This window comes from Salmo salar, chromosome ssa22 (genome assembly GCF_905237065.1).
Source record: "Salmo salar chromosome ssa22, Ssal_v3.1, whole genome shotgun sequence".
Classification (NCBI taxonomy): Eukaryota; Metazoa; Chordata; class Actinopteri; order Salmoniformes; family Salmonidae; genus Salmo; species Salmo salar.
This window is the reverse complement of record NC_059463.1, coordinates 17,048,793-17,120,881: the sequence shown is the minus strand read 5'-3', so window position 1 is coordinate 17,120,881 and position 72,089 is coordinate 17,048,793. Positions and strand designations below refer to the sequence as shown.

At 42.5% G+C, this 72,089-nt stretch overlaps 2 protein-coding genes across 3 annotated transcripts; one reads left to right on the top strand and one right to left on the bottom strand.

The window, feature by feature from the left end:
* Positions 1 to 37,692: 37,692 nt before the first annotated feature.
* Positions 37,693 to 38,709, top strand: LOC123729725 (extensin-like). The gene is made up of 2 exons (XM_045705824.1): positions 37,693 to 37,790; positions 38,097 to 38,709. The coding sequence occupies exons 1-2, from the start codon at positions 37,693 to 37,695 to the stop codon at positions 38,707 to 38,709; spliced, it is 711 nt and encodes a 236-aa protein (XP_045561780.1).
* An 8,050-nt stretch (positions 38,710 to 46,759) lies between these two features.
* Positions 46,760 to 50,824, bottom strand: kcnkf (Potassium channel subfamily K member 15). Of its 2 annotated transcripts, NM_001140774.1 has the most exon segments (3): positions 46,763 to 47,440; positions 47,813 to 48,083; positions 50,349 to 50,655. In NM_001140774.1, coding segments are annotated over 3 exon segments (903 nt in total). In that variant the 5' UTR covers positions 50,632 to 50,655; the 3' UTR covers positions 46,763 to 47,091.
* Between the last annotated feature and the right edge of the window lie 21,265 nt (positions 50,825 to 72,089).

The following is a 72,089-nucleotide window of genomic DNA, read 5'->3' as shown; positions in this document are numbered from 1 at the left end:
ATTTACTCCTGAGGTGCTGACCTGTTGCACCCTCTACAACCACTGTGATTATTATTATTTGACCCTGCTGGTCATCTATGAACATTTGATCATCTTGGCCATGTTCTGTTATAATCTCCACCCGGCACAGCCAGAAGAGGACTGGCTACCCCTCATAGCCTGGTTCCTCTCTAGGTTTCTTCCTAGGTTCTGGCCTTTCTAGGGAGTTTTTCCTAGCCACCGTGCTTCTTCACCTGCATTGCTTGCTGTTTGGGGTTTTAGGCTGGGTTTCTGTACATCACTTTGTGACATCAGCTGATGTAAGAAGGGCTTTATAAATACATTTGATTGATTGATTTTCCTTCACTCTGCGGTCCGACTCATCCCAAACCATTTCAATTGGGTTGAGGTCAGGTGATTGTGGAGGCCAGGTCATCTGATGCAGCACTCCATCACTCTCCTTCTTGGTCAAATAGCCCTTACACAGTCTGGAGATGTGTTGGGTCATTGTCCTGTTAAAAAAATGATAGTCTCAGTAAGCCCAAACCAGATGGGATGGCGTATCGCTGCAGAATGCTGTGGTAGCCACGCTGGTTAAGTGTTTCTTGAATTCTAATTAAATCACAGACAGTGTCACCAGCAAAGCACCCCTACACCATTACACCTCCTTCTCCATGCTTTACGGTGGGAAATACACATGCGGAGATCATCCATTGACCCACACCACGTCTCACAAAGACATGGTGGTTCGAACCATAAATCTCCAATTTGGACTACAGACCAAAGCTCAGATGTCCACCGGTCTAATGTCCATTGCTTGTGTTTCTTGGCCCAAGCAAGTCTCTTCTTCGTATTGGTGTCCTTTAGTAGTGGTTTCTTTGCAGAAATTCGACCATGAAGGCCTGATTTACACAGACTCCTCTGAACAGTTGATGTTGAGATGTGTCTGTTATTTGAACTCTTTGAAGCATTTATTTGGGCTGCAATTTCTGGTTACTCTAATGAACTTATTGTCACGACTTCCACCGAAGTCGGTCCCTCTCCTTGTTCGGGCGGCGTTCGGCGGTCGACGTCACCGGCCTTCTAGCCATCACCGATCCACGTTTCATTTTCCATTTGTTTTGTCTTTGTTTTACACACCTGGTTTCAATTCCCCAATTACATGTTAATTATTTAACCCTCTGTTTTCCCCATGGTTTTTGTGCGTGATTGTTTTATGTATGTTCGGTCCATTATTTGTGGGCTCAGTATTACGACATGTTATTGGAATATTTGAGTAAAGTTACTTGTGTTACTCATCTCTGCTGTCCTGCGCCTGACTCCTCTGCACCAGCTACACCCAGACCACTACACTTATCCTCTGCAGCAGAGGTAACTCTGGGTCTTCCATTCCTGTGGCAGTCCTCATGAGAGCCAGTTTCATCATAGTACTTGATGGTTTTTGCAACTGCACTTAAAGAAACTTTCAAAGTTCTTGACATTTTACGTATTGACTGACCTTCATGTCTTAAAGTAATGATGGACTTGGACTTCTACCAAATAGGGCTTTCTGTATACCCCCCGCCCCTTCCTTGTCACAACCCAACTGATTGGCTCAAACGCATTAAGAAGGAAAGAAATTCCAAAACTAACTTTACCAAGGCACACCTGTCAATTGAAATGCATTCCAGGTGACTACCTCATGAAACTGGTTGAGTGAATGCCAAGAGTGTGCAAAGCTATCATCAAGGCAAAGGGTGGCTATTTGAAGAATCTCAAATATAAAATATATTTGATTTGTTTAACCCTTTTTTCGTTACTACATGATTCCACATGTGTTATTTCATAGTTTTGATGTCTTCACTATTATTCTACAATGTAGAAAATAGTAAAAATAAAGAAAAACCCATGAATGATTAGGTGTTCTAAAACTTTTCACCGGTAGTGTAGGTGTTCCTTTTATCCAGGTGGGAAAGGTCAGTGTTGAGTGCAATAGAGATTGTGTTAGGGCGGTATTCAAAATTGAGTGGGTCTAGGGTTTCTGAGATAATTGTTTTGATGTGAGCCATGTCTGGCCTTTCAAAGCACTTCATTGCTACAGACGTGAGTTGCACATGTAACATGTTGATAGAAATTTGGTAAGACCGATTTAATTTTCCCTGCATTAAAGTCCCCGGCCACTAGGCGCGCCGCCTCTGGGTGAACGTTTTCCTGTTTGCTTATGGCGGAATACAGCTCATTGAGTGTGGTCTTAGTGCCAGCATCAGGTTGTGGTGGTATGTAGACAGCTACGGAAAATACAGATGAAAACTCTATAGGTACAGATAGTGTGGTCTACAGCTTATCATGAGGCGAGCAAAACCTTGAGACTTCCTTAGATATTGTGCACCAACTGTTATTTACAAAAATACATAGTCCGCCGCCCCTTGTCTTACCAGATGCCGCTGTTCTGTCCTGCCGATACAGCGTTTAACCAGCCAGCTGTATGTTGATAATGTTGTCGTTCAGCCACGACTCCGTGAAGCATAAGATTATACCGTTTTGAATGTCCCGTTGGTAGTTTAATCTTCCGCGTAGGTCATTGATTTAATTTGACAAAGATTGCACGTTTGCTAGTAGAATTGTAGGCGGTGGGGGTTTATTCGATCGCCTACGAATTCTCAGAAGGCAGCCCGCTCTCCGGCCCCTTTTTCTCAACCTTCTCTTCACGCAAATGATGGGGATCTGGACCTGTTACCGGGAAAGCAGTATGTCATTCAAGTCGGGCTCGTCGGACTCGTTAAAGGAAAAAAAGGATTCTGTCAGTTCGTGGTGAGTAATTGTAGTTCTGATGTCCAAAAGTTATTTTCGGTCATAAGAGACTGTAGCAGCAACATTATGCACAAAATAAGTAAAAAACACAATTAGACAGGAACACGTAAAATGTCAGCCTTCTTCTCCGGCGCCATCTTACCACTGAGCACACACGGAAGGGGAATGCATATTGTGTTATAATAGTTGAGGGTAAAGGAAAAATTGAGGTAAATAGATTGTACATCAAGTAGATTGTTTAAAAAAGGTACCCATTTTAATCTCCAAACTTATGGCAGCTTAGTTAGTGGTTTTGGGGTTTTTCATCTATCTGAAATGTTAAAATGTTTAGGGAGCTGAACGCTCCCTTATTGGAAATACTAAAAAGGGCGTTGAAGTTTTAGTGGTCACATTTTACTGCCCATTTTCCGTGGAACCTTATTGCATGGACGAGTAAACAGTATGTGTATGTTCAAACGGGAAATATAGCTTACATTCCAGCATTCATACTCAGCCCTTTCAGGATCGATACAAAAATTATTATTTTCCTTGATTGTTTTCGACATGCACTAATATAATCACAAATAAGACAACACAAATGCAATACTTGGAGAGGATTGGACTCTGTCCAACTATGTTCAGCTACCACCACACCCCTGGCTGCCTGCTGACTACTGTAGTCATCCCATTGGAACACTGATGTCTGTTGAATCATGGATGTCAAGTGTCCTCTAATAAAACATAGAGCCACTCCCCCAAGCTCCTTCACATGGAACAGCTGTTTTCACATCTTCTCCTAATCTTCGAGGAAATCTGTGAAAAATCTGGAGAGCGCCAATCTTCTTGAGTATGGGGGTTGCCAAATTATATCTTAATGATTCTGTAAAAGGAACCCCGAATGAATACAGAATTATAGAATCTCTCCATCTAATGAGTGCATTCATGACTTATGCTGACTTACGTTTCTAAAATGCTAATGAAACATAACATCTTAAATTGGAAATCCTCTTACATGGTTTCATGTTGTTATCTTAATAAATCAACATCATTAATCTGCTATTAAAGAGAGATGACAATTACTTTAACTGAGAAAAATGTTGTGTGCTCTATGCATGCACTCACACAGAGTATGTATAATAACCAAGTCTGTTTGTTACTTTTCAAACAACCAATCAGACATTCACAAACAGAGCTGTCTGTTGTCACCCTTAAGCGTCTTCAATGTTTACAAAACTAATCAAGGACCTTGTACTACGCACAAAACTGCAAACTATCCACTCTATTCATTTTATCCTTGAGATCAGCCAAATAAAAGATATTCATAATATGATGATAATCAAGTAGATACAATCACATTAGGACAAATGTTTCTATTGCCTTGGTTGGTAGGGAAACTGCACATCTGTGTATACAAATATAACACAACCTAACATCAAATCATTTTAAACATATCATTATAAGCAATGAAATAAACTGAGAATTAGAATCAGAACCAGTTTGATGAGTTCAAGTATAATTGTCCATTCCTGTCAATAAGGAGATCCTCAATATTTGCTGCTGACATTTTGTTGTGACAGTTTTGTGAGTTCTGTGCCAATACTAAGGCATAAATAACATATCTGCTAAGATGCTTCTCACAGTGGAAATACTTCCATAATTTACACATGAGTTATTGCTGTATGTTTGGGAAATTGTATAGATGACATTTAAGTGCATGCCATAAAGTGAGCCTGCAACTGCCTTTATTATCAATACAGTGTTATCGGAGGTGTACACCTGCATATTTCTGACTAGTGACTTTCACAAACACATCACACAGGCCATTGCTTTATAAGCGTTTATCAATTAATGACATCCATAAATGAACATAAAAGCTTTAATTCCCAACAAAACCTTTCTACCCGCCGAAACTCTAGTACCTAAAATTAAAGTGCAGACAAAATAACAATAAAACTGAATATATGCTAAAAAAAGGAACTGATGAATAGATTTTCTCCTTTTTAATCTTCTTTGCTTGGTTCCTGTTTTTCCTCCATCTTGTTCCCTCTCTGTAGTTACAGGCAGAGTGCTGACATGGCAGCTGCCTCAGATTTGCTTTCCCAATGTAGCAGTAAGATCAATAGATTGGGATTCATTGGGACTTGCGAACAGCCTTGTGAAAATTCTCCTATTTGGAGTTCAGAGAATTGCCTGTCCAGGGGAAAAATAATCAATTAATCCCTACAGAAAATGTACAAGAGATTGATTAAAAAGCAAAAATGGGCCCTTTCAGCACCACCACAGGTCATATTTAAATGATAATGTCTGAGAAGCAGGTGTTTGGAGGATATATTGGCACGGGTGTTCGTCGTGGGCCACCGTGCCAATATATCCTCCAAACTCCGGCTTCGAGGGCATTATCACTTTCATTACAACGGGTTATTTTAATAAAAAACGTTATTTTGAGGAATGTATTCATACTATTTTATCCTTCCACAAGATATAGTCCCGACACAAATCTAGGGTTGCTAGAGACGCTACCCAGTCGTTCAGTCTTTTTGTTCTGTATCCAGTCGTTCGTTCTAAATGTGGCTGGCAATGTTCTTATCCCTTGCTTGATAGCTAGCCAACTACGACTAATTTACAGTCACGTCAAAAAGTGCAGCCAGAATAACAGCAAAGTAGTTGCATTTGCATTTGTTTAAGCTGTTTTCTAGTGACATTTATTTGGATACATCCATAACAATGAGCTATGAGGCGCGATTTCGCCTTGCATAGAAAATGTGCTCACTCGTCAGGACACTGTTGTTCAGAGGAGCAAGCCAACAATACAGTAACACAATCACTTCAAACTGACGCTGGAAAGACTGCAAATTAGCTGCATTTCGTTTGACCTTTTTCAATTGACATTCTTTTGTATATAGCCCTAAAAATGATGCCAGCTGATTCATGATTTCGACTGGCTGAGAAACGCTCCCTGCCTTTCTGTCTCGTCTCGACTCCCGACACGTTCATTACTATGAGACAGCAGGAGATTGAATTTGAATATTGAAACAATGTTGCAAATGTCGGAGAGACAAACCGCAAACTTTATACAAATAATCTATAGAGTATGGTGCATTTATACAACGGGTGCGTATAATTCCGAGTACTGATTGGTTAAAAGCGCATTCCAGCCGGTGTCTATCACACAAATTGCCACCGGCTAAATCTATGACGGTAAAATGCCTATTTACTCTGTTCCATCTGACTGCGCAATCCACTGTCTCATCAGCCCAGCCAGGAAATGTATAAACTTGATCTCCACTATAAAAAGCATCTAGACATTATCTCACATTTCTTTTAGACTAACATTTAGTTTTCAACAGCAGAGATTTGTATGGATTCAACAGACTAAGGATGTGGCAGCGTTTTGTAGTCAATCTTTTAAAGGTCCTTGGAGGGAATGTGTGACTGTGAGTGCCTCAGCGCATAGCCTAGTTGCGTGCATTCAAGTGTGCGTGTGTACATGTGCACGTGTGTGTGTAAATAATAGATTCAAATCCTTCATTTTGTACAATAGCTTACACACACTCAATTATTCATGATTTCAACAAGCTCTCAGTAACTCATTGTCTGTTGCATTGAAAAAGGGCAACATCATGAGTAATCTCATATCTCATATGAGTAATCAGACTGCTGAATAATATGTCTCACGTTATTCAGGAAGAGAGTGTTGTTTTCACGCAGCACACCCACTGTGTCCTCCTAGGAGCAGAGCAGGTCTATACCCTGTCAGGGATCAGCCCACTCTGTGTATGTTCGTAGTGTACTGGATGACTCCCAACCTTTCCCTTGCTGTGTACTTCATCCAATGCTTAAGTTACTTTAGTGGGCCTGTGATTTATGTGCTTTGGTCTGGGGAGAATAGAGTCACTCAAAAGATGCATGTGTGACACTAAGACTGATACACGGCAGAGATGCAAACTACTCTCTGCTATGAGTGGAGGCAGAACAACAGATGAAGCATGTAAGAATGTTGGAATGAGGACTGTGACGCTCATGAAATTTTGTCAGTCGGTGACTGTCAAGCAAGTAACTGCCGGTCTCCCGGTAATTGACCGTTAATTAACATCAACACATTTAGCATCTCCTGGCTTCCACGCACAGCCTACAAGCCACTAATGCAGACCTTTGGAAAATCTACATTTTAAAAAGTCTAATAAATCCATGTAATATAGCCTACACCATCACAATTATTTTAGACAGGTCTAAAGAAGTATAATATGAAGAACATGTAGTCTATTTCAGAAGAACAGAATAGCATACTCTGAGTTGTCCTAATGTTAGGCCCTGATCTGGCTATGCCATATGGCTGTGGGCTACACTAGTTCATTTAGCAGACAAGATTTACTTAGAATTCCGTGGCATTATTGTATATTATTTTATTGTATGAAGAATACAATTGAACAAAGCTGAATAAAATAGAAAGGATATTTTCTCCAAATGACTTGAGGGAGTGAGCACATGTGGCTATTCATGTTGAGCGGTTAACTAAGAAACAGGTACTCCTATATGCTTAATTTAGAGTTATTTATGTAACTTTAGTTGTGATACAAATGTTGGGCTATATGTTAAGATTTATAAGACATTCTAAGGCTGCGTGATGCGACTCTAATGATGATTTGAAAAAAGTTGCATGAAAGGCATGAGCTCTGCTTTGTTTATTTCACAGGCTGTACACACGTCATCAGTTTCTCATTCACAATTTGACTAGCATCCAAAAAACTGTTTTAGGGCCTTCTGAGTGGCACAGCGGTCTAAGGCTGGAGTCTGGGTTCGAGTCCAGGCTCTGTTGCAGCTGGCCGCAACCCGGGAGACCCATGGGGGTGGCACACAATTGGCCCAGCGTTGTCCAGGTTAGGGGAGGGTTTGGCCAGCAGGGGTGTCCTTGTCCCACCATGCACTAGTGACTCTTGTGGCTCGCTTCTGGGTTAAGTGGGCATTGTGTCAAGAAGCAGTGCGGCTTGGTTGGGTTGTGTTTCAGAGGACGCACGGCTCTCGACCTTCGCCTCTCCCGAGTCCGTACGGGAGTTGCAGCGATGAGACAAGACTGTAAATACCAATTGTATACCACAAAATTGGGGAGAAAAAGTGGTAAAAAAAAAACGGTTTTAATGAGCCTGAGGCAACAGATTTAGCCTAAACGTTTAGCCTAAAATGTTGATATACTATTAAGGCTATTTCTTCACATTATAACCTCAGCAATGCGCAAACGGTAGTAGGCTATAAGCGTGAATGTTCCGTTACACAATTACGATTATGCATGTAATGCTTTTATTGTAAAGGTGCATTTTTATGGTGAAAATGATCTTCCCCAAACTTGAAACTCACCCGCTACATATGTATGCCAGTTAGGGTCTACACCCCTTGTAAAGCAGGTTAATGTGCTTCATTTTAAGAAATTATTTGTCCGCTTTAGTTATGATCCAACCCTATCAAAACATATAGGCCTATGGGCTAGGCTACATGAGGTGTGCAACTATGATTTGAAAAAGTCACCAAAAAAAGCATGCACTGTTTGGCATCATTCACAAGTGATAGGCTAATATTGTCACCCATCAACTACTCATGATTTAATCTTGTCTTTACATATACTAAATAATATATGTGGGAAATTTGTTTTGATTTAGAAAGGACCATTATCATGTACCTGTCTCAAAACAGGGGCAGTGGGGGGAAAAAATACACGCTTTCCCGTGGTTCATTTTCATGCCAGTCAGGTAGGCTACTCCTGTTTTAAAGGGAAGCAATGTGCTTAATATTATGAAGGTTGAGAATAAATATAGTAGGCAAAGCCTATAAAAAGCTGATGGGATCCTCCTCTTTTTAATAGAGACATTTGCTCTGTTTTCTCACGCAATTGCATAGCCTACAGAATTGTTGCGCAAAACATGAGCTCATGGGCTCTCATGTGTATGATTAGATTTTAGATTATATTTTCATTGTCGAGTGATTAGAGGGACAATAGAGTGCTGAGTTCCAGGCAGTTAGCAAGTTTGGTAGGCTACTAATGAACATCACCAGCATCAGAGCTTGGAGAAGCCTAATTATCATAACTAAATAGTCACATGGAATTTGACTGCCATCATGACTCCTGACCGCCGTTGTGGCAGTAATATGTTCACCGTAACAGCCTAGTTGGAATGCACTTTATTTCCTTCCAAAGTTCCATGCTGACCCCGGAATAGACTAATTAATAAGATAACGCATAAAACATTCCCCTAATGTTGCAAACATTTTCATATACATATACATTTTATCAATCAATCAGTCAAATGTATTTATAAAGCCCTTCTTACATCAGCTGATGTCACAAAGTGATGTACAAAACCCAGCCTAAAACCCCAAACAGCAAGCAATGCAGGTGTAGAAGCACGGTGGCTAGGAAAAACTCCCTAGAAAGGCCAGAACCTAGGAAGAAACCTAGAGAGGAACCAGGCTATGAGGGGTGGCCAGTCCTCTTCTGGCTGTGCCAGGTAGAGACTTTAACAGAACATGGCCAAGATGTACAAATGTTCATAGATGACCAGCAGGGTCAAATAATAATAATCACAGTGGTTGTCGAGGGTGCAACAGGACAGCACCTCAGGAGTAAATGTCGGTTGGCTTTTCAGAGCCAATCATTCAGAGTATCTCTACCGCTCCTGCTGTCTCTAGAGAGTTGAAAACAGCAGGTCTGGGACAGGTAGCACGTCCGGTGAACAGGTCAGGGTTCCGTAGCCGCAGGCAGAACAGTTGAAACTGGAGCAGCATCACGGCCAGGTGGACTGGGGACAGCAAGGAGTCATCAGGCCAGGTAGTCCTGAGGCATGGTCCTATGGCTCAGGTCCTCCAAGAGAAAGAAAGAAAGAAAAAGAAAGAAAGAAAGAAAGAAAGAAAGAAAGAAAGAAAGAAAGAAAGAAAGAAAGAAAGAAAGAAAGAAAGAAAGAAAGAAAGAAAGAAAGAAAGAAAGAAAGAAAGAAAGAAAGAAAAATTTAAAGAGAATTAAAGAGAGCATACTTAAATTCACACAGGACACCGGATAAGACAGGAGAAATACTCCATATATAACAGATTGACCCTAGCCCCCCGAAACATAAACTACTACAGCATAAATACTGGAGGCTGAGACAGGAGGGGTCGGGAGACACTGTGGACCCGTCCGACGATACCCCCGGACAGAGCCAAACAGGCAGAATATAACCCCATCCCTTTTGCCAAAGCACAGCCCCCACACCACGAGAGGGATACCTTCAACCACCAACTTACCATCCTGAGACAAGGCCGAGTATAGCCCACAAACATCTCCGCCACGGCACAACCCAAGGGGGAGCGCCAACCCGGACAGGAAGATCACGTCAGTGACTCAACCCGCTCAAGTGCCCCCCCCCCTCCTAGGTACAGCATGGAAGAGCACCAGTAAGACAGTGACTCAGCCCCTGTAATAGGGTTAGAGGCAGAGAATCCCAGTGGAGAGAGGGGAACCGGCCAGGCAGAGACAGCATGGGCGATTCGTTGCTCCAGTGCCTTTCCGTTCACCTTCACACTCCTGGGCCAGACTACACTCAATCATAGGACCTACTGAAGAGATGAGTCTTCAATAAAGACTTAAAGGTTGAGACCGAGTCTGCGTCTCTCACATGGATAGGCTAACCATTCCATAAAAATGGAGCTCTATAGGAGAAAGCTCTGCCTCCAGCTGTTTGCTTAGAAATTCTAGGGACAGTAAGGAGGCCAGCGTCTTGTGACCGTATCATACGTGTAGGTATGTACGGCAGAACCAAATCGGAAAGATAGGTAGGAGCAAGCCCATGTAATGCTTTGTAGGTTAGCTTTAAAACCTTGAAATCAGCCCTTGCTTTAACAGGAAGCCAGTGTAGAGAGGCTAGCACTGGAGTAATATGATCACATTTTTTGGTTCTAGTCAAGATTGTAGCAGCCATGTTTAGCACTAACTGAAGTTTATTTAGTGCTTTATCCAGGTAGCCGGAAAGTAGAGCATTGCAGTAGTCTAACCTAGAAGTGACAAAAGCATGGATTAGTTTTTCTGCATCATTTTTGGACAGAAAGTTTCAGATTTTTGCAATGTTATGTAGATGGAAAAAAGCTGTCCTTGAAACAGTCTTGATATGTTTGTCAAAATAGAGATTAGGGTCCAGAGTAACGCCAAGGTCCTTCACAGTTTTATTTGAGACGACTGTACAACCATCAAGATTAATTGTCAGATTCAACAGAAGATCTCTTTGTTTCTTGGGCCCTAGAACAAGTATCTCTGTTTTGTCCGAGTTTAAAAGTAGAACATTTGCCACCATCCACTTCCTTATGTCTGAAACACAGGCATCCAGGGAGGGCAATTTTGGGGCTTCACCATGTTTCATCGAAATGTACAGCTGTGTGTTGTCCGCATAGCAGTGAAAGTTAACATTATGTTTCCAAATGACATCACCAAGAGGTAAAATATATAGTGAAAACTGTAGTGGTCCTAAAACGAAGCCTTGCGGAACACCGAAATGTACAGTTGATTTGTCAGAGAACAAACCATCCACAGAGACAAACTGATATCTTTCCAACAGATAAGATCTAAAACAGGCCAGAACTTGTCCGTGTAGACCAATTTGGGTTTCCAATCTCTCCAAAAGAATGTGGTGATCGATGGTATCAAAAGCAGCACTAAGGTCTAGGAGCACGAGGACAGACGCAGAGCTTCAGTCTAATGCCATTAAAAGGTTATTTACCACCTTCACAAGTACAGTCTCAGTGCTATGATGGGGTCTAAACCCAGACTGAAGCGTTTTGTGTGTATTGTTTGTCTTCAGGAAGGCAGTGAGTTGCTGCACAACATATTTTTAAATTTTTTGAGAGGAATGGGAGATTCAATATAGGCCAATAGTTTTTCATATTTTCTGGGTCAAGGTTTGTCTTTTTCAAGAGATGCTTTATTACTGCCACTTTTAGTGAGTTTGGTGCACATCCGGTGGATAGGGAGCCGTTTATTGGGTTCAACATAGGAGGCCAAGCACAGGAATGCACAAACACAGGAATGCACAAAACATTCCCCTAATGTTGCAAACATTTTCATATACATTTTCTTTATGTTATTTTCTGTTTAAAAGTTCCCAAAATATTTTATGGGGTTGTGGGAACAGTGTGGGGACATTACAAGAGATTCCCAAAACACGAAATCTGTCCAGTTGTGCTGACATTCATACAATGTTTATTTAACGGTGCACAACGTTCCCCCAATGTTGCAGGAAGTTTCACATACATTTTTATGTATTCTTTAAAGATTTCAGAAATATTGTATTTAGGTTATACCCAGCATTCCCTTAATGTTCTTAGAATGTTAGTCCTATGTTCACAGAACAATAAAACTAAGTTGAACAGTCCATGGGGGTTTCTTTCCTCTGTTAATGCTATCTTACTGTTGATGTAGAAATCATGTAGAAACACACAGCAGTTTCTTGTAATCACATGACATTTTATTAAATTATAATATTGGCAATTATTTATAGTAATGTGACATTTTACCAGATTATTATTGTGCAAACATAGTTTTACAAAAAATGTTGATAGCTCCAACCAGGGATTAAACCTGACACTAACACTGACACAAACAGACTGACACAAACACAAAGCTGTTCATACATTTTCTTTGCAGAAATAGGATAACTAGGGCTCTATCAAATATTTTTTTATAATTAACCCAAGATAGACCACAGCCTGTCAATTCCAATGGGAGCAAATGAATCATAGTGGGCAGAACAAGCAAGGAGGTGGGCAGAGCCAAGCACGAGCTAGTGAGAACCTATTGGTACGTTCTAGCATGTATTTGCATATTTCCGTAAGGGAACGCCTAGGATGTGAAGTGTGCATGTGCAGTAACTCAATTCACCCTTGCACTCCTTCTAAAACAGCACAATTTTAGGCAAAGGATAAAGTCCACAAAACGCAGTCCACTCTGTTCTAACAGATTCTAGTTTTGGAAACAGAAAACTGTATTGAGATCAAATGTTTCATAGATGAGAAAATGAGCAGAATCCATCTCGCTGTATCTTCTCCAACTGCCGGCCACTGGACTTCCTCTCACCACCATATTTGGTAGTGAGTGGAAATGCCAACATTGATACAGCTGGTGAAATATCTGTCTCATTGTTCTATCTCTGGCTCTACTCAATCAGTAAAGCTGAAGTGTTACAGATTCCGCAATAGAAATGTAAAGGTAATTTCTGATTGAACTGACATATGCAGCTTTTACCGTGAATGCAGTCTCCGCTAAAGCGGGAACATTGCTTTTAAATTTCAATCATGCTGTAAAGCTGAACTTCCAAGTTGCGGATTGAATAGATGCGGATAGAAAATATGTATCCTCAATTTCAAATTAATAAACGCAACATGCAACAATTTCAAAGATTGTACTGAGTTACAGTTCAAATAACAATATCAGTCAATTGAAATAAATTATTTTGTCCCTAATCTATGGATTTCACATGACTGGGCAGGGGTGCAGCCATGGGTAGGCCTGGGAGGGCATAGGCCCACCCACTTGGCAACCAGGCCCACCCATTGGGAAGCCAGGCCCAGCCAATTATAATGAGTTTTTCTTACAAACAGAAATACTCCTCAGCACCCCCCATAGCCCCCCTCAGACGGTCCCACAGGTGAACAGGCCGGATGTGGAGGACCTGGGCTGGCGTGGTTACACGTGGTCTGCGGTTGTGACGCCGGTTGGACGTACTGCCAAATTCTCAAAAATTACGTTGGAGGCAATTTATGGTAGAGAAATTAAGATTTACCCTAACAAAATATAATCACGTAAGACGATTGATATGCCATTTGTAAGATACATTTCTAAGTTTGGCGACTTCATATAATAAGATTGCACATCAATATTAGCAGAACATTGCAGTAATGTTTTCAGAACCACTTCCATTATCACTTCCAAAAACATTATTGGAACATCATGTCACAACATTACAGAATAACTTTAGAAGACTCGCAGGAATGTTTGTTGTTATAGGTATAATTAATAACATCTCCATCAAAATGTGTCAAATATTTTCTCAGAATAATTTTACTAGTGAAAGTATGTTCTTAGAATGTTATTGGAACATGTCAGTAACATCAGACTATAACTTCATGAGAGTCTTTGAGATTGTCTCTAACATTAGCATAACGTTCCAGTAATGTTTTCTCAGAACCACACATATTTGCTGACGTTTGTTTAGAAAACATTATTGGAACAATCATGTTATAACATCAAACGATGACTTTATGAGAGTCTTGTGGGAATGTTGCCTACGTGTTGTTTTGGTTGTTTAGGATGACGCCTCCATCTATGTTTGCAGAACCTTTCTGTGATGTTTCAGAATGCAGACATAATTGCTGAAGTATGTTCAAGGAACATTTTTGGATCATGTTATAATGTCACACTATAACTTTGAGACCATTGTAGAAATATCCGTCCACTTCAAATCAAATGTTATTTGTCACATGCGCCGAATACAACCGGTGTAGACCTTACCGTGAAATGCTTAGATACAAGCACTTAACCAACAATGCAGTTAAGAAAATAGAGTTCAGAAAATATTTGCTAAAAAAAAAAAAAAAAAAAAAGTAACACAATAAGATTACATAACAATAACGAGGGTATATTCAGTGTGTACCCTGGAGGTTTTTGTTTAGTTCCCGGCTTGATCATGGCCCTGGAGGTTTTTGTTTAGTTCCCGGCTTGATCATGGCCCTGGAGGTTTTTGTTTAGTTCCCGGCTTGATCATGGCCCTGGAGGTTTTTGTTTAGTTCCCGGCTTGATCATGGCCCTGGAGGTTTTTGTTTAGTTCCCGGCTTGATCATGGCCCTGGAGGTTTTTGTTTAGTTCCCGGCTTGATCATGGCCCTGGAGGTTTTTGTTTAGTTCCCGGCTTGTTTCGGGGACATCCGTAAAGACGTTCTCCCAAAAAATAAATGTCATTACACATCACCTCTTGCCCAGCCCATCAAGGACATGATTGGTGAACCACTGATCCATTCACAGATCCTTGTCTGTTGGCAAGATTAGGGACACGCACATACACAGTGCTTTCAACTTACATATTTGACAGACTTTGACATATGTGATTGCATTGCACATGTTCATTTATGCTGTTATTATTATTATTCAACATGTTCTCACCTGAGATTTGAACTCACAACCTCTTGGTTCACGGAATTCCAATCTTCATGCTACGTCATCATATCTGTATCAATGACTGATTTCACCTTTATTTCTACACTTTGCACTTCAAAGTCAATCTCAGCTCTGTTAAATGTACACAAAAAAAAAACTATTTGATTTATCATAGTGATTAAGAAGTAACATTAAAACAGAGTAATATGCCCCACCAACCCCAAACTTGCTGAAATAAGTAAATAGAATAGTCAGATTAACTGACACAGACATGGTGGCGTAGCAGGAAGATCAGAATGCCATGAACCAGGAGGTTGTGATTGCACATGTGCACCTCGGACTGTGTGCTTTGGCATTCTAACCCAGCAGCTCAGATCGATGTCCCTGTGATGACATTGGCCTGTGAGAGGATAGATCTCCTCCATCCTCTTACTTCTCTTCCTTTTGTCTGACTGGCTCGTTCATTAATTAGTCCAATGGGAGCACATTCTGGGAGATGACTGTGGAGGGCCTAGTCTGAACCACAACTGGGAGAGACTCAGTGGTGTGAAAAGGTCAGCGGATTACAGGGGTTAGAGTTAGAACACGAAAGGGGCATCCCTCCTGTGTTTACTTTGCTCTTTGTATCTGTAAGAAGGGCCACAACATGGCTCCCAGGTGTGCAGACTTACTGACAGTACTTGGTACCGTACCTTGAGATGACAGACATTCTACTGACACACCTACACCTATAAAGAGTGCTTATCTTATATTATACTACCACCTGAGTGCCTTCCGATAAGACATTGCAGACCGCTCAGCAGGTCAAGAGAATGTTACACCTTCACGTTATCACCTTTCGTTTTTTTCATACAGTAATTTTGTTATCATTAAGAATGTATTGTGTTACAGTGAAGGGGAAGCATGTTCATATGATTTAATTGTGAATGCCTTCTACCTGCAGGCCCCAAAACGTGGGACTGAACCATGTCCACTTTACTCCAAGTCTGTGGGGAGTTCACTGCTTTACATTTTTTTTAATAGCCTCTAGAAAGGTTTTACTTTCCATTTTCTGTCAGTTCTTCCCTTGCTTCCCCTTTTTAAATCTCAGTCGCCCCATTTCTCTGTGTGAGTAAATGAATTCCTCTCTGATAGGCAGGGTGAGATCTGAGCACAGCGATTGGGGGATTTTTATCTGAGCGATCCATCCGGGAGGCTCTCCCACGCCTCAGCGCTCTCTGTTCAAACACAACACTTCCTAGAAATCCGAAAGGGATTACAGGACGGTCAGATCTCTATCTATTTATCCAAGAGGAGACCTTCTCTATTGGAAGGAAAACCCTGTGTGCTCTTCCCAGGGACTGAATCAAACATCCCATTATACAATATGCATTTTTGTTCTCCTCAAATTTGCAAGTGTGTCTGTCGTAATGTAATGTAAAACATGTTTGTAATAGGTTACCTTTACAGTACATTGATTGTATCACGCAGGGTTTTGGCATCACATTTTACAGATTGTGTGTGACATTTGCAATCATGCAAACCAGCAACTACAGAGCACAAAACGTTCTTTAGATTTTGTCATTTTAATAAATGCAATCATAACAAACACAGAAAAACAAGGCAGCACAAGGGCACATAACTAGAAATCCATCATCTGTGAAATTACAGTTTCAGAGACATCTGCACCATCTCAATGAGACAAAAAGGGAAAATAGTCAATGAATAAATTACTCCTCAGCTGCAAGGGGCCTATATTTAGGCTAGGGGAGACAAGGTTTGGTTGTCACACCTTTTTGTCTTGTGTATATCTCAGCGGGAAGGTTCTCAACTTTTTCTGTGGCTAAACCAACTAGGCTCGTAATTTAACAACTTTATTCATATTTACAGCTGGCATGCAAGTTTGTTATTAAGGCACATGAAAGTTCAAAAGTTCCAGAAGACATTTCTTCCCCACATAAAACAGAAAAAAACAAAAAACAAAAAAATTCAAATGCCTCTCCTATGAAGTTGTGACTTGCGGCATATGCTATTTAGAGAATCAAAAAACATAGGATCATGTGAATTTGGAGTGTACACATTAATAAAGGCAATTTTCTTTCCATTACGGATACACTTAAGGAAAGGGATTCTGCCTCCTTGGTCTTCGCCTTTACCCAAGATGGGAATTTTGAGTTCCTAATGTATCATTATGATTACACCTTTAGTTTTGTTTGGAGCTGATGAAAAAGCACCCAGTTTGTACAAATGGTTCTCTATTCTATGCTAGCCCTTTTGGAGCAGGTGTGTTTCTTCGAACATTGGTCAACATGGTTTCTTGCTAGGATATCAAGACAGCTGGAAAGTTTAATAGGACAGTTTAAAATTCAAATTCTAAGAGAGAATAGCTAGTGTTGCCATTGTGGTTTAAAAAATAATGTATTATTAATAACGTAATTGTTATCTTTAGTGTTAGTAAGCCCATGGATGTGAAACAAAAAGCATGACCCACAGGGAAACCCACCCAAGGTCAAGATGAGTTTTGCCGGGTGGATAAATCCACAGCTTGCATAGCTTGGATCTCACCTCGTTGAAGGTCACCCACTGTTTCAGCAGTTCGGCACTCATATCTGGGTAGATGCTTTTCTCCTCATAGGTCACGCACCCGTGCGTCAATCTAATGAACATTATAAGAAAATCCCCATCAAAACCTGTCAGTTTAAGCTAGAGATGTTTTTTTGCATGGACTGCATCTCAATCCACCGCATCCGTCTATGTCGCTCTCCGCATCTGTGGTGGAAAGTGACTGAAAGTGACAGTGCTTTTTGTCAGACGAGGAGATCCCGAAAATCGGTCTTCTCACGAAATCGTCTGTAGTGTCCGAACAGATTGACTAACTAATATGACCACTCCATGGAAAGATGACTCTCACGAACACGTCGTGTTCTCCGTTTTGGTCTACAACCCCCACAAGTGCCAGGGGACCCATACAAATTAATGGAAGTATCGAGGTAGTTTTGCCAACACAAATAAGGGGTTAAATATGTGTATAAAAATATATATATTTCCTGAGCCTTGTTCTTTATGATACATTTTTTTTACCGTCTTTTTTGCCATTTATGAATGTGTTATTCAATGCGTTTCAATGGGCTATAGTAGTAAAGGCCAAATTCTATATTTTATCAACGGCTTAGACTTTTAGAGTTTAATGTGATGCAGTGTTGTAATACTCGAGACGGGTACTCGAGTGTCTCGGCCTTGTCTCGTGTATGATACATTTGTACTCGGTCTAGGACAGTGAGGACTTTCTTCCAGAGACCAGCCAAGACCAGCGGAGTAAAAAACTCATAATTATCAGCTTCCATTCAGTCAGCGCATAAAACCGCTTCGTCGAAAACAAATACAGTGCCTTTGGAAAGTATTCAGAAGCCTTAACTTCTTCCACATTCTGTTAGGTTACTTCCTTATTCTCAAATTGATTAAATTGTTTTTTTCCCCTCATCAATATACAGTTGAAGTTGGAAGTTCACATATAGTTAGGTTGGAGTCATTAAAACTCGTTTTTCAACCACTCCACAAATGTCTTGTTAACAAACTATAGTTTTGGCAAGTCGGGTCAGGACATCTACTTTGTGCATGACACAAGTCATTTTTAATGTAATTTTTTTCCTTCTATTTTGTGAAGTGCACCAGACCCTGCTGCAGCAAAGCACCCCCACAACATGATGCTGCCACCCCTGTGCTTCACGGTTGGGATGATGTTCTTCGACTTGCAAGCTTCCCCCTTTTTCCTACAAACATAACGATGGTCATTATGGCCAACCAGTTCTATTTTTGTTTCATCAGACCAGAGGACATTTCTCCAAAAAGTACGATCATTGTCCCCATGTGCAGTGGCAAACCGTAGTCTGGCTTTTTTATGGACGTTTTAGAGCAATGGTTTCTTCCTTGCTGAGCGGCCTTTCAGGTTATGTCGATATAGGACTCGTTTTACTATGGATATAGATACTTTTGTACCTGTTTCCGCCAGCATCTTCACAAGGTCCTTTGCTGTTGTTCTGGGATTGATTTACACTTTTCGCACCATAGTATGTTCATCTCTAGGAGTCAGAATGCGTCTCCTTCCTGAGCGATATGACGGCTGCGTGGTCCCATGGTGTTTATACTTGCGTACTATTGTTTGTACAGATGAACGTGGTACCTTCAGGCATTTGGAAATTGCTCCCAAGGATAAACCAGACTTGTGGAGGTCTACAATTTTTTTTCTGAGGTCTTGGCTGATTTTTTTGATTTTCCCATGATGTCAAGCAAAGTGGCACTGAGTTTGAAGGTAGGCCTTGAAATACATCCACAGGTACACCTCCAATTGACTCAAATGATGTCAATTAGCCTTTCAGAAGCTTCTAAAGCCATGACATTATTTTCTGGAATGTTCCAAGCTGTTTAAAGGCCGTGTCAACTTAGTGTATGTAAACTTCTGACCCACTGGAATTGTGATACTGTGAATTATAAGTGAATTAATCTGTCTGTAAACAATTGTTGGAAAAATGTCTTGTGTCATGCACAAAGTAGATGTCTTAACCCGACTTGCCAAAACTATAGCTTGTTAACAAGACATTTGTGGAGTGGTTGAAAAATGAGTTTTAATGACTCCAACCTAAGTGTATTGTCACGTCCTGACCAGCAGAGGGAGTAATTGTATTAGTTTTGGTCAGGACGTGGCAGAGGGTTTTGTGTTGTGTGTAGGTTGGGTGCTGAACTCTCAATTGGAGGCAGGTGTTTCTAGTTGCCTCTGATTGGGAGTCCTATAAACAGGTGTGTGTTTTTCTTTGTGGTTGTGGGTAGTTGTTTGTGAGCACTGCTTTGTTTAGCCTGCCACACTGTTCGTGTCGTGAGTATTGTTTATTGTTTTTTTTCCTGTGGATGCTTTACTCCTGTTTTATTAAAAAAAGATGAGTATCCACATTCCCGCTGCGTATTGGTCTTCTCTCCACTACGACAAATGTTACATGTATGTAAACTTCTGACTTCAACTGTAAACTCCCAGTCATTTATTGGGTAAAACACCAATGTTTTGGCATAACTGTGCCTTCAGGAAATATGAACCCAGAAATACTGGACATTTAGAACTCTTATTATGGTGGTGATTTGACTAAATTACAATCATGGTCTTGGATTGGACTCGCATTTTTCTGGTCTCGGTCTTGACTCATTCTCGGACCCCTTTCCTTTACTCCGGTCTTAGTCTTGAATCGGTCTCGCTTTAGGTGGTCTCAAACACAACGCTGATGTGATGTTGAATTTTTACAATCATTTGAAAATAGGTCAGTTTATTCATAGTTATTTTACTAAAGAAATCCAGGAGAAAGCCACAAATATGACATTTTGAGTACATTTGTGTGTGTATGTGTGTTTGCACATGCTTGTGTGGGTGTGTGGCAGAAAAAAAAATATGTGTGTGAGATGTGTGTGAGAGAGAGGCAACAAAGGGACCTCTTTATAGCACAACAACAAAAGAGCTTGGAATGTATTATATGCTGGCAGTGGCAATGTTAATAGTGACAACCATCCCCATATTCCATGTGACAACCATCCCCAACCATCCCCTACCCAATGCTAATTAAGATGCTACTTACCACATTGCTTGACCTTGGTACTCAGAAGTATAGCTTTGGTTTGAATATAGCATTCACTTTTCAACAAACACAGTTGTTCATGGATACTCCCATAATTCAAACATTTACATAGAAAATACCTTATTTTCTTATTTTGTTGATTTTACTTTCACCTGTGAAAAACACAAATTCCCCTCACCTCAATGTTTTGTTATGCTGTCATGCATTGAACAGGTGAATGAGTTCTTTCAAATAAGTCACACATTTTAACCTTAAAATTATAACACAGTGCCATTTAGATTGGGAGCAATTAGCACTGTGACAACACACCCGTGAGACAACCAACCCTAGTCTCCCCTACCTGTTTCTGTGTGTGTTGCACTATACGTTTGTGGGGAGGTTGTTTATTAATGCATGTTATGCATACGCACACATTAAGATTCACTGTTGGTTGGACATTTGATAGTATGCCAATCACAACTTCACAAAAAGCACAAAATATTCAAGAATATATACAGGACATAGCATGACATATACAATTGCAGGAATCATAGAAAGGACAATTGTTTTGGCAGAGAGTGGACGCCAATTTGCCATTCCCTGGGTGATGAGCAGGTTCATAATGCTTTGATAGCAGTATCATATTCATTGCACACAGATCACTCAGTTCATTGTTGTGCTGGAAGGAAGAAGAGTAAAGAAAAACAATAATGTTCCTGAGGTCTAAATTGTGTTTGCTGATAGCGCTATCGCCTCACTGGCTGTTGATGGATATTACTTTCCTTGCCATTCCCTAGGCTGTCTTGGTGAATCACTACCTTTTGAAATGAGCGATTGTGTGATGCTCCTCTTAAACTAGTTCAGCATGGCATCATTCATCATTCCCTACTCTGCCAGTGGGGAGCCATGAAGTCCCTGAGTCTGCAAGTCACAATGGGGTTACATCAGGGGCGGATTGGTCATCTGGCAATTCTGGCAAATGCCACATGGGCTGGACCACTTTATAGTTGGGTGAAAATAAAAATATTGTTTTTATGTACAAATAAAACAATGAAAAAGGTAACCTGGTCGGCAGTCCATGGGCCTGTTAATGTTATTATTATTGTCTTGCACAATATCTCTGTTATCCTGTTAGGGCTAGGGGGCAGTATTGACACGGCTGGATAAAAAACATACCCGATTTAATCTGGTTACCACTCCTACCCAGTAACTAGAATATGCATATACTTATTACATATGGATAGAAAACACCCTAAATTTTCTAAAACTGTTTGAATGGTGTCTGTGAGTATAACAGAACTCAAATGGCAGGTCAAAACCTGAGAGATTCCTTTACAGGAAGTGGCCTGTCTGACCATTTCTTGAACTTCTTTTCCATCTCTATCATTTACTAAGGATCTCTGCTCTAACGTGACACTTCCCACGTCGTCCATAGGCGCTCAGAGCCCGGGAAAAAACAGAATGTCGTCATTCCAGCCCCAGGCTGAAACACATTATCGCCTTTCTCAAGTGGCCGATCAAGGGACTCTGGGCTTATGCGCGTGACCCGACCGCCCCGCCTTTGGGATTTTTTCCTCTGTTTGCCGAAAAGGAGATTCCCTGTCGGAATATTATCGCTTTCTACGAGAAAAATGGCGTAAAAATTGATTTTAAACAGCGGTTGACATGCTTCGAAGTACGGTAATGGAATATTTAGAATTTTATTGTCACGAATTGCGCCATGCGCACGACACTTCTTTACTATTTCGGATAGTGTCTGGAACGCACGAACAAAACGCCGCTATTCGGATATAACGATGGATTATTTTGGACCAAACCAACATTTGTTATTGAAGTAGCAGTCCTGGGTGTGCATTCTGACGAAGACAACAAAAGGTAATCAAACTTTTATCATAGTAAATATGATTATGGTGAGTGCTAAACTTGCCGGGTGTCTAAATAGCGAGCCCGTGATGCCTGGGCTATGTACTTAGAATATTGCAAAATGTGCTTTCACCAAAAGCTATTTTAAAATCGGACATATCGAGTGCATAGAGGAGGTCTGTATCTATAATTCTTAAAATAATTGTTATGCTTTTTGTGAACGTTTATCGTGAGTAATTTAGTAAAATGTTAGCGAATTCCCGGAAGTTTGCGGGGGTATGCTAGTTCTGAACGTCACATGCTAATGTAAAAAGCTGGTTTTTGTTATAAATATGAACTTGATTGAACAAAACATGCATGTATTGTATAACATAATGTCCCAGGGTTGTCATCTGATGAAGATCATCAAAGGTGAGTGCTGCATTTAGCTGTCTTCTGGGTTTTGGTGACATTATATGCTGGCTTGAAAAATGGGTGTCTGATTATTTCTGGCTTGGTACTCTGCTGACATAATCTAATGTTTTGCTTTCGTTGTAAAGCCTTTTTGAAATCGGACAGTGTGGTTAGATTAACGAGAGTCTTGTCTTTAAATAGCTGTAAAATAGTCATATGTTTGAGAAATTGAAGTAATAGGATTTTTAAGGTTTTGAAAATCGCGCCACAGGCTGCCAGTGGCTGTTACGTAGGTGGGACGCAAGCGTACAACCTAGCCCATAGAGGTTAAACTAATCTATATTGAGCCTTTGGCTGATCAGTGGGCAGGGGCTAGCTGGCCTGGTATTCCGATAGGCTGAGCTAAGGTCACGCAAACTCACATTCAAAGTCAAATGCGGCATGAGCAAAGAGACCTGCTCTGACTCTGTCATCAGTTAGACAGTAAAGGTCATGGATCATAAAAATCGGACAGGGTGCCTATGAACGTAGAATGAGAACATTCTACATTGTCACCACAAAATGTCCTATTTGTTTTTAAACAAGGATTTGGTCAAGCAGTAAAGTGCATTATCTTCATGATTCCTGTAATGAAAGTGTCTGCCCTGCCGCTGTGCCTGTGCCCTCACTGGGGACTGCTGCTGTGTTGAGCAAGCCACTCTCTTCTCCCCCAATGCACTTGAGAGAAAAATGTGTTCTGATACATTGCAGTTGTGGGAATAATACATCTTTAGAAGCTTTGTCCCCTTGTCCCTGTCACACAGCTTTCTGTAGGTATAATTGTTTTTTCTCAGCTCTCAATATTCAGCGCAATAGCAACTACTTTACGACCAAGATATGGAATAGAGGTCTTCTCAGATCCTGAAATTGAGATCCGAACAGAATTGGATCTGGGAAATTCCCATCCGAGACAGACAGAACAGATTCATAATAATTAAAAAAAAACGATACCCCATCCGATTTGGATCCGAAGTGTACCAGATTGAGGTGTACCAGAGAATCGGATCCAAATTGGGTTGGGTCTGTATCGGTCCCAAATGGATCCAGAAGATAAAAAAATGCAAAAAAGATTGACTTGTCTGGCAGTGAACGTTAATGTTTCACATACATTTTCAGGTGTACAGTGCCTTCAGAAAGTATTCACACCCCTTGACTTTTTCCACATTTTGTTTTGTTACAGGCTGAATATAAAATGAATACAAAATTTGTGCTGCAATGTCTTGCGTCAATAAGTATTCAACCCCTTTGTTATGGCAAGCCTAAGTAAGTTCAGGAGTAAATATTGGTTTAACAAGTCACATAATAAGTTGCATGGACTCACTCAGAGTGCAATAATAGTGTTTAAAATGATTCTCTGTACCCCACAATTATCTGTAAGGTCCCTCAGTGAATTTCAACCACAGATTCAACCACAAAGACTAGGGAGGTTTTCCAATGCCTCACAAAGAAGGGCACCTATTGGTAGATGGGTAAAAATGAAAAAAATCAGACATCGAATATTTCATGGTGAGCATGGTGAAGTTATGAATTACACTTTTGATGGTGTATCAATACACCCAGTCGCTACAAATATTTCAGGCACCCTTCCAAACTGCTTAGCGATTTCACCATGAGTCCAATGGTGAAATAAAGAAAAAAAAGAAAACATTAAAAAAATTCTAAGCTTGTTTTCACTTTGTCATTATGGGGTATTGTATGGAGATGAGTGAGAGAAAAACATATATTTAACCTGTTTTGAATTCAGGCTGTAAAGCAGCAAAATGTGGAATAAGTCAAGTCTTGATTTGTTGTCAAAACTACAGCTTAGTATTTTCATTAATTACATCCCTAATTTAGAATGTCCAGACAAGAAGAAGGGATGGGGTGTGTGGCGGAGACACATAGGTGCGTCTCTCTCCAGAATGTGCTCTCTGTCTCCTGCCAGTTCATGCTCATTCATTATTTAATAGTTTGAATTGTTTACCCTTATTGTTAATGTTTATTTGATACATATATTTTGCTTGAGCACACATAGAAGTAGCCTACCAGGGTCGCCCGCCCGGCACCTTGACTTTTTCCACATCTTGTTGCGATACAGCCTTATTCTAAAATTGATTAAATTGTTTTTTTCCATCATCAATCTACACAAAATACCCTGTAATGACTAAGTAAAGACAGGTTTTTAGAATTTTTTGCAAATGCATTAAACTGGAATATCCCATTTACATCAGTATTTAGACCCTTTACTTAGTACTTTGTTGAAGCACCTTTGGCAGCGATTACAGCCTCAAGTATTCTTGGGTATGACGCTACAAGCTTGGCACACCTGTATTTAGGGAGTTTCTCCCATTCTTCTCTGCAGATCCTCTCAAGCTCTGTCAGGTTGGATGGGGAACTTCGCTGCACAGCTATTTTCAGGTCTCTCCAGACATGTTTGATCGGGTTGTCCTGAAGCCACTCCTGCGTTGTCTTGGCTGTGTACTTAGGGTCGTTGTCCTGTTGGAAGGTGAACCTTCGCCCCAGTCTGAAGTCCAAGGATCTCTCTGTACTTTGCTCTGTTCGTCTTTCCCTCGATCCTGACTACTCTCCCAGTCCCTGCCGGTGAGAAACATCCCCACAGCATAATGCTGCCACCACCATGCTTCACCGTAGGGATGGTGCCAGGTTTCCCCCAGACGTGACGCTTGGCATTCAGGCCAAAGAGTTTAATCTTGATTTCATCAGAACAGAGAATCTTGTTTCTCATGGTCAGTCCTTCAGGTGCCTTTTGGCATACTCCAAGCGGGCTGTCATGTGCCTTTTACTCAGGAGTGGTTTCCGTCTGGCCACTCTACCATAAAGGCCTGATTGGTGGAGTGCTGCAGAGACGGTTGTCCTTCTGGAAGGTTCTCCCATCTCCACAGAGGAACTATGGAGCTCTGTCAGAGTGACCATTGGGTTCTTGGTCACCTCCCTGACGAAGGCCCTTCTCCCCCGATTGCTCAGTTTGGCCGGGCGCCAACTTCTTCCATTTAAGAATGATGGAGGCCACTGTGTTCTTGGAGACCTTCAATGCTGCAGAAATGTTTTGGTACCCTTCCCCAGATCTGTGTCTCAACACAATCCTGTCTTGACACAATCCTGTCTCGACGCTCTATGGACAATTTCTTCGACCTCATGGCATGGTTTTTGCTCTGACATGCACTTTCAACTGTGTGGCCTTATATAAACAGGTGTCACAGTTGTTGTCGGTGAATGAGGACCAAAACGCAGCAGGTACGTGAATGCTCATCTTGATTTTTAATTACTCTCAAAAATGAACATACCAAATAACGAAAAAACGAACACTCGACAAATAAACAGTCTGGTAAGGCACAAGGCTATACACAGAATAATCACCCACAAATCACACATACAAACACACCCTAATATATGGAACTCTCAATCAAAGGCAGATAGACAACACCTGCCTTCAACTGAGAGTCCCAACCCCAATCAACCAAACATAGAAACACACAACCTAGACTAACCATAGAATTACTAAACATAAACCAAAACCCGGAATTACTAAATCAAACACCCTTTACACAAAACACACCACCCCGAACCACAGAAAACAAATACCCCCTGCCACGCCCTGACCAAACTACAAAACAATTAACCTTATATACTGGCCAGGACGTGACAGTACTCCCCTTAAAGGTGCTACCCCAGAAGCACCTTAACAAAAAATAACCCCAAGCAACACCAACAAAAAGTCCCCTTTTCTAAAGGGAGGGAAGGGAGGGTGGCTGCCGTCAACGACGGCACTGTGCTACACCCCCTCCCCAACCCACCTATTTCTGGAGGTGGCTCTGGCTCCGGCCGTTCCAGGCTGTCGGGCCACTCTGGCTTCGCCGGGGGGCAGTCGGGGCAGTCTGGCAATTCGGGAGAGTCTGGGCAGTCTGGCAATTCGGGACAGTCGGGGCAGTCTGGCAATTCGGGAGAGTCTGGGCAGTCTGGCAATTCGGGACAGTCTGGGCAGTCTGGCAATTCGGGACAGTCTGGGCAGTCTGGCAATTCGGGACAGTCTGGGCAGTCTGGCAATTCGGGACAGTCTGGGCAGTCTGGCAATTCGGGACAGTCTGGGCAGTCTGGCAATTCGGGACAGTCTGGGCAGTCTGGCAATTCGGGACAGTCTGGGCAGTCTGGCCACTCCGGCAGTTCAGGGCAGTCTGGCCACTCCGGCAGTTCAGGGCAGTCTGGCCACTCCGGCAGTTCAGGGCAGTCTGGCCACTCCGGCAGTTCAGGGCAGTCTGGCCACTCCGGCAGTTCAGCGCAGTCTGGCCACTCCGGCAGTTCAGGGCAGTCTGGCCACTCCGGCAGTTCAGCGCAGTCTGGCCACTCCGGCAGTTCAGCGCAGTCTGGCCACTCCGGCAGTTCAGCGCAGTCTGGCCACTCCGGCAGTTCAGCGCAGTCTGGCCACTCCGGCAGTTCAGCGCAGTCTGGCCACTCCGGCAGTTCAGCGCAGTCTGGCCACTCCGGCAGTTCAGCGCAGTCCGACCACTCCGGCAGTTCAGCGCAGTCTGGCCACTCCGGCAGTTCAGCGCAGTCTGACCACTCCGGCAGTTCAGCGCAGTCTGACCTCTCTGGCGACTGTTGACTGGCGGGCAGCTCTGACGACTGTTGACTGGCGGGCAGCTCTGACGACTGTTGACTGGCGGGCAGCTCTGACGACTGTTGACTGGCGGGCAGCTCTGACGATGACTGTTGACTGGCGGGCAGCTCTGACGATGACTGTTGACTGGCGGGCAGCTCTGACGATGACTGTTGACTGGCGGGCAGCTCTGACGATGACTGTTGACTGGCGGGCAGCTCTGACGATGACTGTTGACTGGCGGGCAGCTCTGATGATGACTGTTGACTGGCGGGCAGCTCTGATGAAGACTGTTGACTGGCGAGGCTGGGTTGACGACTTGTAGCCTGGTGCGTGGTGCTGGTACTGGGATTACCAGATTATGTACACGCACCTCCAGGCTAGTGCGGGAGCGGGAACAGGACGAGTCGGACTGGGTTGACGCACTTCCGGGTCCGCACGAGAGACAGGAGCTGGAAACCCAGGGCTATGGAGGCGCACAGCCGGTCTAGATCTTACCTCCTGCACAACCCGCCTTGGCTGGATGGAACTAGTAGCCCTGTACGAGCGGGGTGCTCGTACAGGGCAGACTGGGCTGTGCAGGGGCCTGATGGTAGCCGTGCGTAGAGCGGGAGTTGGGTAGCCTGGTCCTCGGAGGCGTACCGGCGACCAGATGCGCTGCGCAGGCATCCTCCTACCAGGCTGGATGCCCGCTCTAGCACGGCACCTGCGAGGGGCTGGAATAACGCGCGCACCGGACTGTGCGTGCGTATGGGTGAGATAGTGCGCTCCTCAGCGAAACATAGCGCTCTCCACCCCATACGCTCCTCCATATAACCACGAGTAGCTGGCTTCCGGCTCTTCTTACGCCTAGCCAAACTACCCGTGTGCCCCCCCAAAATTTTCTTGGGGGTGCCTCTCGTGCTTCTCCTTCAGCGTGTACTTGGCCTCGTACCACCGCCTCTCTGCCTTGGCTGCCTCAATTTCCCCCTGCGGGCGTCGATAATCCCCAGCCTGATGCCAGGGTCCGGCCCCGTCCAGAACTTCCTCCCAAGTCCACTTCTCCCGCCAGTCCAACTCGAACTCCGTCTGCTCCTTCCTCTGCTGCTTGGTCCTTTGGTGGTGGGTGATTCTGTCACAGTTGTTGTCGGTGAATGAGGACCAAAACGCAGCAGGTACGTGAATGCTCATCTTGATTTTTAATTACTCTCAAAAATGAACATACCAAATAACGAAAAAACGAACACTCGACAAATAAACAGTCTGGTAAGGCACAAGGCTATACACAGAATAATCACCCACAAATCACACATACAAACACACCCTAATATATGGAACTCTCAATCAAAGGCAGATAGACAACACCTGCCTTCAACTGAGAGTCCCAACCCCAATCAACCAAACATAGAAACACACAACCTAGACTAACCATAGAATTACTAAACATAAACCAAAACCCGGAATTACTAAATCAAACACCCTTTACACAAAACACACCACCCCGAACCACAGAAAACAAATACCCCCTGCCACGCCCTGACCAAACTACAAAACAATTAACCTTATATACTGGCCAGGACGTGACAACAGGTGTGTTCCTTTCCAAATCATGTCCAAGCAATTGAATTTACCACAGGTGGACTCCAGTTAAGTTGTAGAAACATGTCAAGGATGATCAATAGGAACAGGATGTAGGAACAGGAGCTCAATTTCGAGTCTCATAGCAAATGATCTGAGTACTTATGTAAATAAGATTTTATTCATTTGCAAACATTTCTAAAAACCTGTTTTTGCTTTGTCATTATGGGGTACTGTGTGTAGATTGATGAGGGAAACAATTTATTTAATCAATTTTAGAATAAGGCTATAACGTAACAAAATGTGGACAACGTTAAGCTGTCTGAATACTTTCTAAATGCGCTGTATTTAGGCTATTTTTATCAGGATATTTTCTTCTTAAAATATAATTTAGGATCTGGAAGATTAGTGCATTCATCTGTCTCCTCCGGTTTCTAATCTTCTTCTTCATGGCATTTGGCATCTAACATGTTGCATTACCTCCCCCAACTGAACTTTCATAATAATCCATTACACTTTGTGATACAACACAGGAAAAATTTCATAAAAATAAAACAATGTATTTTTTATCACCCTAACAACTAACCCAACACTCAGTAAAACCCATTACCCCATTCCACTACTTTAACCCTATCTGATTCTACCCCAGGCCAATGACCTGAGAGGACGGGACACTACCACTCAACACGCCCTGTAACTCTTCTGAAGTCAAATCTCCTACCCCCAAGTACTTCTCAGCAGCTGCCACCACAACATCTATTTTCTGTGATTCATGTTCCATCTCTGCGATACAGTGGATAACCTTTTCTATGAATGCTAAGAAGCCAACCTTACTGAAACATATATCACTCATTGCCTATCCCTCTGTTCTGGCACAGATCTACTATTCACAGGGATCCTCTCAGAATCCCTCACCCTTTATCCACCCTCCACTACCTTCTTCACTGCCTCAGCATACGACATCAAATAAAATAAAATTGTACATTTTATTGGTCACATACACATATTTCAGCAGATGTTGTTGCGGGTGTAGCAAAATGCTTGTACTACTCCGACCCTGGCCACCTCAACATGCCTCTCTCACACCAGACACCTCCGATCCCCAGACCATTTCTATTCTGTCTAAATAAACCATTGAAAAAGGTGGAATTCCACCAAAAATATTCTCCACGGGCCCTTATCATCAATCAATATTTAGGCTATAAACTACTGGCATTTGATTGTATGAGAGACAGTCTGTAAAAAAAAAGAAGTGTTTTGATGCTACCTTTTACATGCACTGAAACCCCAACATGTGTTTTCACATCTCTTAAAAGCACAAATATTCAGATTGAAGAACCACTACTTCGATTCTGCTTTAAAACCCTTTTCGTGCATCATAAGTTTACATAAAATAAAACTCCAAACATCAGATCTCTGGTTAGGTGCAATACTTTTCATGGTTTCATTACACAATTGTGATGTTTTGAGTCTTTCTATTTTTAGTAGTAGTCGAATTGTCAACCCAAAATCCATCACAATCACTGGATTAGGTTGCAGATCAACCTATGATTTTGGGTCCGACCAAATCATGGGCTGATGCCACCAACTGTAAAAGTTAGTGGCGCCAGTGATACCAGGGGAAAATGTTAGCCTGGATCCCTTTAATGGTAATTAACACTTATGGTAGGCTAGGTGTTGATTCAGAGGAAAACATGACAGGCACTAATTTGCAATATAGCCTAAGTCGTTAGCTTGGCTTTTATAATGTATAAGGTTAAGTAGACAGGCAGACAGGCAGACAGACAGAGAACAATAAAAAGCACAGAGTGACAGCAGAGAAGATGCTGTATGTGTGGGGATGGGGTGTGTGTGTATGCCTGGTGTTCAAATCAAATGTTATTGGTCACATACACATGGTTAGCAGGTGTTAATGTGAGTGTAGCGAAATGCTTGTAGTGTAGCGAAATGCTTGTTGGCGGCGCCGCACGGAGTGATGTGGGCTGGTGTGGATAAAATGCCTGTGCTGAATTCTTGTCCCTGTCCGCCCCTTGGTTACAGAGAGAAAAGCCTGCAATCAGCTAAACCCATGGCTTGCATTCACCTCCACTGAGGGAATTCTAGAATCTGATAGCAGTTCTCTCCCATCTATATACGCTATTGAAACTAAAGCCCAGCTGTATCAACTAGCCTGTTATTAATTACCATGTTATTGCCTTGGTGGCACAGCAGCACCAAACATCCCTCTCACTTTGATGGTATACCAGAGATAGGGAACCCCCTGATGAAAACAAAGCTATTTTGAATGTGGGAACGAAGCTATGGAGGTTTAGACTGAGGAGAGTGTAACAATAAACTATCAATGAAACATTCCAATGCTCTGATGCAGGTACACATCCTGGGCTTTGAGTTCTTTATTCAATCACATCTTAGAGGGTTCTTTACCTCCATCAGAATGCTCTGCTAATTAGTAATGTCCAAGTATTTATTATTATCATGTTTCAACATCAGTTATACTCAGCCATCACCTTAGCTTTTGGCATTTGAAATAGAGCAGTTTGTTTCACTGCTATGAATGCCAAGTGTAACAAGTACAATAGCTACTGTATATAAGATTCATGATGCATCAAGCTCTTCGCTTTTTCAAGCTGTACAGCTAATCAGAACAAATAATTATCCATGTGAAGTAGCATCCATACATTTTCATTCAGGGCAGATGTTTTTGATATATGTGTCGACCAAAGCTCTTTTACCAGGCTAATAAAGAGTGCAGCCCACAAACACCAAAGTAGCATCCAACCTTTACTGCCATTTAGTCAGTTATTTAAATGTTGGGTATTTTTTCAGATGTTTAGACAATCATATGCCAACTTTGAAGCTTTGAATAGCATAAACGAAGCTATCAAAAAAGTTACACAATTATAGTTTAGAAATGTATTTTTCACAGTTTTCCGTGCTGATAGTCTCTCGGCTTGTTAGTAGAAAAGTGAAGCTGGAGCTTTCTTTTCTCTGCAGGTGGTAAGGCTCCACTATGATTGTGTCTCTCTGGCAGAACTTTGATTCAGATGTCTCTGGGTTTTGTGGTAGGGGAGAAAATAATACAACTGAGAGATCAGTTTAATGCTGAAGTGGATGGCATGCACAACTGCCAAATCCATTGAGTCACACAGCTGGGTTTCATGCAGAAGAAGTTCACATTTTTTGTTTGTCTGCAGTGTGGGTCATGCCTGTCAGTTGTGCATCATTTGTTGTTTTATTCATGTACTGCAGTGTGTGACACAGCCTTTCTGTGGTGCGTTATTACGAGACAGTTACACAAATGGTCTGATACGAACAACAAAGTGGTATTGAAATTAAACATGAGCCAACAAACTTCTACTTTTGTAACAGAGGATGAATAACCACCAATACATAAAATGTATGCACACATGACTAAATCGCTTTGGATGAAAGCATCTGCTAAATGGCATAGATATGTATTATTATCTGCATGCGTATTATCATGATGTGTGACTGAACCATCTGTACAGTATGATCTTTTTATCTCTGAATAGTAATCTCAAAGAATAAATCTGTCAGCTCCTAAGGTTATTATTCCTTAGCAAACTCCATCTCTGTTCTGTCTTAGCTGTCAAGGTCTCATAATTTTTTCTTGGTATGAAAACATTTCATATTTGCCTTGGTGACAAACTTCTGTCTCCATGTTGTTTTTTCTCCAAATGAAGTAATGGAAATGCCATTGTTCTTGGTTAGCAGTGTACTGTAAGTGATTGAAGAGAGAGTGCACTGTATCAATGTGCAAATATATTTAATAGTAAAATGCATCTCTTTTCCAGTTCCATCTTTTCTCTTATTTTTTCTAGTGGAGAGTTGCTTTTAAACGAGTGCAAAAGGATGATGTGACATCAACAGTGATCTTTTTTTGTCACCCCCCTATTCCCAAAGTTCAATTGCTAATGAGCGTTAACCTGTAAAAAGCGAAGCCATCGTAACATAGCAGAGAAGCGACTACAGCCCGGATGAATAGGGAGCCTGACAGTTGACAGTGAGAGGGAGAGAGATAGAGAGATGAATGGAAAGAAACATAACTGCAGTATGCTGAATAATTTAGTACGCAGTCCCCAGTACAGATCTGACTACTCCTTCATTTAGAAAGATTAACAGATCTACAAATCACTCTGGTGTCAATCTTTTGCACTTTTCTGTGAACTAAAACTATGAATAATTCTTCTTTCATATCTCCCACTGTAGTTACTCTTTTTATGGGTCCCCCTCTCTTCATCCCTATTCTTTTCATTTTTAAAGAGCGAGATGCATTTGGTATCTGTGCAGTCAGTACCTGTGGTTTAATGAATGTTATTTATGTGTGCTGCCCTTATCTCCCTTATTCAAGGCAGCAACTTTTGAAACAGATTGATTAAAAAAGCATCATTTGTGCTGGCCTCAGAACTGCATAATGATAAAACATAGTGTGATACAGTGATACAGATAGGTGAGTCATACTTTGTTGATGTTTAGGTCAACAGGAGACAACTCATCCACCTCATCCACCTCCCACAGGATATTGAATTAATCAGTGCTACTGTTTGTTCAACTATGTCAAAAAATCTAACATGTACCAAAAATAGCATCCTAACATTTCATTAATCCAGAAATTTCCAAGAGGGAATGGGAATGCCACTGACAACGCCTACATTTCTTTATTTATCCTATTCATTTGCAGTATTCACTCCCACCACTTGATTGAGACATTTCCCAAACTCTCCTGTTGCCTTAGTGATGAGTGTCATCCCTCTACCCACAGTAACACACTGGTCTGCTTCACCTGTTTCATTAAATATTATTATCTTCCAAACTTATCTTCCAAACTGCATTCTTATATTATTTTTACATGTTTTATTGTCAGTGCAGTGAAATGTGTTGATTTACAGCAGGGGCGTCCAACTAATTCCATTGACGGCCTAGTGTCTGCTGGTTTTTGGTTTTTCCTTTCAATTAAGCCCTAGACCAGGTATTCCCAAACTGGGGTACGCGCAATGCCGTCGGGGGTACACCACATAAAAATGTGATTCACATTTTAATACATTTTTTTCAAAAATTTTTTATTTTTATTCTTCACTTTTTCAAACAGTACATTTATATTTTCCAACGGGGCTATACATTTGGGTGAGGTTTTTTTCTCGCCTGAGTAGCCTCAATTTACTGCCAAAAATACAATTAAACCATCTAGTGTTCAGCGAAATAACAACACAATATCAAATACAGGTAGCCTAGTCAAATAATGAACATCCAATCACATTAACCGTTGCTCTCTCGCGGGAAACCTTCACTCTTGCGCAGACATTTAGAAATTAAACATGACAATTTGAAAAATAAGCCACGGGAGTTTGAGAGAGAATAAAGACGACTTTCGAGTAGTAAGACGTATAAAAACAACAGATACAGTTGAAGTCGGAAGTTTACATACACTTAGGTTGGAATCATTAAAACTAATTTTCCAACCACTCCAACAATTTCTTATTAACAAACTAGAGTTTTGGCAAGTCAGTTAGGACATCTACTTTGTGCATGACACAAGTAATTTTTCCAACAATTGTTTACAGACAGATTATTTCACTTATAACTCACTGTATCACAATTCCAATGGGTTAGAAGTTTACATACACTAAGTTGACTGTGCCTTTAAACAGCTTGGACAATTCCAGAAAATAATGTCATGGCTTTAGAAGCTTCTGATAGGCTAATGACATAATGACATAATTTGAGCCAATTGGAGGTGTACCTGTGGATGTATTTCAAGGCATACCTTCAAATTAGTGCCTCTTTGCTTGACATCATGGTAAAATCAAAAGAATTCAGCCTAGACCTCTGAAAAACAATTGTAGACCTCCACAAGTCTGGTTCATCCTTGGGAGCAATTTTCAAACGCCTGAAGGTACCACGTTCATCTGTACAAACAATAGTACGCAAATATAAACACCATGGGACCACGCAGTCATCATACCACTCAGGAAGGAAACTCGTTCTGTCTCCTAGAGATAAACGTACTTTGGTGCAAAAAGTGCAAATTACTCCCAGAACAACAGCAAAGGACCTTGTGAAGATGCTGGAGGAAACAGGCACAAAAGTATCTATATCCACAGTAAAACGAGTCCTATATCGACATAACCTGAAAGGCCACTCAGCAAGGAAGAAGCCACTGCTCCAAAACCGCCATAAAAAAGCCAGACTACGGTTTGCAACTGCACATGGGGACAAAGATCGTGTTTTTTGGAGAAATGTCCTCTGGTCTGATGAAACAAAAATAGAACTGTTTGGCCATAATGACCATTGTTATGTTTGGAGGGAAAAGGGGGAGGCTTGCAAGCCGAAGAACACCATCCCAACCATGAAGCACGGGGGTGGCAGCATCATGTTGTGCTTTGCTGAAGGAGGGACTGGTGCACTTCACAAAATAGATGGCATCATGAAGCAGGAAAATTATGTGGATATATTGAAGCAAAATCTCAAGACATCAGTCAGGAAGTTAAAGCTTGGTCGTAAATGGGTCTTCCAAATGGACAATGACCCCAAGCATACTTCCAATGTTGTGGCAAAATGATTTAAGGAAAACAAAGTCAAGGTATTGGAGTTGCCATCACAAAGCCCTGACCTCAATCCCATAGAACATTTGAGGGCAGAACTGAAAAAGCGTGTGCGAGCAAGGAGGCCTACAAAGGAGGAATGGGCCAAAATTCACCCAACTTATTGTGGGAAGCTTGTGGAAGGCTATCCGAAACGTTTGACCCAAGTTAAACAATTTAAAGGCAATGCTACCAAATACTAATTCAGTGTATGTAAACTTCTGACCCACTGGGAATGTGATGAAAGAAATAAAAGCTGAAATAAATCATTCTCTCTACTATTATTCTGACATTTCACATTCTTAAAATAAAGTGGTGATCCTAACTGACCTAAGACGGGGAATTTTTACTAGGATTAAATGTCAGGAATTGTGAAAAACTGAGTATAAATGTAGTTGGCTAAGGTGTATGTAAACTTCTGACTTCAACTGTACCATTAATAAGAAGGTTCTAGAAGCGTCTTATATGGTGAGCTACCGAGTGGCTGGCCAGGACAGGCAAGCCCCTTACTATTGTGGAGGACTTAATTCCTCCTGCTGCCGCGGATATGGCTGGGACAATGCTTGGGGAAAAGGCCAAAAAAACAACCCACTTGGGTACACTGCAGCATCCGAGAGGCTCTTGCTGCCAAAGGAATGCCTGACAGTTTGAAAGACGTTTTGGACACTACAGTGAAAATGGTTAACTTTGTTAAAGCAAGGCAATTGAACTCTCGTGTATTTTATGCACTATACAATGATATGGGCAGAGACCATGTAACGCTTTTATCAAGGGACAAAGTATTGACACGTTTTTTTCAATTGAGAGACGAGCATAAAGTTTTCTTTACTGACCGTAATTTTCAGTTGTCTGACTGCTTGCACGATGACGAGTTTCTAACACAACTCGCCTATCTGGGTGATGTTTTTTTCTCGCCTGAATGATCAGAATCTAAGATTACATAGACTCTCCGCAACTATATTCAATGTGCGGGACAAAATTGAGGCTATGACTAATGTCACGAATCCCACCGAAGGTGGCTCCCCTGCCTGTTTGGGCGGCGCTCGGCGGTCGTCGTCGCCGGTCTACTAGCTGCCGCTGATCCCTTTTTCCTTTTCTGTTTGTTCGGTCTTATTGGTTGCACCTGTTCCCTGTTTTGTTTCTTGATTTGTGTTTATTTAAGCCTGTTAGGCCCGCCCAGGTTTGTGCGGGATTATTTCTCTGTTTGTTGTTGGATGTGCTGGCTGGCGCCTTATTTCTCTCCGGACTGTTTTGCCCTGTGTTTTTGGGCTGGTCTACTTTGTGACGTGCCCTCTGTTTTTGGCGTGACCGTTTTGTGCCGGAGAAATAAAGACGTTATACTTACCCTCTGCTCTCTGCGCCTGACTCCAACCACCACTCCTAGGAATCCCTGACAACTAAGAAGTTGGAGCTCTTTTCTGTCTGCATTAATAAGGACAACACACAGGTCTTTCCATCATTGTTGTCACGTTCTGACCTGTAAAGGTGTTATTTGTTAGTGTTTAGTATGGTCAGGACGTGGCAGGGGGTATTTTGTTTATATGTTTCGGGGATTGTTAGTCTATGTGTATAGACAAGGGGTGTTTGATTAGAGTGGTCTAGAGTTTTGGTATATGTTCTATGTTAGGGCATTTTCTACGTTTATTCTAGTCACTCTGTTTCTATGTGCAGTTTTGTTCTTGACCTTCAATTAGAAGCAGCGGCTCCTCGTTGCTTCTGATTGAAGGTCCTATAATTAGGGGTTTGTTTGTATTGTGGATTGTGGGTAGTTGTATTCTGTTTTGTGCTATCACCTGACAGAACTGTTAGTGTCATTTCCGTTAATTGTATACGTGTTTCATTTGTTTCTCCTTCCTCAATATTAAAAGGAAGATGAGTATACACTTCCCTGTTGCGTCTTGGTCCTCCACACACGACACTCGTTACAGAACTACCCACCAGACCCGGACCAAGCAACAGAAGAGGGAGCAGCCAAGGTAGCTGGAGAATTACAGGGAATCGTGGTCATTTGAGGAAATCCTGGCGGGAGAAGGTCCGTGGCGAAGGAACGGTGAGGACCGGGAGAAGTACGTTGGGACATGGCTAGCAAGGAAGCCTGAGAGGCAGCCCCAATAAAAAAAATTGGGGGGGGGGGCACACGGGGTGGGTGGCTGGGCAAAGGATGCCCCTGAAGCCAACACCTTGTGCTTATTATGGGGAGCACATGGAGTGGAGAGCGCCGAAGTACGAAGAGGTACGCAAAATCTCACCCATGCGCACGTACAGTCCGGTGCGTGTGATCTCAGCCCCAAGCAAAGGCCGTGCTAGAGTGGGCATCCAGCCTGGAAGGAGGATGCCAGCCCAATACGTCTGGCCACTGGTACGCCTCCGTAGTCCAGGCTACAGGACACCTCCTCTACGCACGGCGACCATCAGGCCCCTGCATAGCCCAGTCCGCCCTGTACCAGCACCTCAAACGTACAGGGCTACTACTGCCATCCAGCCAGGACAGGTTGTGCAGGAGGTGAGCTCGAGACTTCCGGTACTCACCCAAGGCCCGGTGTATCCTACTCCTGCTCCTTGTAGAAGCCCTCAGGTGCGTGTATCCAGTCTGGCTCCTCCAAAGCCAGCACCGCGCACCACGTTTCCCGAGCGGCAGCCTAGTCCAGCTCGACCTATTCCGGCTCCCCGCACAAGCCTACAGGTGAGTGTCTCCAGTCTGACTCCCCCGAAGCCAGCACTGCACACCAGGCTTCCCGAGCGGCAGCCCAGCCCAACTCGTCCTACTCTTGCCCCTAGCACTAGCCCTGAGGTACGTGGGCCTAGTCCGGCGTCCCCTACGCCAGCCCCACGTACCAGGCCTTCAGTGCACGCACCTCGCCCAGATGGCACAGCGACAGCGTCTCGCCCAGAGTGCCCAGCGACAGCGCCTAACCCAGAGTGGCAGACAACAGCGTCTCAGTCAGAGAGCCCGACGACAGTGCCTCAGCCCGAGTGTCCGGCACCTATGCCCGAGAGAGAATTGGCCCACAGTCCACGGCCAGAGTCACACGACAGTCCAGTGCAACCAGAGTCGCCCGTAGCGAGGGTCCCAAGTCCGAGGTCGACAAAGAGGGACCTCGCCCCAGAGTCTGCCAAGAAGAGGGGTGAGCAAGTGGCGGAGCGAGGAATACGTCCCGCTCCAGAGCCACCTCCGTAGGGACAAGTATGCGGGAAGGGGGGAGCGTTGCAGAGGCATCGTCGGTGATGGTGGCCGCCCTCCCTTCCCTCCCATATAAATTGGGATTTTTTTGTTTTGGGGTTTATTTTTGTATTTTCCTTTTGTTAGGTGCATCCGGGGTTTGCACCTTTGGGGGGTTGTACTGTCACGTTCTGACCTGTAAAGGTGTTATTTGTTAGTGTTTAGTATGGTCAGGACGTGGCAGGGGGTATTTTGTTTATATGTTTCGGGGATTGTTAGTCTATGTGTATAGACAAGGGGTGTTTGATTAAAGTGGTCTAGAGTTTTGGTATATGTTCTATGTTAGGGCATTTTCTATGTTTATTCTAGTCACTCTGTTTCTATGTGCAGTTTTGTTCTTGACCTTCAATTGGAAGCAGCGGCTCCTCGTTGCTTCTGATTGAAGGTCCTATAATTAGGGGTTTGTTTGTATTGTGGGTAGTTGTATTCTGTTTTGTGCTTATCACCTGACAGAACTGTTAGTGTAGTTTCCGTTAATTGTATACGTGTTTCATTTGTTTCTCCTTCCTCAATATTAAAAGGAAGATGAGTATTTTCACGTCCTGGCCAGTATAAGGATGAATTGTTATTGTAGTTTGGTCAGGACGTGGCAGAGGGTATTTGGTTTATGTGGTTCGGGGTGGTGGTTTTTCTAAAAAGGGCATTTGATTTATGTATTCCGGGGATTTTGGGCACTGTTCCTTGTTTATGTAATTCTATGTTTAGTCTAGGTAATCTGTTTCTATGTTGAGTTAATTGGGGTGGACTTCCAATTGAAGGCAGCTGTGTGGTGTTGCCTTTGATTGGAAGTCCTATATTAGTTGGGTGTGTTTGTCTGTGTAATTGTGGGAGATTGTTTCTTGTTTAGCGTGTATGAGCCTGAGAAGACTGTCGGTATATCGTGAGTTCGTTTTGTTGTTTTTGTGTTCATTTTGATTTAATAAATGTTCAAAATGAACAAACACAGTCCTGCTGCATTTTGGTCCTCCTTCACCGACGATAACCGTGACAAGTATACACTTCCCTGTTGCGTCTTGGTCCTCCACACACGACAAGCGTTACAATTGTTAGATTTTTTTGTGTGCAAATGAACTCCAGCTTACGGACAATGTCAAATAAGATGTAGTGAAGAAACAGAGTGAGCTGGGTACGGAATTATGCAGGTACTTTCCCGAAACGGACGACACAAACAACTGGATTCGTTGTCCCTTTCATGCCCTGCCTCCAGTCCACTTACCGAGAGAGCCTCTTCGAAAATGCAATAAGCGGTTCTGTGAAAATTGAATTTAATCAGAAGCCACTGACAGATTTCTGGATAGAGCTGCACTCAGAGTTTCTTGCCTTGGCAAAACGCACTGTTAAGACACTGATTCCCTTTGCAACCATGTACCTATGTGAGAGTGTCACGTCCTGGCCAGTATATAAGGTTAATTGTTTTGTAGTTTGGTCAGGGCGTGGCAGGGGGTATTTGTTTTATGTGGTTCGGGGTGGTGTGTTTGTGTAAAGGGTGTTTGATTTAGTAATTCCGGGTTTTGGTTTATGTTTAGTTAATTCTATGGTTAGTCTAGGTTGTGTGTTTCTATGTTTGGTTGATTGGGGTTGGGACTCTCAGTTGAAGGCAGGTGTTGTCTATCTGCCTTTGATTGAGAGTCCCATATATTAGGGTGTGTTTGTATGTGTGATTTGTGGGTGATTATTCTGTGTATAGCCTTGTGCCTTACCAGACTGTTTATTTGTCGAGTGTTCGTTTTTTGTGTTTTGTATGTTCGGTTTTGAAGATAATTAAAAATCAAGATGAGCATTCACGTACCTGCTGCGTATTGGTCCACATTTTCTGATGACGATTTCGCATTATCGTCAGAAGACGAAGACAAATGTGACAGAGAGTGGATTCTCGGCCCTCACTAGCATGAAAATTAAATACAGGCACAGACTGCGTGTGGAAAATTATTTAAGACAGACTCTCTCCAATACAATGTGCATCCTTTCAAGCATACCCTTCTCATTAACCTGTGGTGAGTTATTCACAATTTTTGAACAAATATGGTTTTGAATGTAAGATGGCTAAATAAAGAGCAAAATGATGATTATTATATTATTATTTGTGCCTTTGTCACTTCCCACGAGCCGGGTTGTGACAAAACTCACACTCATTCTTATGTTTAATAAATGTATCGTAGAGTGTGTGGCAGGCTTATAATTTTTATATTTAATTAGGCAAGTCAGTTAAGAACACATTCTTATTTACAATGAGGGCCTAGGAAACGTGGGTTAACTGGCTTGTTTAGGGGCAGAACGACAGATTTTTACCTTGTCAGCTCGGGGATTTGATCTATCAACCTTTTGGTTACTGGTCCAACACTCTAACCACTAGGCTACCTGCCACCCCTAATGATGGCAACAACAACAAAAAATTTGAGAGTACACTGACCCTGGTGCAAGAGGGGGCTGGATGTTGAATGTTTGAAGGGGTACGGGACTATAAAAAGTTTGGGAGGTGAGGGGAGTGCCTTACTAATTAATTACCTTAATTCATCAATCAAGTACAATGGAAGAGCGAAAAACTGCAGACACATGGCCCTCTGTGGAATGAGTTTGACACGTGTTTTACGGGGTCAGCCATAGTAGTAACAGCGCCCCTGGAGCAAATTAGGATTAAGTACCTTGCTCAAGGGCACATCAACAGATGTTGTTTCACCTTGTCAGCTCAGGTATTTGAACCAGCGACCTTTCGGTTACTAGCCCAACACTCAATGAATTATATAAGGTTAGAGTGTTTGGCCAGTAATAGTCATTCCAAAAGTATGTTCTAAATTTCTAAAAGCTGTTCCATGGGATGGAAAATTAAGACACAACACTTGTTGATATTATTGCTTTAGATAATTAAACTCAATTGTCAGTTTAATTCTTAATTTCTTTGAAAAACATAATTGTATTCACTGCAATTACCCAAACACAAGGGATCTTTTGGACACTCACAGTGATAGAAAAGCTCTGTCTGATTGAAGAAGACGTTCTCCCAGTAAAAACACTTTTGCATGCTGCTGTACAGAAACACCAAAATGGCTAGAAATTCTAACTAATGAGCAATTAGCCGACCAATGAACTTATTTTAACATCTTTTTTAGACCGCATCATAGACCGCATCAGATAGATGGCCTTCTCTTGCTCGGATGCTTTCTCCGGTGAGATTTCATTTTGTATCTTTTTATTTCACCTTTATTTAACCAGGTAAGCTAGTTGAGAACAAGTTCTCATTTACAACTGCGACCTGGGCAAGATAAAGCAAAGCAGTGCAACACAAACAACAACACAGAGTTACACATGGAATAAACAAGCGTACAGTCAATAACACAATAGAAAAAAATTTGGTCTATATACAGTGTGTGCAAATGGCGTGAAGAGGTAGACAATAAATAGGCCATAGTAGCGAAGTTATTCACAATTTAGCATATTAACACTGGAGTGATAAATGAGCAGATGAGGATGAGCAGATGATGATGTGCAAGTAGAGATACTGGTGTGCAAAAGAGCAGAAAAGTAAATAAAAACAATATGGGGATGAGGTAGGTAGATTGGATGGGCTATTTACAGATGGACTATGTACAGCTGCAGCGATCGGTTAGCTGCTCAGATAGCTGATGTTTACAGTTAGTGAGGTAAATATAAGTCTCCAGCTTCAGCGATTTTTGCAATTCGTTCCAGTCACTGGCAGCAGAGAACTGGAAGGAAAGGCGGCCAAAGGAGGTGTGTCACGACTTCCGCCAAAGTCAGTTCCTCTCCTTGTTCGGGCGGCATTCGGCGGTCGACGTCACCGGTCTTCTAGCCATCGCCGATCCACCTTTCATTTTCCATTTGTTTTATCTTGTTTTCCCATACACCTGGTTTACATTCCCTCATTACTTGTCGTGTATTTAACCCTCTGTTCCCCCTATGTCGGTGTGTGAAATTGTTTATTGTCAGGTTGGCACGCTTCCGGCTGGTTTGCGCCGGTTTTTGTTTTATACCCGTGCTTTGTGGCAGCCGGTACTTTGTACAAGGTTGTTGTACTTTGTGGTGCCTCACTTGTTTTTTGGGCATTTGTTTTTGTGACGCGTTTGCGTTCTGTTCAAATAATTGCCTCAGTAAAGTGCTTGTCCTCTCATCTCTGCTCTCCTGCGCCTGACTTCCATGCACCAGCTACACCCACCGTTTGACAATGTGTTGGCTTTGGGGATGACCAGTGAGATATACCTGCTGGAGCGTGTGCTACGGGTGGGTGTTATTGTGACCAGTGAGCTGAGATAAGGCAGAGCTTTACCTAGCATAGACTTATAGATGACCTGGAGCCAGTGGGTCTGGCGACGAATATGTAGCGAGGGCCAGCCGACTAGAGCATACAGGTCGCAGTGGTGGGTGGTACATTCGGCCTCTTCAAATTGAAGGACAATTATAAAAACGCAGAGAGATGAAGGATAAATTATTATTAATATTTATTTTTTTGTACATTTTTTGGGGAAGCCTGGCTTCCCTTGGCATCAATAAATACACGCCACTGCTGGCATTATTCCTAAAGCGGACATTGCCATTGGCTGCACGGAGTCGCATACACAAAAATCCCATGCAGCCTTGTTTTCAAGTTCGAACACTGGAATATGAAATGTAATCTGAAACTCGATTACGCTGATAGAAATCCTCATTATTTTGTTGAAAGATTTTCAACTTGAGTGTCATTAATTCTATATAGCCTACACTTTCTTGTTCTCACCAGAACAAGAATAGACTGACGAGTTTCAGAAGAAAGTCTTTGTTTCTTCCCATTTTGAGCCTGTAATCAAACCCACAAATGCTGATGCTCCAGATACTCAACGAGTCTAAAGAAGGTCAGTTTTATTGCTTCTTTAATCAGAACAACAGTTTTCAGCTGTGCTAACATAATTGCAAAAGGGTTTTCTAATGATCAATTAGCCTTTTAAAATGATAAACTTGGATTAGCTAACACAACGTGCCATTGGAAGACAGGAGTGATGGTTGCTGATAATGAGCCTGTGTACACCTATGTAGATATTCTATTAAAAATCAGCCATTTCCAGCTACAATAGTAATTTACTGAGTGGCACCGTTGTGGCCTCGTGACAATGACCACAAGAGCAGCTGCTCACCGATTTGACAGCTCCAAAGCAGTTACACCTCCAACACTGCCAAAACATCAGCTATGCAGGTGTCAGCTATCGCCGGTTAGCGCTCGATCTGATTGAATCTAGGCCCTAGTCATCCAATTATGATCAGCGAGATCTCTCTCTGACTCAATCACTGAACCCAAAGCAAACAGAGATACTCTAGTTTGTAACAACCAATCACACAATAATAAAACCGGCTTCACGGTCTTTATACAAAGTTGTGTCTTTGAGTAATGTAAAGACATTCATTCTGCACGACAACCTCATTTTTGTATCATCATTACCCTTTTGTTCTGTTAAGGCATTTGTTCACTGGCCTATGTAAATATTTGTCATCTCTTTGAGCTAACAACCATGAACACAGACAGCAATGAATGTGAGGAGGCACCAGATGCATCAGACAGAATAAAGTACAGTGCTATCTGCAATATTAATGGAGTCATTATGGAAATGAGGTTATTGCTTTCATCAGTTACAAAACCACACACAGATGCAGATGAATTGATCTTCCTCATCATTTAGCCTGGCCTATTCTGTTTGTTCACAAATATCTCCCTAAATTTGTATTGACTGAATTGTAAATCTTTAACTCCAGTTCACTTATCAATGAATGACATTGTGGTGTTCCCATTCACATCGAATGATCAGCAGCGACCTTTCACTGTGTATTTCTAACTGTCCCAGTCACGTCAGTTCCAAACAATCACATCACTGGAAATGTGAGGATTACGGAATAGTAAAAAAAAAAATACTGTTGTCAAATTTTGGTGCTAAAAGTTTATTATTGTGCACACAACTCAAACAATCAAAGAACAGTAGTTTCTATTGCGCAGTCATTATAACCCACTGAAGCCTAATCTTGTACCAGGAACAATACACACTTTGGGTTCAGCATCACGGTCAGCGTCTGAAAGCACTAGTGACGTCTGTTGGTCACTGCACAGTAGAGTTATATCTACGGTCAAGGATTCACACACACTTTGTTTTATCCATTATGTTATGGTTGAGAACGTCAGGGAAACACCAACAGGAATAGGAGGGGATCCCATTGGAAACTAGATTAAAGCACCACTGTTTATGTAGTGTTACTGTGATGCTCTGTAAGGCTGCATTTAGACAGGTAGCCTAATTCTGATGTTTTTATCGCTCATTGGTCTTTTGACCAATCAGATCAGCTCTCAAAAGACCAATTTGTGGGGGAAAAATTGGCCTGCCCGTCTAAACGCAGCCTTAGATTCATGTACAATTATTCACGTCAACCTCCCATCTCCTTGTCCATGGTACAGCAATATTGTTACAGGACATTTCAGAATGCAGCATTGGTTCAATTGACATAATACAGATATAACTTATCTTTAGACCAATGATGCCCCCTAGTGTTAGACAATACGAACAAGCACAAGTTTATTTAAGATTTAAAGACTGCTGCCACTAGAGGTCCCTGTAATCACCTCATGAATGTACACCTGCTGGAGCAGAAACTATGGCCATGCTGTAGTTTGAAGAAAGGGATCTTAACAGCATACTTACTTAGCATGTTTAGTGGCAGTTGTTTTTGTTAAAATATAGTTTGTGTAGTTACTCAGAGATGTATACGATAGAGTCAATACAAAAGTGATCACAGTCGATACTACTCACAAGAGGTCTTCTCAGGTCCAGAAAGTTGGACCCGGACCCAAACAAACCCAAGGACAATCAGACCCTGACACGAACAGACCCGATCATAAAAATAAATATAAAAGGGGGGACCCGGATGGAACCGAGAATAGTCAGACCTGAATCCGAATGGACCGGATGACAACCAGACCTAGACGCAACCCGTACCCTAATGGGTCTGGGTTTAGACCAGACCCGATTGGACCCGAGTGACAAAAAAAATATGCAAGTTGCTCTTCTGGTTAACAAATAGGTATGTTGGCATGGCCTTCTATAAGTCCATAAATGCACAGTATTAGCATAAAGTAAATATGCTATAGACCAGGGGTATTCAACTCTTACCCTACGAGATCCGGATCCTGCTGGTTTCAGTTCTACCTTTTAATTAATTGCACCCACCTGATGTCCCAGGTCTAAATCCATCCCTGATTAGAGGGAAACAATGAAAAAACACAGTGAAACTGGCTTCGAAGTCCAGAGTTGAGTTTGAGGGCTATAGCTTATGTAGAACCGTGGTCGGGTCCATTTGGTTCCATTCGGGTCTATCAGCTGTAGTTACATAGACCCGAGACCCAATGACAATCAAACAGGACCCGACCCAGACCCGAGGGAAAAGTTAGAATTTTGGATCTGGACCTGCTTGGGTCTTGGGTATTTGGGTTTGGGTGGACCCGTGAAGAGCTCTACTTCTCACATCCCTTCTTCCTCCCACTGACTGTTCCTCTTCGGCCACCGTTTTACACTGCAGAGCACTGGGGATGGACGCATTACCAAGGGAACCAACCTAAACAGCAGAGAGTGCACTGCCTAGAAGAAATCAACTGATTATTACGGACTAGAAATAAGCTGTAGGTCACAGGTGACATCATGAAGGAATGTCTGAGATGAAAAATATTAATTGGGTTGAATAGCCCCATCTGTGGCTCTCTCTCTCCCTCATCAGAGTTACCCATCCTCATTAGGTAGTCTATAGTGATGAAATGTAGAGATGGTAACAACAAGTCTATTCATACAACACTTTTAGATTTTTGATAATTTATGTGTAATGTAAGCTATTGCTCAATAAGCAAATGAATGCAGGTCTGGGGCACATAACCTTTCCTCTTGTATGCAGTAAAGTACTTCAATCATAATGCCCATATTTTCAACTTTCATTCATTTGTCAAGAAAGCATATACTACAAATAGTGGAGATTATTTCAAGAAAATAAACAGTTTGACGATGTATTACCTTTTTATTTCACAATTTTATACAATCTTTACCTGTATAAATCATCTCTTTATCTACAGAAAAAATGCAATTGCTAAATACAATGCAGAACAGGATATCTGTAAAAGCTACATTTTGACTGTAAAAATAAACATAGACGCACAGCCTGAAACCTGTAAATGCTACCTTTTGTTTACAGGAAAATCAAACACAATTTGTTCCACCTTCAGAGAATCAGTACCATCTCTGTCTGCACTGTATTCCTCTCAGAGCTTCAAATCAAAAGATAAGAACAAAGGCAACTTTTGTCCAGAGTCAGTCCCAACAATCCAGGTAGCTACACGGACTTCCTCCGTGTGTGAGGGCTGCTCATCCCCAGGAAAAGGGCACCGCTGCTGGGGGAGGACTGGGCTGAGGTGTCCCTGGAGCTGCAAGAGGCTTCATCCACCCTGTAGGAGATGGAGTTGTAGAAGACAGGGTTGCTGTGACAGCCTGAGTGCTCACAGCGAGATGGAGAGGGGCTGTCACAGGCACCCAGCCTGAAGCACATACAGAAGCAGAGGGCGCTGATGCAGGACTCAGGGTGCTTAGCAGATTCCCTGACGCCAGGGGTCCCCCTGAGCTCCTCAGATGGAGAGGGGATGAGGTTGGTACGACTGGTGCCTCCCTCCATGGCATGGGAGAAGTTGCAGCGGCTATTGTGCCCATCCTCAGCTTCTTTCTGCTCCATCCCATCAACTCTGTCCCGTGCTGATGCTTCCACATCTGCCTCCTCCTCCACTGCCTTCCCACCCCATGGCCTCTTAGGCACTGCTGCCTGCGCCTCTCCCTCCACCTCCAGGCTTCTGGTTCCCTCCTGCGTGCTGTATGTGAGGAAGCGCAGCACCACCAGGTTCAGGAAAGCCCCGATCACGGCCAGCCCCACCAGGATGTACATGAAGCTGAAGGCCACATAGGGAATCCTCCTCTGGAGGGCCTCCTTCTTCTGCAGGGCCACAAAGTCCCCGAAGCCGATGGTGGTGAGCGTGATGAAGCAGTAGTAGTAGGCATGGAAGAAGGTCCAGCCCTCAAAGTGGGAAAAAGCTGCTGCCCCAACACAGAGGGTGCTCATGCAGGACAGGAGGCCCACCAGCACCATGTTCCCCATGGACACGTCAGTCCACCGTAATCCCATGCAGCACTTGAGCCTGCAGAGGAGGTAGCGTACTAACGTGTTGATCCTCTCCCCCATGCTCTGGAACATGACCAGCGTCAGTGGGATGCCCAGAACAGCATAGAACATGCAGAATGTCCTGCCAGAATCTGTGCCTGGAGCAGCATGTCCATAACCTGCAGAATATCATAGTTATAGACACATGTCCATTACGAAAACATATTGCTGTCAGATTGCAGTATGACTGCAGTTATTCTGCAATTACTGTGTCCAACCACCGCAGTCGACTGTAGTTACTGCACTTTTATTGCAGTTTCAAAACTGCTAACTTTTTTTGTAAGGGGTGTGTACATGGACACACAGACAAACACAGTAACTCTTTAAAACATTTGTTATAGATATATAGATATACAGTACCAGTCAAAAGTTTGGTCACACCTATTCATTCAAGGGTTTTTCTTAATTTTTTACTATTTTCTACATTTTAGAATAACAGTGATGACATCAAAACTATGACATATGGAATCATGTAGTAACCAAAAAAAGTGTTAAACAATTCAAAATAGATTTTAGATTTTAGATCCTTTAAAGTAGCCACCCTTTGCCTTGATGACAGCTTTACACACTCTTGGCATTCTCTCAACCAGCTTCACCTGGAATGCTTTTCCAACAGTCTTGAATGAGTTCCCACATATGCTGAGCACTTGTTGACTGCTTTTCCTTCACTCTGCAGTCCAAGTCATCCCAAACCATCTCAATTGGGTTGAGGTTGGGTTATTGTGGAGGCCAGGTCATCTGGTGCAGCACTCCATCACTCTCCTTCTTGGTCAAATAGCCCTTTTTTATTTTACTAATTCAACCTTTATTTAACTAGGCAAGTCAGTTAAGAACAAATTCTTATTTACAATGATGGCCTAGCAACAGTGGGTTAACTGCCTTGTTCAGGGCAGATTTTTACCTTGTCAGCTCGTAGATTCAATCTAGCAACCTTTTGGTTATTGGCCCAGTGCTCTAACCACTAGGCTACCTGCCGCCAAATAGCCCTTACACAGCCTAGAGGTGTGTTGGGTCATTGTCCCGTCGAAAAACAATAGTCTCACTAAGTGCAAACCAGACGGGATGGCGTATCGCTACAGAATGCTGTGGTATCTATGCTGGTTAAGTGTGCCTTGAATTCTAAATAAATCACAGACTGTGTCTCCAGCAAAGAACCCACACACCATCACACCTCTTCCTCCATGCTTCACAGTGGGAACCACACATGCGGAGATCATCCATTCACCTACTCTGCGTCTCACAAAGACACGGCAGTTGGAACCAAAAATCTCAAATTTGGACTCATCAGACCAAAGGAAAGATTTCCACCAGTCTAATGTCCATTGCTATTGTTTATTAGCCCAAGCAAGTCTCTTCTTCATATTGGTGTCCTTTAGTAGTGGTTTCTTTGCAGCAATTCGACCATGAAGGCCTGATTCATGCAGTCCCCTCTGAACAGTTGATGTTGAGATGTGTCTGTTACTTGAACTCTGTGAAGCATTTGTTTGGGCTGCAATCTGAGGTGCAGTTAACTCTAATGAACGTATCCTCTGCAGCAGAGGTAACTCTGGGTCTTCCTTTCTTGTGGCGGTCCTCATGAGAGCCAGTTTCATCATAGCGCTCAATGGTTTTTGCGACTGCACTTGAAGAAACTTTCAAAGTTCTTGACATTTTCCGCATTGACTAACCTTCATGTCTTAAAGTTATGATGGACTGTCGTTTCTCTTTGCTTATTTGAGCTGTTCTTGCCATAATATGGACTTGGTCTTTTACCAAATAGGGCTATCTTCTGTATACTAACCCACAACTGGTTGGCTAAAACACATTAAGAAGGAAAGAAATTCCACAAATTAACTTTTAACAAGGCACACCTGTTAATTGAAGTGGTATTCCAGGTGACTACCTCATGAAGCTGGTTGAGAGAATGCCAAGAGTGAGCAATGCTGTCATCAAGGCAAAGGGTGGCTACTTTGAAGAATCTCAAATCTCAAATATATTTTGAATTGTTTAACACTTTTATTATTATGACATGATTCCATTTGTGTTTTTTCATAGTTATGATGCCTTCACTATTATTCTACAGTGTAGAAAATAGTAAAATAAAGAAAAACCCTGAAATGATTAGGTGTGTCCAAACTTTTGACTGGTGCTGTATATATAGGGGCCTATATTACTTGAGTCTCTAGAACATCAGTATGTTTAATGCAACCCTTTATAACTTCCAGTTTTGCTAATAATTCAAACCAAAGTTCAGCACCAGTCACTCAGCACCCGTAAGGGTAAGCTCTAGGCTAGAGGAATTTTTTATTTTTACATGTAAAAACAGATTTGTTGTGGTTAGTCATACCAGTATGCATGGTTTAACTTACAGAGCAAAGAAACCCATAAACCATCAATTGACTTACCAATCGTTGTGATTACAGTGATGGCAAAGTAAAAGGATCCCGCAAATTTCCACTGTCTCCCCGCGCGATGTGGCTCCGACTGTAGAACCACTCTCTCGATCTCCAGGTAGTCGTCCCGAGTGAATCCGTACTTCTTCTTCAGCTCGTTGCGCTTTTGTTCCAGGATTTTTTTCTTCGAGCTCTCGGTCTCGGACTCGAGGGCGTCGAACACCGCGGCTCCCACAAGCAGGTAGGATATCATACACAGGATGAGAGAAAGGGTCCGAATGTTCTGCACCTTCATCCTCACTCCGAGCGAACTCGAGTGGGCACTGAGAGGAGAGTGGGTGTGTTCACGAAGAGAGACCGGTGGACACGCCAATTCTATTAGAACCAAGTGCGCATGAACTCATTCATCCATTCGCATACCAATTAAGAGTGGCCTACATAGTTGTTTGATATAACTCATCAGTGGCCTAGGCTTATAGTATTATGGTAGATGTTAAGGTAGTTGTTTTTACACAGGCACTGCACACACTTTCCATAGGCTTTGGAGTTTGTGTTCTCATTTAGGCCCTACGAGTTCCGGTGTGTATAGTCTATTCTGAATGGCCCAAATTAAGACTGACTGGTGTTCATCCGAGTCCAAGAAGGAGACACGTAGGTTAGGAATGTGTTTTATCTATAGCGTAGAATGCAAGATCCAGATGGTTCGTACGAGGCTACCAAAGAGCATCCTCTAGCCTACATTACTCTCACTCATCTCTAACCGACTCTACCTCTAATGTGAGTAGGCAACTTTGTAGATAATTTCAAATGATACCCTTTATTTTAACCTAAATTAGTTAAATAAACTGGGGGCCTTGACCAAAAGTCATACTGCGCTGTGATTGCATTGAGCTGGTGCTGTCCGTGATGCTGAGCCCTGTTTTGTAATTAATGAATGATGGTCAGTGGGATGGCTTCAGCTGGGGATTGCTGTTAAGTTCTTTTGGTTCTTATTAAAGGGGCACTGTGGAAACAGCTGGCCTTTTCATACTCTTCTCTCTTGATTACTTTGCTTTGTGAAGCGTAGCCTATATGCGTGAAGTATTAACAAAACGCTTGGCTAATGTATTACTCTGACTGATGAAGCATGAGCCGGTGGCAGATTTGACCTTTATAAAGCACACTTAGTCCCAGAGTGATCAATGGAGCCTTCATAATTAAAGCGGCAATCAGCAGTTGAAACAATAACAAAGCATCTTCCCCACCCCTGTTTCTGTAAAATAAAAAAGCTGAGTTATAGGGCTGGAGAAATGCAGCCACTCTTAAATTCATAAACAGCTCTAAGGAAGGGCTGACCATGCATGATATCAAAAGTATAGTTTGCTTTGTTTACAAACACTGGAGTGAAACCAGTTTATATTTTGGGTTCTGATGGGGTACCACAGTTGAACTAAGCTCATGAGGCATTTAGAAGTTATATTCTTCAATAATCAATCAGTACCTTTAACTAATTCAACTTGAACTAATTTAAGTCCAAAAATGGATGAAGCAACGGCAGATTGCCCTTTTAACTATGTCAGAGAGAGATAGAGAGAGAGTGTCAAGGTAGATAACCATGTGTGTATTTAATAAGCCCCAAAGCATCAAGACTTAAATGTCACGATTGCTCTGAAATCAAAGACTAGGACATGAGGTAAATTTACATGGGTCTGATAAGACACATGATACAACATTTAATTGGTCATGCCCAACAACACACAGAGGTCAGAAGAATATAAGGAAATTATTATTACTCTGAAACAAGTCTAACAATGTTATTTTTTTTTTGTGCGTACCACATTACATTTAAATTTGTCCAGCATGGCTCTGTTTTCTCTACTGGAAAAAGGATGAGAACAATCATTACTATTTGAATGGATTTTATCCAGTTAATCAGTTAATAACCAAAGTCCAAAGTCCTCTCCTGTCCATGTGGCGTCTACATGCATAGTTATTATGGCAGATCACTTATAAAACTACAGCTTTAAAGTAAGATACAAATGATACAATAGAAATACACTGAGTGTACAAAACATTAGGAACACTTTCCTAATATTGAATTGCACCCCCTTTTTTCCCTCAGAACAGCCTCAATTCGACGGGGCATGGACTCTACAAGGTGTCGAAGCGTCCACAGGGATGCTGGCCCATGTTGACTCCAATGCTTCCCACAGTTGTGTCAAGTTGGCTGGATGCCCTTTGGGTGGTGGACCATTCTTCATACAGACGGGAAACAGTAGAGCGTGAAAAACCCAGGACTGTTGCAGTTCTTGAAACACTTAAACTGGTGCGCCTGGCACATACTACCATACCCTGTTCAAAGGCACTTAAATATTTAGTCTTGCCCATTCGTCCACTGAATGGCACACATACACAATCTATGTCTCAATTGTCTCAAGGCTTAAAAATCCTTCTTTGACCTGACTCCTCCCCTTCATCTACACTGATTTAAGTGGATTTAACAAGTGTCATCAATAAGGGACCATAGATTTCAGCTGGATTCACCTGTTCAGTCTATGTCATGGAAAGAGCAGGTGTTCCTAATGTTTTGTACCCTCAGTGTATTGGCTTGTGATTCTATATAAAAACAGAAAATTATCTTTGAGCATTAGTCTCCAAACCCTCTAATGACTTTCTGGCTGCTGATGCCTAGGGAGTATTAGAGTTGTTATCTGATTTGCTAAGCTCCTATTTCTCTCCTGGCTCATCTCTTTATTTCTTTATATATAACTTTGAAAATACAGAAATACAGGCTGTATTTCTGTATTATGGAAGTAATATATCTTGAAAACCTGATTGCTGACATGCTGACATGCAAAACAATTTGGGACTATATCAACAAAATGCAGTTTTGGGGTGGAATTTGTATTTAACTTTGTGTAAACAAAGCCTTTTATATTGTGTTCTCCCCTTTGTTTAACTCCACTTACTTTTAACTCCATATTATAAGTTGTTTTTTATTTTGGTTAGCCTTTGCTGGGACAAATTGAGTGTGTCCTCATGGTGGGTGTCTTTTGGGACACAGTTTCTTGTTGCTAGTCAACTTTCAGCAGACACCCCCATGAGTGTCTTTGAGAACCAGAGAAGCACTCTTTTCACACCACCGATACAGCTATGACCAGAAGTTACTTTTTTGTAGCAGGTTAGGAGAATTTACGCAGCAGGTTAAGATAATTAACGTTGCAGGTTAGGAACATTTGGTTAAGGTTAGGAAAAGGATTAGGGTTAGCAAAAATGCTCTCCTAACCTGCTACAAAAATCACTTCCGGTCATAGCTGTATCGAAGTGGCATGAAAAGAGTGTGTCTAGGGCTGTGACGGTCACGAAATTTCGTCAGCCAGTGATTGTCAAGCAGATAACTGTCAGTCTCACGCTAATTGACTGTTAATTAACATAAACACATTTAGCATCTCCTGGCTTCCACACAAGCCACTGATGCTGACCTTTGGAACATCTACATTTTAAAAAGTCTAATAAATCCATGTAATATAGCCTACACCTTCACAATAAATCTATAATTTATTTTAGACAGGTCTAAAGAAACATCATATGAGACAATGTAGTATATTTCAGAAGAACAGAATAGCATCCCCCGAGTTGTCCTTATGTTAGGCCCTGATCTGGCTATCCCAAATGGCTGTGGGCTACACTAGTTCATTTATCAGACAAGATTTGCTTTGAATTCCGTGGCATTATTTTATGGTATGAAGAATACAATTGAACAAAGCTGAATAATATAGACAATATATTTTCTCCAAACAATTTGAGGGAGTGCGCACATTTGTCTATTCTGTGTTCTGCGGTTAACAAAGAAATAGGTATTCCTATATGCTTAATTTAAAGTTATTAATGTAACTTTAGTTGTTCAACAAACGTTGGGGTATATGTTTTGATTTTTAATACATTGTAAGGCTGCATGATGCGACTCTAATGATGATTTGAAAAAAGTAGCTTGAAAAGCATGAGCTCTGCTTTGTTTTTTGTGCAGGCTGTACACACTAGAGGTCGACCGATTTAATCGGAATGACAGATAAATTAAGGTCGATTTCATGTTTTCATAACAATCGGTAATCGGCATTTCTGGACACCGATTATAGCGGATTACATTGCACTCCACGAGGAGACTGCGTGGCAGGCTGACTACCTGTTACGCGAGTGCAGCAAGGAGCCAAGGTAAGTTGCTAGCTAGCATTAAACGTATCTTATAAAAAACAATCAATCTTAGCATAATCACTAGTTTACTACACATGGTTGATGATATTACTAGTTTATCTAGCTTGTCCTGCGTTGCATATAATCGATGCGGTGCCTGTTAATTTATCATCGAATTACAGCCTACTTCGCCAAACGGGTGATGATTTAACAAACGCATTCGCGAAAAAAGCGCTGTCTTTGCACCAATGTGTACCTAACCATAAACATCAATGCCTTTCTTAAAATCAATACACAAGTATATATTTTTAAACCTGCATATTTAGTTAATATTGCCTGCTAACATGAATTTCTTTTAATTAGGGAAATTGTGTCTCTTCTCTTGCGTTCTGTGCAAGCAGAGTCAGGGTATATGCAGCAGTTTGGGCTGCCTGGCTCGTTGTGAACTGCGTGAAGACCATTTATTCCTTACAAAGACCGTAATTAATTTGCTAGAATTGTACATAATTATGACATAACATTGAAGGTTGTGCAATGTAACAGCAATATTTAGACTTAGGGATGCCACCCGTTAGATAAAATACGGAACGGTTCTGTATTTCACTGAAAGAATAAACGTTTTGTTTTCGAAATGATAGTTTCCGGATTTGACCATATTAATGACCTAAGGCTCGTATTTCCGTGTGTTATTATATTATAATTAAGTCTATGATTTGATATTTGATAGAGCAGTCTGACTGAGTGCTGGTAGGCAGCAGCAGGCTCGTAAGCATTCATTCAAACAGCACTTTCCTGCATTTGCCAGCAGCTCTTCGCTGTGCTTCAAGCCTATCAACCCCCGAGATTAGGCTGGCAATACTATAGTGCCTATAAGAACATCCAATAGTCAAAGGTATATGAAATACAAATGGTATAGAGAGAAATAGTCCTATAATTCCTATAATAACTACAACCTAAAACTTCTTACCTGGGAATATTGAAGACTCATGTTAAAAGGAACCACCAGCTTTCATATGTTCTCATGTTCTGAGCAAGGAACATAAACGTTAGCTTTTTTACATGGCAAATATTGCATTTTTACTTTCTTCTCCAACACTTTGTTTTAGCATTATTTAAACCAAATTGAACATATTTCATTATTTATTTGAGACTAAATTGATTTTATTGATGTATTATATTAAGTTAAAATAAAAGTGTTCATTCAGTATTGTTGTAATTGTCATTATTACAAATATATATATAAAAATCGGCCGATTAATCGGTATCGGCATTTTTTGGTCCTCCAATAATCGGTATCCGTATCGGCGTTGAAAAACCATAATCAGTCGACCTCTGGTACACACTATATCAGTCACTCATTTAGAATTTGACAAGCACTTGATAATGCCTAGAATTTCACGGCAACATCCCATTTGTGTGGTTGTAATGCACCCTAAACAAATCCATGCCTTTTGCAGCCATTGGCCATTGTGCCCTTCTAGCCTGTGAGGAGTGCTGTGCGCTCCTCACAGGCTACAATTGAAGACAGACACATCAGGGACGCAACTGCACGAGTCCTTATCCAATTCCTAGGTGCATATTGAAGATATTAGATAGATAACTGTCCACATTTACTTTTCGTCAGCCAACCAGATGAGCAGGCCTAATGAACAGCAAAAGCACTAGCTATCTACTAGCAAAAGCACTAGCAATCTACTATCCCCCATAGTACAAAGGTCGACCTATTCTATTCTGTGTGAGAAATAAATATTCCACAGTTGTGGGATGCGATAGATCCCAAATTAACCACAAGCATTAAAAAAACTTTTTTACACAATGTGGTTTACGCAACAGATGAGAACGTTTAGCTTAAAATGTTGTTGAACTATTAGGCTAGTTCTTCACATTATAAGCATAGCAATGCACCCATGTTGGTCCCGTGTGGCTCAGTTGGTAGAGCATGGTGTTTGCAACGCCAGGGTTGTGGGTTCGATTCCCTACAGGGGACCAGTACGGGGGAAAAAAATAGAAACATCTATGAAATGTATGCATTCACTACTGTAAGTTGCTCTGGATAAGAGTGTCTGCTAAATGACTTAAATGTTAATAAGCTATAAGTGCGAATGTTCCATTAGTGGAAAACACCATTATTAAAAGTGACTGCAGTTATGCTTTTATTATAAAGGTGCATTTTTATGGTGAAAATTATCTTCCCTAAACTTGAAACTCACACGCTGCTTATGTATGCCAGTTAGGCTCTAAAGCAGATACATGTGGTTAATTTTAAGAAGTTATCTGGCCACTTTACTTGTGATACAAACCGTATTAGAACATATATAGGCCTATGGGCTAGGCTACATGAGGAGTGCGACTATGATTCAAAAAGTCGCAAAATAAAGGCGTTGTTTCTTATGCTGGGCATCATTCACAAGTGATAATATAGAATTCACATGTGATAGGCTGGTATTGTCACCCATCAGACTATTCTTGATTAATCTTGTCTTTATATATACTAAATAATATATGTGTGAAATTTGTTTTGATTTAGAATGGACCATTATCATGCACCTGTATCGATACAGGGGCAGCGGGAAAAATACATGTCATCTATGCACTTAAAAAAGCGAATGGAGGTCGCTTTTCCCCGTGGTTTATTTTCATGCCAGCCAGGTAGGCTATACTCCTGTTTTTAAATATAAGCAATGTGCTTAATATTAGGAAAGTTGAAAAATAAATATAGTAGGCCTAGCCTATAGAAGCTGATTCTCCTCTTTTTAATAGAGGCCATCACTCTGTTTTCTCTTGCAATTGCATAGCCTATTGAAATTTTGCACAGCATGAGCTCATGGGCTCTCATGAAGTGTTTGATTAGATTGATTAGCATTTATGTCAGAGTGATTAGAGGGACAACAGAGTGCTGAGTACCAGGCAGTTAGCAAGGTTGGTAGGCTACTAATGACCATCAGCAGCATCAGAGCTTGGAGAAGCTTAATAACAGTGACTGAAAGGTCACGTAGAATTTGACTGCTTTCATGACTGGTGGCAGCTGGTGTGGCAGTTTTACGGTCACCACAACAGCCCTAAGTGTGTCCCTTGAGAACCCATTTTAAAACCCCCCCTGTTTTGTTCTCATTTGTAAGTTCCCGATCTCTGTTTAGTGATAATATTTTTGGTTTCTTATTGGGAAATGTAACAAGTATACAGAGACCCGTGTGTTCACATAATACACATATTATGCTGAGTTATTCAGAATGAAGGGGGATCGGTAAGATTTCGGGGTTTGGATGATGGTATAAAAGACCCACTGACTTTTTCAGCTCTCTCATTGTGCTAATACCTAAGGCACTGGCTCTTTTCCCCAGAGGGATACACAGGTGTCACAGAAGGACACTGACTTGAACTTTACAGATAATGTGAGTATGCTTTGAGGCTTATTAACCAAAAGGGCAGAAAGACAGACCTTTCATTCCTCTGGGACAGCACCTTAAGGGAGGCCTGATGACTGTGACCAGGGGACAAGTATTCAACTGGAAGAATCACAGCACAAAATAAATTAGGCTATCTGGTTTATTGGGAGAAATGATGAACATACATGAAACAAGCAGCGAATACAATGTAGGCTATATTGTAAAGTACAGCATATTAATTTATAGTATCATTTTGAATATGCCCCATTACATTCCTTGGTGACTGCAGATGGAATTTAGCTAGATTTATAACTCAAAATACTATACAACACACAGGTTATGCAAATAAAACACAAATACATAACATACATGTATTAACAGACAATTTACAACAAGGGACAAAAAGGTATCGTGCATGCAATTTCTGGACCACACGTTTTGTATTGGTCCTCAAGTGCCCTATAACGTCAGCCCTTGAACTCCAGAGTTCCCACCCAGACCCTATACAAGCTGCCTGTGCAGATGTCCTGAATCATGACTACTAATTGATACTTAGAATTGGAGTGCCCTTCCTATGATGCTCTGAGAGGAAGGGTGGGAAAGGCTATGACTGAAAATGGAGAACACTGTTCTGCTGGATATTTTATATTCTGGATTTGGCAACAACAAGGAACATCGATGTGATCAGTCAAAGGGTTCCAGCATGTCAATATTAGCCTACTTCATGTCAATATTGTCAATATTCTCTTACACCTTTCAATATCACCTGTAAAGATTTACATATATTGAAACCAATTGTTGGCGCAAAATTGTTTTGTTACAGTCTAATGCTATTGTTGTTGCACAATGGTTTTATTACTGTCACTGGTCATTTTCCACAGTCACAGTTAATTTTCCCTTTGCTGTAGAGTAACCTCTTCATACACCCCACAAATGAGTGATTTGTTATTTATTGTTATCGCTGGGCACTACAAGCCAGCCAAGTTGAGTTGTTCTCCTGTCTGTTTAGGCTCTAAAGATCTTATCACACCCCTATCTTAGACACATAGGCTGTTAGAACTGGTTAGAACCTGCTTTTATTTGTTTTAATGCTGTAAGGGAGTAGAGCTAAATACCCCTTATCTCTCATGTAAGCTTGCCTCCCTCTTTGAGGGTTAAGCAGCTCTTTGTGTAGGTGGAGTATATGAAGAATGAGTGACTTGTAATTAATCGAGATCCTCTCCAGGTATATCCTGAGAATTCCTTTCCGGTGTGTCCTGGAGGTTACTCTCTGGGTTCACCCTGAAATAGTGATCTTCCTTGCAATTACTCGAATAAACATCTTATTGCTGACAAATTAGTTCTGTCTGATTCCTCTAATTAATTTTCCTCAACACAATAATAACCAATCAACCAACCAATCAATTATATCATCAAAGAAGATATAAATGTCCTGTATACATGCAACTTATTGAATTAATAAATTATTTGGATTTTGGAAACAATGCTGCATTCCCTCTTCTTTAATCTTCAAATGAAATTGTATTAGTCACATGCACCGAATACAACAGGTGTAGACCTTACAGTGAAATGCTTACTTATGAGCCCCCAACCAACAATGCGGTTTAAAAAAATATGTATAAGAATAAGAGATAAAAGTAACAAGTCATTAAAGAGCAACAGTAAAACAACAATAGCGAGACTATATACAGGGGGTGGGGTACCGGTACAGAGTCAATGTGCGGGGGCACCAGTTAGTTGAGGTTGTATGTACATGTAGGTAGAGTTATTGAAGTGACTATGCATAGATGACAACAACAGAGTAGCAGCGGTGTAAAGGGGAGGGGGGCAATGCAAATAGTCTGGGTTGCCATTTGATTAGATGTTCAGGAGTCTTATGGCTTGGGGGTAGAAGCTGTTTAGAAGCCTCTTGGACCTAGACTTGGCGCTCCAGTACCGCTTGCAGTGTGGTAGCAGAGAGAACAGTCTATGACTAGCGTGGCTGGAGTCTTTGACCATTTTTATCTTACCTCTAGTAAAGGGACATTTCCCCACAAAAAAAAACAAAAGAATGTCTGTGCATGGCCTATAATGAGCGTTGGATGAAGCCAAGCCAGATGGAGTCCATCTGTGCCCAGGCCTGCCTGCCTGCCGCCAGCCAGCCAGCCAGCCACCACAGGAGGTTTCAGGATCTGATATTGCCTGGAGAAGATTTTCTGTAGGTGAAATTAACCTGGCTCAGGTCTGCAGCTGGAAACCAAGAAAGGCCTTGCTGAATCACATGAGACTTATGTAAAGATGAAAGGGGCCATATGATCTGGGGTGGCAGGTAGCCTAGTGGTTAGAGTGTTGGGCCAGTAACTGAAAGGTTACTACATCAAATCCCTGAGCTGACCAGGTAAAAATCTGTTGTTCTGCCCCTGAACAAGGCAGTTAACTCACTGTTCCTAGGCCGTCATTGTAAATAAGAATTTGTTCATAACTGACTTGCCTAGTTAAATTAAACTTTTTTTTAAATCTGGCATTAACAAGAAAAAGATCATCTGAAGTACATTTAACTGTATGACAGTATTTGTGGGCCTACTGATCATTTAGGACTAATTTGAATCCTTCTTCACCCTTGTTTCCTGCTGTCGCTGCAGTCCATGTCAACAGAATGACATAGGGGAAACATCACCAGGCTGTGTTATCCTTACATAATCATAGTGGAAGAAGGCTGCTGGATAAGTGTAGTAAATGTAAACCTTCCCAGGTGAAGGTGTGGACTAACTCATATTCAATAGAATTTAAGTTAGTCCACACTTTCACTGGGGTAAGTTTACACTTTAATCTATACAAATACAAATAAGGCCTACCTCTGTCTCGAGTCATTCGACCGAACCCACAGTGTTGTGGATTGGCTGGTGTTTATGACTTCTTGCAAATGCTGGTGGAGGCATACGTTATCAGGTTTCCACTAGTTTCTGTATCCACAAAATCAGATTTCACAGCCACAATGTCAGATTCCTCAAACACAAAGTCAGATTCTACAGCCACAAAGTCAGATACTGTAGCCACAAAGTCAGATTTCACAGCCACAAAGTCAGATACCTTAGCCACAAAGTCAGATTCCACAGCCACAAAGTCAAAATTGCCCATACAGAGAAGTAATATATGGCAATACATGTATATTACGTATATGTATTATATGGACATATATGGTGGAAACATACATGTATCCACACATATAAGTACATATAGTGCCTTCAGAAAGTATTCATACTCCTTGACTTATTCCACATTTTGTTGTGTTACAGCCTGAATTCAAAATGGATTTTATAGATTTTTTTTCTCAGTCATCTACAAGCAATGCCCCATAATGACAAAGTAAAAACATGTTCTTTAGAATTTTTGGTAATATATTGAAAATTAAATACAGAAATATCTAATTTACGTAAGTATTCACACCCCTGAGTCAATACTTTATAGAAGCACCTTTTGGCAGCGTTTACAGCTATGGGTAAGTCTCTAAGATCTTTTCACACCAGGATTGTACAACATTTGCCCATTATTCTTTTCAAAATTCTTCAAACTCTGTAACATTAGTTATTGATCATTGCTAGACAACCATTTTCAGGTCCTTTTGCCATAGATTTGTTATGTAGATTTAGGTCAAACTGTAACTCAGCCACTCAGGAACATTCACTGTCTTCTTGGTAAGCAACTCCAATGTAGATTTGGCCTTATGTTTTAGGTTATTGCCCTGCTGAAAGGTGAGTTAATCTCCTAGTGTCTGGTTGAAAGCAGACTGAACCAGGTTTTCCTCTAGGATTTTGCCTTTTCTTAGCTCCATTCTGTTTCCTTTTTATCCTGAAAACTTCCCAGTTCTTAACAATTACAAGCATACCCGAAACATGATGCAGCCACCACTATGCTTGAAAATATGGAGAGTGCTACTCAGTAATGTGTTGTATTGGATATGCCCCAAACATAACCCTTTGTATTGTGGTGAATCTGTATCGACCGCGGGGGAGGAGTCGCTGTGAACTTCAGAGACAAAGGTGCCTGATGAATAGCTCCGGGGCCTGCCTGTCTGAATAATCTTACTCCCTAGCTGGCCAATCGACACCAGCTTGACTAAAGCTTCTCCTGTACATAACTGCATCATCGTCCAGCTGTGGAAGACCATCTCCCCTGTATTGCCAGCTCCCTGACATCTTTTTTTTTTTGTGTGTGACTGAGAATCTGTACGAAAAGTGCTATTATTATTATTAAGATCCTATTAAATTACTAGATAAGAGCGTCTGCTAAATTACTAAAATGTAAATGTAATGTAAATGTATTCAGGACAAAAAGGTAATTACTTTGCCATATTTTTTTGCAGTATTACTTTAGTGCCTTGTTGCAAACAGGATGCAAGATTTTTTATATTTTCATTCTATACAGGCTTCCATCTTTTCAATGAGGTTAGTATTGCGTATAACTACAATGTTGTAGATCCATACTCAGTTTTCTCCTATCACAGCCTGTGACTATTTTAAAGTCACCATTGGCCTCATGGTGAAATCCCTGAGTAGTTATCTTCCTCTCCAGCAACTGAGTAAGGAAGGAGTCGAACGACGCCTGAATCTTTGTAGTGACTGTGTCACGCCCTGATCTGTATCACCTGTCTTTGTGCTTGTCTCCACCCCCCTCCAGATGTTGCCCATCTTCCCCATTATCCCCTGTGTATTTATACCTGTGTTCTCCGTTTGTCTGTTGCCAGTTTGTTTTGTTCGTAGAACCTACCAGCGTTTTTCACCTTGCTCCTGTCTTGTCTAAGTTCCTGTTTTTCTAGTTTGACCCTTTTGCCTGTCCTGACCCTGTCCTGACCCTGAGTCCTGACCCTGAGCCTGCCTGCCATCCTGTACCTTTGCCCCACTACTCTGGATTACTGACCTCTGTCTGACCTGACCCTGAGCCTGCATGCAGTCCTGTACCTTTGCCCCTGTTGTTGTAATAAACATTGTTACTTCGACACAGTCTGCATCTGGGTCTTACCTTAAACGTGATAATACGAACTGGCCATGACTGAACCAGCAGACGTGGATCAGATCCCCAACGCCCTCGCCTCCCAAGAGGCCATCATTGGAAGGCACGAGGAGTTGCTTCGTGGTCTGATGGAAGGGTTCCAGGCCATGGCCGAACATCATGACCAAGCATTGGACACATTGCGGGAGCAATTCCGTGGGTTGTCTACTAGGCAGCCTACCCCGACGGTAGCCTCCCAGCCCCTCAGTAACCCGGCTGGTAGCAGCGCCGTCACCCCGGTTTCCTGGGAACAACGCTTACCTCCCCCGGAGTGCTTCGATTGAGAGTCGGGCACCTGTCGGGCATTTCTCACTCAGTGTTCCCTCGTCATGGAGCTGCAGCCTTCCTCCTTTCCCTCGGACCGCTCTAAGATAGCGTACCTCATCACCCTGATGTCCGTGAGGGCTACGGCCATTTGGGAACAACAGTTGGTCTGGAGGGATTTGTGGCGGAGGTGAAAAAGGTTTTGAGGCTCCGTTGGCCGGGAGAGAGGCTGCCCGGAAAATACTCCAGCTTCGGCAGGACTCCCTCAGTGTGGCAGACTATGCGGTGGATTTCCGCACGCTAGCAGCCGATAGTGCCTGGAACTCGACACGTTCCTGCACGGATTAACGGAGGAATTAAAGGACGAGCTTGTAGCCCGGGAACTACCGACGGATCTCGACTCACTCATCGCTTTAACCATCCGGATCGATGGTCGGCTACAGGAACGTAGGACGGAGAAGAGGTCTGACTGCGGTCCCAATCACTAACTCAAGGATCCCACCTTGCATCTGATGAACTCCGGAAGTCCCCGGCGTCTACGTCCCTGAGAGGATCCGAGCTCACTCAAGTTCCTCCAAGAGCCTCTGAAGACTGCCGATTAACCCCTTCCCGAGCCGATGCAGCTCGGCGGGGCTAAGCTGTCTCCAGCCGAATGCATACGCCGACTTGACACCCAGAGTTGTCTATATTGCGGTACTACCGGTCATTATGTGTCTACCTGTCCCTTCAAGAGACCAAGCTCATTCATTGGAGGGAGTACTCTGGTGGGTCTTAAAGATAATTTTTCTTCTCCCCTTACTCGCCCCCCTCTCCATGCCATCCTGCTGTGGGGCGACCAGTCCAAGTCTTTCCAGGTACTCATCGACTCAGGGGCTGATGTGAGTCTTATTGACGTTACCTTGGCGTCCGAGCTGGGCATCTCCACTCAACCCCTCTCCATTCCCATGGATATTAGAGCACTGTATGGGTGCTCTATAGGCCGGTTCACCAACCATACCACCCCCATCAACCTGCGAGTGTCAGGGAACCACAGCGAGATGAGACAATCCCTCTATTGACTGGGCTACAGGTGCCATCGTGGGCTGGAGCCTGTCCTGCCACACTCATTTCCTGAAGTCAGCTCTGCTTGCGCCGGGACATCTTCCTGGGGGCTTGGAAATTGCCCCGGACCTCCCCGCCAGCCCCGCGGAGTACCAGGACCTCCAGGAGGGGTTCAGTAAGGCCTGGGCCACTTTGCTTCTGCAGCACCGACCGGTATCCAAGAAGGTCAAGCCTGATGCGCTATTGCTCTGAGGCCACACCCCCGGAAGCCGAGACCTTTCTCCTCCGCTCCAAGATCATTAGCCCCTCTGCTGTTCGTCCTCCATATTCTTCCTACCTTTCTTGTGTCTAGAATTGAAACCATGTCTTACAGCCCTTTGTACTTGTTTCCCCATTATCGCCTGTGTATTTATACCTGTGTTCTTTGTTTGTCTGTTTGTCTAAGTTATTGTTTTCTAGTTTGACCCCGCCTGCCGTCCTGTACCATTGCCCCACTACTCTGGATTACCGACCTCTGCCTGACCTGACCCTGAGCCTGCCTGCCGTCCTGTACCTTTGCCCCTGTTGTTGTAATAACAATTGTTACTGAGTCTTACCTTAAACGTGATAGATTGGGTGTATTGATACACCATCCAAAGTGTAATTAATAACTTAATCATGCTCAAAGGGATATTCAATGTCTGCTTTTGAAAAAAATCTATCCACAAATATGTGCCCTTCTGTGTTAGGCATTGGAAAACCTCCTGGTCTTTGTGGTTGACTCTGTGTTTGAAATTCACCGCTCAACTGAGGGACCTTACAGATAATTGTATGTGTGGGGTACAGAAAAGGTTAGTCATTAAAAAATTATGTAAAACAGAGTGAGTCCATGCAACTTGCGACTTGTTAAGCACATTTTTTAATTATGAAATTATTTAGGTTTGCCATAACAAAAGGGTTGAATACTTATTGATTCAAGACAATTTAGCTTTTCATTTTTTATTAATTTGTACAAATGTTGAAAAACATAATTCCACTTTGACGTTATGGGGTATTGTGTGTAGGGCAGTGACCCAAAAAATCTACATTTAAGCCAGTTTAAAATTCAGGCAGCAGTCTTGAAAGAGTTCCCACATATGCTGAGCACTTGTTGGCTATTTTTTCTTCACTCTGCAGTCCAACTCATCCCAAACCATCTGAATTTGTATGAGGTCAGGTGATTGTGGAGGCCAGGTCATCTGATCCATCACACTCCTTTGTCAAATAGCCCTTACACAGCCTGGTGTTGGGTCATTATCCTGTTGAAAAACAAATGATTGTGCCACTAAGCGAAAACCAGATGGGATGGCGTATCGCTGCAGAATGCTGTGGTAGCCATGCTGGTTAAGTATGCCTTGAATTCTAAATAAATCACAGACAGTGTCACCAGCAAAGCACCCCCACACCATCACACCTCCTCCTCCATGCTTCACGGTGGGAACCACACATGCAGAGATCATACGTTCACCTACTCTGCGTCTCACAAAGACATGGTGGTTGGAACCAAAAATCTCACATTTGGACTCACCAGACCAAAGGACAGATTTCTACCTGTCTAATGTCCATTGATTGTGTTTATTGGCCCAAGCAGGTCTCTTCTTATTATTGGTGTCCTTTAGTAGTGTTTTTATTGTTTCAGCAATTCGACCATGGAGGCTTGATTCACGCATTTTCCTCTGAACAGTTGATGTTGAGATGTGTCTGTTACCATTTATTTGGGCTGCAATCTGAGGTGTAGAGGCAGATGGATGAACACTTCCTGCAGCGAGAAAGTCCTCAATGTACTCCTCCATAGCCTTGGTTTCCGGACCCGACGGGGAGTAAAGCTGCCCCTGAGGTGATGAAGTGCCCGGGAGAAGGTCAATGGTGCAGTCGTAGGGTCAATGCAGAGGGAGAGACATAGCGCGGGCCTTGTTGAAGACCTCTCGGAGGTCCAGGTACTCTGCGGGAATGGCGGAGAGATCCAAGGCTTCTCCCAAGCCTGCAAGAAGACGTCCCGAGGCAGGCTGTGCCGACTTAAGACACTGCGCATGGCACAGTCCAACCCACGATAGAACCAGTAGCCCAGTCGATCAGAGGATTGTGCTTCTGGCCATGAATACCCCAAAACCGGGGTGGTATGGAGAGGGGTACGAGTAATGGGAGATTGGAAAATCCCCGTAAGGCTCACCAGAGTACTTGTACCTACACGTGAGCCTGGTCTTTTTAATGGACAGATATATAATGTTGTGTAGTCCCACAATACAGACAGCTCCTGGTGCTCGACCTGTATAAACGTTAATCCGGAGACAATCTAGCCCTTCCCAGTAGCTTGGGTTCTGGAGGAGGCGAGTCGACCGCCCTCTGTGATTCCTGTGGGCACTCGGGTGACCTCGGATTCTCTCGGGAAGGTAGACATCAGGAACTTCCGGGATTCCTCGGAGGTGAGGTGGGTGCAGTGGACGAGCGAATGTGACCGGGAACAGACCTCCTCTCCCTCCTACGTTCCCGTAGCCGCCCATCGATCCATACGGTCAAGGCGATGAGGGAGTCGAGGTCCATGGGAAGCTCCCGGGCTGCGAGCTCATCTAATCTGTGAAGGAACGTGTTGAAAAGGGCTTCTGGGTGTCAGGCACTCTCAGCCGCCAACGTGCGAAAATCCACCTCATAGTCTGCCACACTACGGGAGTCTTGACGTAGTTGGAGCAGCTTACGAGCAGCCTCTCTCCCGGACAATGGAGAATTGAACACTTTTCGTACCTCTGCCACCAACTCCTCCAGACTGAGGCAAACGGTGGACTGTTGCTCCCACACCACCGTAGCCCAGGCATGTGCCCTCCCGGACATCAGCATTATGAGGTACGCTATCTTCGAGCGGTACGAGGGGAATGAAGAAGGCTGCAGCTCGAAGATGAGGGAGCACATGGAGAGAAAAGCCCGGCAGGTTCCAGAAACTCCAGCGTAGCTCTCCGGAGGAGGTAAGCGAGGTTCTTGGGACACCGGGGTAGGCTGGGAAGAAGCACCGCTTGTTTGGCGGGGTTGCTGAGAGTCTGGGGGATTACTGTTGTGGCTTGCTGCCTAGTAGGGAATCCACGTAATTGCTCAAGCAATGTATTGAATGCATGGTCATGGCGTTCTGCCAGGGTATGGAGTCCCTCCATAAGGCTTTGCAGTAACTCCTCGTCTTCCAATGATGGCTCCTTGGGAGGAGACAGCATTGTGGAGCTGGTCCAAGTCTGCTGGGCCAGTTCATACTATCAAGTCTCAGGCTAAGACCCAGATGCAGACACAGGAGGCAGAAAGTAGGAGTCTCAGAGTTTATTATAGTACAAGGGGCAGGCAAAAGGTAAGTCAAGCAAAGAGTCATCTTAAGAGTTTTTTCTTAAGTCCGCAATCTGGATCCCTGCACATTGAAGATCTTGATCACTTTTCTAGCCTCTTTGGACTTAAACCTAATTATGACATTTACATTTTACATTTAAGTCATTTAGCAGACGCTCTTATCCAGAGCGACTTACAAATTGGTGCATTCACCTTATGATATCCAGTGGAACAACCACTTTACAATAGTGCATCTAAATCTTTTAAGGGGGGGGGTTAGAAGGATTAATTTATCCTATCCTAGGTATTCCGTAAAGAGGTGGGGTTTCAGGTGTCTCCGGAAGGTGGTGATTGACTCCACTGTCCTGGCGTCGTGAGGGAGCTTGTTCCACCATAGGGGTGCCAGAGCAGCGAACAGTTTTGACTGGGCTGAGCGGGAACTGTGCTTCCTCAGAGGTAGGGAGGCGAGCAGGCCAGAGGTGGATGAACGCAGTGCCCTTGTTTGGGTGTAGGGCCTGATCAGATCCTGAAGGTACGGAGTATACCATATATGTATTGGATTGTTAAAAAACACAGTGTTTACACTACCTTGTAGTTTACCAATAAAATGGGCAGATGGTGAAGTAGACATACTTCCAAATCAAATCAGACTTTATTTGTCACATGCGCAGAATACAAGTCTTACCTTGAAATACTTACTTGCAAGCCCTTAACCAACAGTGTAGTTCAAGAAGAGTTAAGAAAATATTTACCAAATAAACTAAAGTATAAAATAAGAAGAAGTAACACAATAAAATAACAATAACAAGGCTATATACAGGGGGTACCGGTACCGAGTCAGTGTGCGAGGGTACAGGTTAGTTAAGGTAGTTTGTACATGTAGGTAGTGGTGAAGTGACTACGCATAGATAATAAACAGTGAGTAACAGCAGTGCACAAAGCAAATGGAGGGGGGTGTCAATGTAAATAGTCCGGTGCCATTTGATTAATTGTTCAGCAGTTTTATGGCTTGGGGGTAGAAGCTGTTAAGGAGCCTTTTGGTCCTAGACTTGACGCTCCGGTACCATTTGCCGTGCGGTAGCAGAGAAAACAGTCTATAACAATGGGTGACTGGAGACTCTGACAATTTTATGGGCTTTCCTCTGTCACCGCCTATTATATAGGTACTGGAATGCAGGAAACTTGGCCCCAGTGATGTACTGGGCTGTACGCACTACCCTCTGTAGCACCTTACGGTCAGATGCCGAGCAGTTGCCATACCAGGCGGTGATGCAACTGGTCAGGATGCTCTCGATGGTGCATCTGTATAACTTTTTGAGGATCTGGAGACCCATGCCAAATCTTTTCAGTCTCCAGAGGGGGAAAATGTTTTGTCGTGCTCTTTTTACGAATGTCTTGGTTGGTGTGTTTGGACCATGATTGTTCGTTGGTGATGTGGACACCAAGGAACTTAAAACTCTCGACCCGCTCCACTACAGCCCCGTCGATGTTAATGGGGGCTTGTTCGGCCCGCCGTTTCCTGTAGTCCACGGTCAGCTCCTTTGTCATGCTCACGTTGAGGGAGAGGGTATGGTCCTGGCACCACACTGCCAGTTCTCTGACCTCCTCCTTGTAGGCTGTCTCATCGTTGTTGGTGATCAGGCCTACCACCGTTGTGTCATCAGCAATTTTAATGATGGTGTTGGAGTCATGTTTGGCCATGCAGTCATGGGTGAACAGGGAGTACAGGAGGGGACTAAGTACACACCCCTGAGGGGCCAATGCTTGGTATTCACATCTCAAAAAATATAAATGAACTTACCACAATCAATTTCAAAAGAAAGTTAGCAAAAATAGATAAGATTCTGCAACCATGGAGAGGTAAATACTTGTCTATTTATGGAAAAATCACATTGATTAACTCTTTGGTCCTATTACAGTTTATTTACTTTCTAATGGCTACTCAAGACGACTCGTTTTTTAAATCATATGAGCAAAAAATATTTCATTTTATTTGGAATGCTAAGCCAGACAAAATTAAACGTGTCTATTTATATAATGAATATGAGTTTGGGGGGCAAAAATGATTAAATATTAAAGCTTTAAACCTCTCACTAAAAGCTTCACTCATACATACATTATACTTAAACCCGAAATGGTTCTCCAGTAGATTATTAATAAAGGCTCATCCTTTGTTCAAAAATTGCCTTTTTGCCTTTATACAGATTACAACTTCTCATTTGCGACTAATTGAAAGATAAATGTTGTTTAAAGTATCGCCCTTTCTTAAACAAGCCATACAAAGCTGGATACAATATCAGTTTTATCCTCCAGAAAAGATAGAACAAATATTACAACAAATGTTATGGTTAAACTCAAATAGACTGATTAATTAAAAAAACATTCTTTATGGATTTAAAAAATGTACTATATGTATTAATAATATTATGAATAGAAACGGAGGAGCAGCTATCGAAAATATATGTGAATATCTGCTCAATCCAAACTTACAACCAACTGATTGCAGCATTACCACAAAATTGGATGAGGCAAGTGGAAAAAGGAGAAGGTAGGGAACTTGTTTTCCTGACACATATTAAAGATAGAAATTGGCTGAAAGGAATTGGCATATATACCAGTTTCATTTGAGGACAAAAGTGTTGACAGCTGCGCCATACAGGTTGCAAAATAAATGGGAAGAGATTTTCAATGTACCGATTCCATGGCACATAGTTTATGAACTGGTACAAAAAAACAACACTTGATTCAATACATATAGTTTTTCTATTTAAATTATTATATACACTGCTCAAAAAAATAAAGGGAACACTTAAACAACACATCCTAGATCTGAATGAAAGAAATAATCTTATTAAATACTTTTTTCTTTACATAGTTGAATGTGCTGACAACAAAATCACACAAAAATAATCAATGGAAATCCAATTTATCAACCCATGGAGGTCTGGATTTGGAGTCACACTCAAAATTAAAGTGGAAAACCACACTACAGGCTGATCTAACTTTGATGTAATGTCCTTAAAACAAGTCAAAATGAGGCTCAGTAGTGTGTGTGGCCTCCACGTGCCTGTATGACCTCCCTACAACGCCTGGGCATGCTCCTGATGAGGTGGCGGATGGTCTCCCGAGGGATCTCCTCCCAGACCTGGACTAAAGCATCCACCAACTCCTGGACAGTCTGTGGTGCAACGTAGCGTTGGTGGATGGAGCGAGACATGATGTCCCAGATGTGCTCAATTGGATTCAGGTCTGGGGAACGGGCGGGCTAGTCCATAGCATCAATGCCTTCCTCTTACAGGAACTGCTGACACACTCCAGCCACATGAGGTCTAGCATTGTCTTGCATTAGGAGGAACCCAGGGCCAACCGCACCAGCATATGGTCTCACAAGGGGTCTGAGGATCTCATCTCGGTACCTAATGGCAGTCAGGCTAACTCTGGCGAGCACATGGAGGGCTGTGCGGCCCCCCAAGGAAATGCCACCCCACACCATAACTGACCCACCGCCAAACCAGTCATGCTGGAGGATGTTGCAGGCAGCAGAACGTTCTCCATGGCGTCTCCAGACTCTGTCACGTCTGTCACGTGCTCAGTGTGAACCTGCTTTCATCTGTGAAGAGCACAGGGCGCCAGTGGCGAATTTGCCAATCTTGGTGTTCTCTGGCAAATGCCAAACGTTCTGCACGGTGTTGGGCTGTAAGCACAACCCCCACCTGTGGACGTCGGGCCCTCATACCACCCTCATGGAGTTTGTTTCTGACCGTTTGAGCAGACACGTGCACATTTGTGGCCTGCTGGAGGTTATTTTGCAGGGCTCTGGCAGTGCTCCTCCTGCTCCTCCTTGCACAAAGGCGGAGGTAGCGGTCCTGCTGCTGGGTTGTTGCCCTCCTATGGCCTCCTCCACGTCTCCTGATGTACTGGCCTGTCTCCTGGTAGCGCCTCCATGCTCTGGACACTACGCTGACAGACACAGCAAACCTTCTTGCCACAGCTCGCATTGATGTGCCATCCTGGATGAGCTGCACTACCTGAGCCACTTGTATGGGTTGTAGACTCCGTCTCATGCTACCACTAGAGTGAAAGCACCGCCAGCATTCAAAAGTGACCAAAACATCAGCCAGGAAGCATAGGAACTGAGAAGTGGTCTATGGTCACCACCTGCAGAACCACTCCTTTATTGGGGGTGTCTTGCTTATTGCCTATAATTTCCACCTGTTGTCTATTCCATTTGCACAACAGCATGTGAAATTTATTGTCAATCAGTGTTGCTTCCTAAGTGGACAGTTTGATTTCACAGAAGTGTGATTGACTTGGAGTTACATTGTGTTGTTTAAGTGTTCCCTTTATTTTTTGGAGCAGTATATAATTCTTGCCACCAACATAATGATATATATATGGGGCATACAACAAATTCAGCTCTGTAGATTTTGCTGCGGAGACAGAATCAACAGATAATTTATTCTGGTATTGCCCCTATGTAGCTTGTTTCTAGTCACAGGTTCAGGAAAGGTTAAAAAATCACAACATACGCTTAAAATTAACCTTA

Bases quoted from the DNA above. Each gene is read 5' to 3' on its own strand.
- kcnkf (XM_014166199.2), bottom strand. From the start codon at position 50,631: ATGAAGGTGCAGAACATTCGGACCCTTTCTCTCATCCTGTGTATGATA. The intron at 48,084-50,348 runs GTAAGTCAATTG...GATATTCTGCAG, and splicing joins CACTGTAATCACAACGATTG to GTTATGGACATGCTGCTCCA.
- LOC123729725 (XM_045705824.1), top strand. From the start codon at position 37,693: ATGCCCCTGAAGCCAACACCTTGTGCTTATTATGGGGAGCACATGGAG. The intron at 37,791-38,096 runs GTACAGTCCGGT...TGCTCCTTGTAG, and splicing joins AAAATCTCACCCATGCGCAC to AAGCCCTCAGGTGCGTGTAT.